The sequence below is a fragment of the Cupressus sempervirens genome, chromosome 4 (genome assembly GCF_028749045.1).
Source record: "Cupressus sempervirens isolate cs-2001-9-10 chromosome 4, ASM2874904v1, whole genome shotgun sequence".
NCBI classification, from domain to species: Eukaryota; Viridiplantae; Streptophyta; class Pinopsida; order Cupressales; family Cupressaceae; genus Cupressus; species Cupressus sempervirens.
The window spans coordinates 283,647,917-283,720,005 of NC_143121.1; the positions used below are offsets into that span (position 1 = coordinate 283,647,917).

Below are 72,089 nucleotides of genomic sequence, written 5' to 3' on the forward strand. Positions count from 1 at the left end.
GGCAGATCCACTAATGCATGTTGTGGCTACCATTTTTCCTCTCTCACCATCTTTCTCTGGCACTTGCAATGATCAACTTGACAAGTATAAGATTTTCAAATTTAATTTATTTTTAGCAAATAGGTTTAGTTAGTTATATCTACTACTACATTAAATATATTGTTGTGGCCTTAGGCCAATTCTATACCTCATGCCAAATATGACAAGTGAGGACACTTGTCCATGTTTCATAGGGGGTAGGTAAGGGTGCTAATTCCACATGACATTCCTATTAACTCATTAAAGATCCTCAAATATGTACTTTCATTTTGTTTGATTAAAATCCAGTTGCCATAGTATGCAAGTGTCAAGTGTCATACCTGTATTCCTAAATAATCCCTCATTATTAGACTAAGATGTAACCCAAATTAAATCTAATGTGACCTGACTTAAATTTTGAAATGCTTCTTGCATATCTATGATTTATTCTATTAAAATTGCATTATTGTTGTTTAGGATGAAAACACCAGAGGAGTATAAAAGGGTCTGTGATTTTCTAAAGAAAAAAAGAGTTTGAAATTCACAAAAAGGAAGAGGGTGATCATTGAAAGTAGACCAGAGGTTGATATTGTAAGTGCAAATGGGAGGTCAATTGCAATGATGTGAACCAATAGAAGATAGTGTTTTACTTTCCCATGTAGAAGTAGTAAGAATATTCAATGCATGTGGTTGGCTAGGATATTTCTTAAAATTAACTAAGTTTGATGAAGAGGAAGCTATCGAATTTACAAATACATTTGAGGAAGGTGAAGAAATAGGATGGGGATATACAGTCATTACCATAGAGGAATAAATAGAGGAAGTAACTAGGTTGCTCATAGTAGGGGAACACTACCCCAATGAGCATGATCGCAAATTAGCTAGGGCCTAGTTTACTATACCAAGTGACCCTCAATTGCAGATTACAAAGTAGGTGTACAAATGAATATCCATTCCTTCGTCGTACAATGAGTTGTCCATTAATATTATTAGGTACTTTACCTATGAAGTAATATTTTCTAATTTCCATGCACAACATTTTATATGACTCAGTCATATAAGGCATAATCTTTTAGTGAATATCCCCAATTTCTTGTTCAATATGTTATACATTAGTATTGAGGAATCCCCATAAAGGAAAAGATAATTTTGTTACCCACCATGCCCTAATCAAATTGCTGATAGAAAGATCTCTTAGGGACATCTCTCCTCTATCACTGGCAGAATTTGTCTAGCATAATGTAGCCTCAGATTCCCCCTAATGTGTAGCCTAGCCAAGATAATGCAACCCCCATTGACACAACTACTAAGCAAGGCACCAAAGGTGCTAAAGCTAAAAATGGGCAAGAAAATGTGTCTTTTTTGACTCAAGCAAGCAATGTACCTACTTCTACTCAAGTAGTTCAAGAAAACAAAATTTACAAGATGAAACTTCAGTTCCTACAGTCGAGAAACAAAACCCTACAGTCTCAAAATAGAAGAAAATAAATTCAGTTCTTATAATGATTAATCCTACAGCAAAGATAGAAAAGAGGGTTAACAGGAAAAGGACTATGGTATTTGAAGAAACCCCTATAAGAAGAAGCCCTAGAATGAGAGGACCAGTTCCTAAAGCACCCTCAGAAACCCTGTCCACTTTTCCTAAACAATTTGATGAAGAACCTCCAATACAAGTTGTCCAAGATGATTTCCCTAGTCAACCTAAAAATCCAGACATTCCTCAAGATCCTGATGAGGAATGTAAAGATGAGACGAATGAATGCCAATTCAATGTTCCATGCCATGAAGTAGAAGAAGACCCAATGTCACACTAGTTAGCTTATTCAAAAACTACCCTACTTTCCTATAAGAAAACGTGGTTTACAAATTTCTTGGAATGCATATGGAGGGAATAGAGGAAGAAAAATAACCAAGATGAAGACAATGGTTCAATTACCTTACAAATGCTTCTTTTTCAGATATTTAACACACATGTGTTAACAACTACCCTATGGAGAGAAGGGGAAAAGAAGATGAAAAAGGTAATAACAAACCAAGGTGAAGAAATTGTGGAATTGAAAGAGCAATTGGCAAGATAGAAGAAAAAGGTGGATCATGCCCTTAAGCTAGATGACCAAATAATTACTTGTAGGTCGCCACCTAGAATCTATGCCATTTGTTTAAAAGAATAATTCTTCTTATTCTAGTTGATGATGACCCTTAGAGATATAAATACAAAATTCAAATCAGCTCGGGAATTTTATGGTTTGTACTAGACTCTTCCATCATGGTAGTAATGTTGGAGTTGAGGAAAGCCAACTCCGAAGATGCCAAGATCACCTGCATGCGAACCTATCAAAGAGAAGCCATAGAAGGGGAGGAGCATGGAGCATGGGCAAAACCCTAAACGGACATGAGAGCCATCATAATGCAAACACAAGAAGAAATGTATTTATAATAAGAAATGATGTGAAGATGATGTTACAATGAGAGAGAGCCCGAATATAAAGAGCTCATGGAAGCTTGTAGAACAAGCTGGAAGGAGGTAGAAGATAAGATTGACAACTCAGCACACATCCACAAAAAGTGGAATATGCTAAAAAAGGAACAAACTCCCGAGTTGTCAACAACTAACCACTACATGCATTAAATATAAAATATTAAATAAATGCATGACCTAAGTAAGCTTAAGTAATAGAATAAATAATTAGATATTAATTATTTACTCTAACACCCCCCCTTAAGTGCAACTTAGGGAAATGCCTTAAGCTCACAAAGCTAAGATGAATGCATAATGGGTCCCGGCAACAAGGCCATTTTAGGTACCCAAGTACAATGCAAGAAGAATGCAACCTCTGTAAGCGAGGAAAGAGAGAAAACCACATGGGAAAAACCCTCCCCTAAAAAGAGGTAAGAACCCAGTGAAGAACTGAAGAAGTCTCCAACTAGGGAAATTGTCCCCTAAAACAGGAACAAGGAATGATCATGAAGAAGCAGCATCACTGAAGCATGAAGAAGTCGCAAATCTGCCAAATTGCTGATCTGAAGAAACCTCCATGGAAGAAGAAGGCACGAACTGAGCATGTCTATATGGTAGATGATCCATCTCACCGAAATGCATAGGTAGCCAGCCACTGCAATCGCCTTATATGTAGGATCAACCACTGAATACATAGTTCACACTATCGAACCATCGAACCACGGATGCATTAGAACACAGCATAACCCCCCCTTAATGTAGATGGGGTGTGATGACAGGAAACTGAGAATGTGAGCCAAAATCTCCTGCAAACGAACCAAGAACGAGGAGAGAGGGAAAGGGGTACAGACACCGATAAAGACACGGTCTAACTGACTCTACATGGGGCTAATGTCGTGGAAGGTACACTCACTTGACAAAGGGAGAATGCCTAAAACAGCAAACAAATAATCTCCCCCATGGTGCTTTATGAAATAGTGCATGCACAGCTAACTCAAAACAACGTTCATGACTCCCGAAATGCAAAAGTGACACTTTATCTCAGTGCAAAATAGAAAAGTGCTTCAAAAAGATAGCTACAATGATCAGAACTGAAAAAGAGCTGAACCAAAAGAAAGGACAACCAAAAAGAAAGCAAACCATGCCAAGAAAACGATCCTCGGGCCTAAAACACTCAAAATATCCACCATAGAGCAAAAATGCCAAAACTATGATAGAAAGAGAAGAGGCCAAAAAAGAAGAAAAAAGACTATAGTTCTGAAAAGTACACAGAACCAGCTTTCCAGAAATATAAAATTTTCAAAAAACAGGCATGGGACGCAAAAGATATGCATGCCGGAGTCAAAAACAGGACTTCGGACTTCAACAGAAAAAACGAGCAATAAAAAAGCATCAAAACCTAAAAATACCTACACCAAAATCTTCGTCTTGGAACCAGCTTTCCGGCGCTTCTTTCGGATCGGAAAAATACCTCCGTATGCAAGAGTTATGGCCAAAAAACCAATGGTAGGTCCAAAAGCAATCGGGAGAGGTGCATGCAAGGGCTGATGCAACGCTGATGTCAGCAAGTCATGCGATTAAATTTGACGGTTTGGTGGCCGTCGCAGCAAAAAGAGTGCCACGTGGCATTGCCATGTGGCAGTGCTGACGTGGCGGGTCCACGTGGCAAGGTGCCACGTGGCTCCCATGCCACGTGTCACCCCCGCAGTGGCTGACTTGGCTGCAGATGTGGCGCAGAGTTGTCAGGCGGAGCTGTCGGAGCGGCGGGCAGAGAACTGGCGGAGGTGGCCGCAGGGGCGGCAGAGGCAGAGGAGCCACCGGCGGATGGCGGCGGACGGGCGTCGGCCGGGAGGAGGCCGAGCCGCGGTGGAGCGCGGGCGGCGCTGCCTGCTGCGGTCGCTGCGGGCTGCGCGGTGGTGGCCCGGCGGTGGCGTGGCGGCGGCGCTGCCGAAAATATAGTTTTTTTAAAAAAAAAAACCCGTCGCTGCGTCCGTACGACCGTACGACAGACCCTAGAGGCCTCAAAAATTTGCCAAAATTGCCCTGTCTCCAAAAACGACAAGTTTTATATGAATCCTGACTGCAAATGGCCTTCCGGATCCAATGGTGATGTCCGTTCGGTCCCAAAGTGCTCCGAAAAAATGCTGATCCCCTGATTTGAAGAAAGATTGCATAAACAAACTAGGGTTTGTGACTTCAAATCACGGCTTCAAAATTTCTTCAACGAAGCTGCAGCAGGAAGGCTCTGATACCATGTTGGAGTTGAGGAAAGCCAACTCCGAAGACGCCAAGATCACCTGCATGCGAACCTGTCAAAGAGAAGCCATAGAAGGGGAGGAGCATGGAGCATGGGCAAAACCCTAAATGGACATGAGAGCCATCATAATGCAAACACAAGAAGAAATGTATTTACAATAAGAAATGATGTGAAGATGATGTTACAATGAGAGAGAGCCCGAATATAAAGAGCTCATGGAAGCTTGTAGAACAAGCTGGAAGGAGGTAGAAGATAAGATTGACAACTCAACACACATCCACAAAAAGTGGAATATGCTAAAAAAGGAACAAACTCCTGAGTTGTCAACAACTAACCACTACATGCATTAAATATAAAATATTAAATAAATGCATGACCTAAGTAAGCTTAAGTAATAGAATAAATAATTAGATATTAATTATTTACTCTAACAAGTAAAACTTGCTCTATGAATTTTATATGCATAATTTCATTATCCCTAAAAAAATCAATGGAACCCTTTACCTTACATAGGGGATATGCACCTTAGGGCTCTAATGTCTTAGATGCATAGTGAAGCTAACTATGATAGACAACTAGACAATTATAGAGAATAGGAGAGAATAGAACCCCTATCATTAAGAGTAGAAAGAAAAACACTAGAATAAATCCTTAGGGATTGGTTCAAGCTAACCTATGAAAGGATTCACAAGGAAATAAGAAAGCAAATCTTTGACACTAGAACACAAGTGTATGTAGAATATGACAACATGCCTTACTTTGTCTTTTAGAGAGCCATGATTGGTGCCAAAAGCAGATTGAGTAGATTGCCTGAAGGATTCAAAAGGTCAAAACCACACAATCCTATCAACCTTGAGGTAGCCCTTCACTACATAGCAAAATACATGCAGCTGGGAAGGCAATTCAAACAAGAACTATGGTGTCCATTAACAATGCAACCACCCATGCTCCTTTGGCCCCTCTATGACATCAACACTAACTGACTTGATAGGTTACAAGAGGATCGTAAGAGGGATGTTTGGGAAAGAACAAGGGGAATCTACTACACTTTTAGGAGTAATAGGTGAGGGTGGACTAAGGTTGGAGATTTTCACTCACTTGCCAAACGATCCAATGCTTGAGGACAAGCATTAGAATTACCAGGGGGCAAATGATGAGGCTAATTATTGCCTCTATTTTATGTTAATTTTAATACTCTATTTTTAATTTTGTCAAGACATTTGTGAACTCATAACTAGTTAAAACTATGCTAAAGTCCAGATAGAACTGTTAAACCATGTATAGATAGTAATGACATATTTTGCCAATATTATACATATAATACAATATTTCATATAACCATCAGAATGTGTGTTCTAATATCTGGATTTAGTTTTATTATGCTTATTCATTTATATATTCTATATTACAACTAACTTGCTAGGAAAGGGAGAGTTGGAGAGTAGATGACAACATTCAAGGAGGAGCATCAATGTCCAATTGTAGTGGAGAAATCATCATGGCACCAGAAGACATGGCTACTACAAAGGAGGAACCATTATCCAAGAATAAAGGGATGAAGTGTTCCTATATTCCCTCTGCATTTAATATTATGTTGAGTTGATTGGCCAAACTTTATCACTTACTTTGCGAGCTATTATATTGTCTCTCTTCTTCTCTAGTGGATCTTTAGTTTGTTTGTTTTTCTTTCTATTTTAGAATAATTTTTTATCCTCTATTTATAGGGATTAGATTGATAGTTTTAGAAGTTGGAAATTTTTATTAAAAATGTTGTTATATCTTGTAGCAAGTTGTCTACAGTTTTATGTGTTGTTCTCATGTAAGGAGATATTGAAATATAATAAAGTAGCTCTTGGTTTACATTTTGTGTTAGTAGATTAACAAAAGCTAACCAAGGGGACCCACTTGGGAGGTGGATTAGATTAGAGTAGTATAGATTTATTTCTATAATTTATAGTATTTTAGATAGAAGTTATAGTTTCTTCCTACAACATCATACTTTATGAATATTTCTATAGCACCCGCAAGAGTAGTTATAGTGGATGATCTAGGTTGAGATATAGGTTAGCATAGAGTTGTATTTCCAACATTCATTTCAATAAGGATTTAAGTGTGTTACTTTCTTACAACACTAGTGTAGGTTCTTTATATGCATTTTACTTTCCTACAACATAAGCATAATGAGTCTTCAAGGAACCTAGTGCACATACCATGCCAACCATTTCAAGTATATGCCCCTAGGTTGACAAATTAAATGCATCTCATAGTGGGAGAAGTAATCCTTAGATTGAATAAACTATTCCTAAGTAAGGCTTTGGGCATGATTATCACACACCCATTGTGAGGAGGATGAACTAGCACTTACTGCTTGTTCATCAGAATCATCTTCTTCATTTGCATTCAAACACACTCTATCTCTTCTAGGTTTGAATTTTCATTTATACTTTTTCTCTCTTTTAGGACACTTAGATACATAATGACCAAACTCATTACAAGTCCAATATTTTAAAATTTTCTTACCATCTTTTTCTCTTCTTACCAAAAGGGCTACTCCATTCTTCTATGTTTTTGTCCTTATCAACTATGCTACTGCTAGCAAAGTCTCCTGTAGTAGTTGTGCTCCTTCACAAACTAGGTTGAGCATTTATGGCACTAAAAGCTATTTCTATTCTGGTCAATTCTTTAGACTATCTAAGCTCATTCTCAATTGCTTCAAGTCTCCCAAGTAATGTCTCCTTTGTGAATTCTTCAGTACAAGAGATCTTGACAACTATATCATTTTAACTACTTACTTAAATGGTGGAATTAATCTTTTCAATATCTTCCATATCACCTCATCATCTTCTTTGGTTCCTCCTTGAGATTTAATAATTGTAGTAATTTATGATATCCTACCTACATATGTTCTTATAGATTCATCTTCCATCATTTTAACATGTTGAAATGCACAAATCGAACTTTGTAGCCCCAATTTCTTAGAATGTTCATCACCTTCAAAACTATTTTCCAAAGCTTTCCAAATCATATGATAAGTATTAAGTGATTTTACCTGGTTGTACTCAATTTTAGGAAGTGTAGACAATAGTGCTTCTCTAGCTCTCACGTTGCACATGAAAAGTTCTCTCTTCCTTGATACAAGTTTCCAAATCTTTTTTAGCAATGATTGTCTTTTCTAATTTTTTCAAGATCCAATATCCTAGACCCATACACAAAAAATGTGTCTTCATCTTTTCCTTCTAGCTATCATAAGTTGTTCTATTGAACTTTAGACTATCCTTTTTTAATGTGTTTTCCATGGATTTCTCAAAGTTGTTAAGCTTTATCTTCAAGGACTTGATGCTCTAACACCAATTGTTAGAAACAATAGTCCACCAAGGTAACTATGAGGTGGGGTTGAATCAGTTATCTAATAATTAAAACATTTATCAACCTTAAATAATCTTAACCATTCAATAAAAGTAAACAAAAACCATACTAAGATATGCATACATAATTAAATGAGATATTTTAACTAGGGAAACCCTTGATTAGAGGGAAAACCCCCGTGGGAATTTTGTCCATAGGATGATGTACTAATATAAATATTTCTTGTTAGAGGATGGACACTATTAGGAGTCTATTACAATATTTAGTACATATGAGTCCCTATTAGGAGACTTTGAATCTCTACTAGTAGATTTCAACCTTGTTAGGAGTTGTGTAAGGTGGAAGGACCTATCGTCCAAATAGCGTTTGGGGCAAGACCACTAAACTCACTATCCAACTGATCTCTCAACTATTCCTTGCAAAATAATTATCTGTACTATACTTTAACTTCTTTTCTTTGTCCTATCAACTGAACCAATCATTGTCAGACCTTGTATACTAGGTCAACCTTGGATCCAAATACCAAACCTTAGATCATCAAATAAAACTTCAATAATGAAGTTCTTTCCAACTTCACTCTGCTCTACTTATCTTCGCATTTTGCTCTTTGTGCTTCTTACAATAATTCACTTCTATCCATACATTATAAAGGAAAATGTCCTTCCTTTATACCAAATCCATAAAACAATTCATTGAGTCAGTTATTACACCTTCTCAATTAATAATTATAGGACCACATTAAGAACACATTACACTTAGCGATAACATTAATCTTTTGCCTTGTAACTTGAATAACTTTCCTTACGTGTAACATTATGATGAGCGAGCTTAGGCACGTCATCTCCAACATGTCTTCTACACATCTTTAACTTCAACTTTTTAGAATAACAACTCTACTAAGATATATAACAAGTTTACCAGAACAAGCTTCCATAAACTCTATCTAACAATAATCTTCTTTGAAACTTGCATAACTTCTTCTAGACTTAATATCTTATGCTTCTGAAGTTAGCTACATATACTAGATAATTAGTATTATCTCCCTTTAACCTTGCTAGTGAAAGTACTCAACGATCTATCCGTACCAACTTGATCCTTTTGTTGTTCTTCTATTAGATAGCACAAAAACTACTATGTTGACATCAATGACAAACACAGTCATGAATGTAACATATCATCATGATAATGATCTAATCATGTTTCTACAATACTCCCCCATAGAAGTATCATCAACTTTCATGCTTTCAATAATTACTAGTGGCTTTTTTCAAATTGTGTTTCTGCATTAAATCCTAGTGTCATACTTGTGTGGGTGTTATTTAAGATGTTTAACTATTAATATTTTACATTTGCAAGTTTGTTACTAATAGGATAGTGGACTAAAAATTTTATGCTGTTGATTATTTTCTATAGAAACTGAGCTACTTAATGATTAGATCTAAATTATTTGAAGTGATGAAAAGTTTAATTAGTGCATCTAGACTTGAGGATAACTTATTCGCCCCACTCTCATTTATTCTAAATCATTCTAATAGATTAAATAAGAAATACTTAAAAGAATTGATTAGATGATTAGAGTTGAAATTATAATTATTTGATAATGAGATATACCAATAAATTTCTATATTAAAATGTTTTTATTTAAGAGTATAATAGTATTAAAATTATATTCCAATTTAAATATATTGGTATATAAAATTGACTATTATATCAATGTTATAAAAAAAAATATTTGGACATACCACATCAGTTTCCAATAATAGTTATTAACTCTAGGATTAGCATTATAATTTGTTTATATACTAAAATATTACAATATTAATTTTATATTGTTAATCTTTGAATGGATGGTTATATTTGTCAATGGTTGTCCCAAACAAGACATCCGTAGAAGAGTTCTCATAATGATATAATTCATCACATTATAATAGAATCTTTAAAGTGCAATGTTTTGACCATTCACTAAATGCATTATAAATTTGAAAGTAGTTAGATGGTAGTACTAAAATTCATTTTATCCACTTGTTGGGTTATTAGGATTATTTACTTGCTAGGTTATTATGATTATTCTTAGTACTATTTTGGTATAATTATCATTATTAACCATGGCGTTCAATGAGTTATTTCACCATTTTCCTCAAATATATGAAGATACATTATATTCATACTTGTACTATTGATCAAAGGTATTTGAATTAGTAATATATTCACTAGAGAAAAAGGTCATTTCCAAAGACACCTCAACTTCTTGTATTTGCATTACAATTACAAAAGAATTTTTTCTTCCATTTTTTTTGTTCTTTGCTACATTCGTAACATGTTTCGTGTTCTTGATAATCTTTACTATAGAAGTTTCAAAGTTATGCAATTTTTATTGGAATGTTTTTTGTTGGTTAAAATTATTATTCTCGTCTAATTTTATGTTTGTGTTTCTTAGAACACTTAACGTCTAGGATGTTTTGTAGCTTTATGTTTGTCCCATCACACTTACGAAAGATAAACTCTCAATTTTCCATCTGTTTTACCAACAAGTGTATGTCATAATTTTTAATACTTTACCTTTTTAATCATTTGTGGACTACAAAATTCATTTCAACTTGTGTGGATTTTACATTGTTTGTAATTGTATATTTTGATTGACAATTTTTTTGGCTCAACATTTTCTCCCCATCAATCGAGATATTGACAAAGGATATCTTTCTATCGACATACCATTTTTACACCTTGTTGAGGTGCAATAGTTACTAGATTTAAAAATAATAAAATATAATATACGATTATTAAAACACACTAGATTGCGAGTACTCTTCCACCATATTTATGTATTTTAACATTAACTCCCTTTTGAGGAAAACCGCGTAAACATGTTATTCACCATCCTCCACTTCATTGGCTTGACTCCATCGATATTTACATCAAATTAAATTGTTTTTAGTGAGACGTGTTCTCATGAATTCCCAAAAGACTTTTGACTTCCACCCACTAGCTAAATCACAGACGTCAAATCGAGAATAGTTTTCTGACGTATAAAAGTAAAAAGACCTGCAGTTCGTCTTCATCGAGATTATTTTATTTCTTTATTTGACTATTCCATGCAACATGGACAATGAATGGCCACCTACTTGTCGAAATTTCATAGATAAGAAGGAACATTACAATAAGGCCACAGGAAGCATCCGAAGTTGTGGAAATGGGCATCCCTTAGTGCTATCGTTTAAATAAATTACCATTGGAATTTTCTTTCCAGACTCGGTCAAAGACAACCCAAGAATGAGAATTTATTCACGGCTTATTCATTGTATCGGGTTAAGTGTACCATTCATAGAGTATGAGTACGGTCCCCTTCGTAAAGGGTCATCCACAAATGAAAACGATGATGTAGTGATGATGTCATGACTAATAAGATTATTTTGCGTGAATTGATTGTATATTTTTATATTAAAGTTTTTTTTATTGAGGTTTTTATTGAGGTTCAAATGGGTTCTATACATGGCGCAAATTTGATTTAACCAAATCTCTTAAATTTCAATATATTTGATTACTTACTGAAAGTACTTGAATTTATTTTGGATGTTCTTGCCAAGTACTTGTAGCACGAATATGAAAAGGTAAGGGGGAAGGAGATCTCCTAGCCACAGACCTTTTCAAGAGGAAAAGATTTTCAAGGGGAAAACGTTGACCTAAACAAAGAGTATAGTCGCACTAACATAACTGACAATAAGTTTCAAATAAATTATCTTAAACCCATATTTAACCAAAAGACGTTCTAGATAGTTCTAGTTCACTCAATCATAAGCTTCAAAGATGTCCTACTTGAGCGTTATCCCTACATAATTGCTATAACTCAGAGTGAACAATTTCATGAGTAGAGATGATGGCATCAGGTATGTTTCTTCCTACAACAAAACCTTTCTAATAAATTTACTATCTTAGATATTACTTGATAGTTTGTTATTTCATAGGTTTCATTTATTGGGGTCTTATGCTGCCATTCCATTTATCTATTATATCTCAATGTGGTTTAGCTTTTTATTCATACCTAACATATTTGAACTAAATGCAAATAAATAACATGGAAAAAATTCTATAGAAAATATCTAAATATGAAGAAATGTTGTTCTTCTAGGGAAAAGAGGCCAAATGTTATGAGCTTTGAATGCCCTTCAAATGATTAATTATATTTAAAATTATTGTCAGCAAGTTCACATAAATGTAATTTTAAATGATTTATATTAGTACCTATCTATATGGCTATGCAATCTCATAGAAGTCCATTAGTCATGCCAAAACTGTGCAGCTCAACTAATTACAATAGAACCATTATCATGTTATGATGGATGGGAAAAAAAGACACATTGAAATAAAAACTACAAATGAATAACTAACTAGATTCCTTTATGTACTACAATGCCTCTTTCTTCTCATTAATCAAATGACAATAATTACTATATGAAAATACAACATACACAACCTAGTAATGATTCATAGATCAACCTTGTAGTCCAGTACTAAATTCTTACAGAATGCATCTATATAGAGATCTTGAAATTCATTAAAAAAATTACACGATTTTTTTTGGAAATTACAGACCTTTCTAAATTTTAAATTGACCACACAAATATTTAATATTATTCTTTTATAGAATATTTCTATCCCTATCTAAAAACATGCATAAATTTTGTTTTTTCGAAGATATTAACATGGTAGACAAAATAGTTGCTATAAAATCTTATTATCTAAGGCTAGGCATCTCGTTGGTACTAAAAGAGGCAATGATATGTGAGGCAGAATAATTATTATCACCATATGCAAGTGTCACTACTTCTTCCAATTCTTTAGCCACTGCACTCATTTTGGGTCGTTTTGTTGATTCCTTTTCCACGCACATGTATGCTATCCCTGCTACTTTCCATGTTGATTCTACATTATATTGACTACCCAATGAAGGATCCATAAGCTCGTCTATTTTGCCACATAAAAGAAAATTGTGTGCCTGATACAATGACTATTTCATTACGTTGTTGACGAACATATCTAAAACAATTGAAATCACTTAATTTGTCTACAAATATATGAATTACCGATTGTACTAGTCCATCCTTGGGTGGTACTCTAGATATAATCTCTAGTAAAACCACTCCAAAACTATAGACGTCACTCTTCTCATTTAGTGATGATGTTGCAAAATATCTACAATAGCATCCACATATTAATCTATGAGTTATTTGTTCCCTATGTTTTTAATTAGGTGAAACACACATTAAGTTTAGTTAAAATGTTTAAGAAAAAAGAAAGATAATGGTGTTATGTGAAATACTCAGGATCAAGATAACCCATTGTCCCTTTCACTTCAGCACTCTCTACCAATTTTGATATGCCAAAGTCAGCTAGTTTGGCAGACATTTTGTTATCCAACAGTATATTACTACACTTTATATCTCTATGTATGATTCGAGGATAGCAACTCTGATGAAGGTAAAGTAAACCTACAAAACATGTATAGAATAGCTGAGACATGGTTTTTTTAAATATAAAAGAACTATTGCAACCAGAAACAACTTACCATCTGCAGCCTGTCTAGCAATATTCAATCTCATAAGCCAATCAAGTGGAGTTTCCAATTTGGCCTTGCCTACAAATAGAATAATTCTCTATTGTGAACTTGTACCATGCAATGTTGATTCTCAAAATAATATTCCAGCAAGCAATGACAAAAGCAAGGCCACCCTTAAACATCACACACTAAGGGAAGAATTAAGCTTCGAAGAAAAAGTCAACTTTGACTATTTAACACTTTTAGCCTAGGAATTAAGCTTAGTGTGTGATGTTTAAACCATTCCCAAAATTAAATGTTGAGTGGCTGAATGTTCGATGGTATTAGTTTTGTTGTGATGTGAATATCGGGATTTAACTGCGTGATTTTGAGTCAAACTCGATGACCCATGTTTCATGAGTAGTGATTCAACATGAATCCATCTCTCATGAGAATAAATGGAACACTTAGCACTCATTGGATCAAGGTGATGCTCATAGGGGTGAAGCACCGAGACTTCCCGGGAGGTCACCCATCCCAGTACTACTCCAGCCTGAGCGCGCTTAACTACGGAGTTTCCTCCACAGTTAAACCCAAAGCTTGCAACCCCATTTGCAAAACCTTCATCAAGTGTTGTGCCTTATGAACCATTCATTAGTTTTGGTCATCCTTTCTAAAAAAATTCTGTGGAGGAATAAACACGCATCGCAACCATTTTCAACCACACATTATCCAAATCTATCGATGCAACGTATATTTGGAGCTATTTATCCAATCCGTTCAATGTAAAAACAAGTCCAACTTGAGTGTTTCTAATTTAAATGGGAAAGTTTTCTTCCTTCTTGCACCTTAAACATGTTTTCTTCTTCTTTTCTATCTCAGGTCAGAATAATCAAAATGATTATCACAGGCTGGCTATTGAATACACAGAGGGAGATATTACAACTTCAACCAATAACTATTCCACACTGATTGGTAAGGGAAGTTTTGGATCTGTATTTTATGGCAGACTTTCGGGATTTGAGGTTGGAATCAAAATAGTCAAGACTGATTCTAACCAAGGCCAGCAAGAATAACAGATTTAATAAATTGTCAGAAACTCAATTTTAGCTAATTCTATAAATTATTATTCTGTCGGCCCCAAATTAAGGAGTTTTTTGTGGTTATAGGTAGCTATACTGTCAAGAATATATCACAGAAATCTTGTAAATCTTATTGGGTATTGCAAACAAACCATAATGCCATTGGTCTATGAATACATGCTATGTGGAACATTAACCGATCATCTATATGTTATTTGTCAAACCTTTTCTGAAGTTAACATGAATTCACCTACATATGAAAGAAAAAAGTTTATACTGGGACTTTTTAGTTCCTGCCGTGCTAGAAACTATTGCCGAGGGGTTCACATAACTAGTTATTAAACTTACATTGCACAACCAATTCCATTGCTATTTTCTCCTCATTATATTCGGATTCTGATTAATTAATGTTTCAAATCCAGTGAACATGATCGACAGTTACCAGCAGCAGGGGCATCTTTTGCTTTCGCATTATCCAAGACAAGAAAAGAAGCGAGAATCGAGGTACAAGCCTTGAGGTCAGGGTCATTTTAGGCTTTTTCCAGATACGAGGTCTTTCCTGTCTGTTGCTATGGGATGATTGCAAGCACTACGTCCCAAATCAGAAGTTGCTTATGGGATCCCTGACTAGTTTCATGGGTGGTAGATTTTCATAGCGAGCTTTGTACGCCTGCATAGATTTCTATGCAGAAAGAAAATGCGTAAATGTCAAGATGGTTGCCTTGGTCCTCGAGGCCTAATTACTGCACCTAATATTTACAGATGGCTTCTTGCACATTCTCCTTTCATGCAGGTGAGCCATACGCTAAGCTCTATAGATCCTGCTCGTCGATTTAGATGACATTACATTCAACTAGATTAAAATAATGTATTAAGAAACGGTTGATTTGTTTTCCTTTGGCATGTGTTCGGTAGATTAGAGGTTAGGGACACCATGTTTAAAAAAAAAAAAAAAAAGTTAAGCAGGCTATTGAGTCTACGTCTCAAAGAATCAGGGCATCCTCAATGCGTCTGCCAGGTATGGTACCAAAAGCCATTTTATACTCCATGCTGATTCAAAAAATAGTATACAATGCTATGTTCCGTTCATAAAATAGTTTGATATCTGAGACCTTCTCGTAATCTATATTTCTCATTTGGGTCTTTTTGGGATATTTATTCTCTGAGTTTCTACCTGTAACTGCCATAGTTTAATACTCCATTTTTGTCGTACTTCAACTCTCAGCTTCCTCTATTTAGTTTCTGTAGACTCACCTTCAATAGTCCTCGACATTTTAGAACTTTGAAAGAAGCTTAAAGTGTTGCTGGAAATGTTGTCGTTGATGCCCTCTTGGCTAAACTAGAGGAAGAACCCATGCAGACCAATCAGCCTGTTGTGCCTTGTGAACTGTGCTTTTCATTAAAATTATAAATTTACGGGTTTGTTATTTTCTCAAAATTTGCAGTTGCTACTTCAGTCTGATTGTCTCATAGTGGGCCGTTGTGCCCCTCTGTAGTTGAGATATTTATTTGTTTTTTGTTTAAATTTTTGCAACTTATGTTTAAGGCTGATCTCTGTCGTATATTTCACAAGTAATGCGACTGTAAATTGTGTCTGTATGTGTGCAGTTTTAAGGATACTATAATGAGGACTTGTGGTGATGGAACACATTACTCTCATGTAATTATTTGGATAATTTCTTTCAAAATTTTATAAACTTATTCATATGAGATGAGTTTATTCTTTTGCAAAATTATTTATTAGATTGGGTAATGTTCGACATATCAGTGGAGGCTTATCAAAAGTTTTTGTCCTGAGCTATCTATCCTGCCCTTAAGGTGGGGTTTTAGGTTTCTGGATTCTTGTGGACTCTTAGTAATAACTCTTTTGTACCCAATTTGGCACATCATGTGTAGTATGTGCATCATGAAAGATGAAAGATTACTGGGAACAATATTAATCCTCTAAATCACTTGAGTTGGATTCAACAAGAAATTGTGAAGACACCCATACATCACATAATATAGTCATGGTGTCTTGCCACATTTCAGGGACATCTTACCCTTTCAAATATGTTTGTGGGTGTCCCCTACTATCTGGCTGTGCTGAAAACATGGAATGGGATGAGAACATTATTTTAGGGCAAGGGAAACATCCATGTAGACACATAATTTAATAATAATGTGATTAGAGGAAGCATTGTTATCACAAAAGTTACACATCACTTAGAACTCTACTCCTCATTAGCTTAACATCAATTTCCTTAAAACGGGTGAAATTTATGCAATCTGTGAAAAATTGTTGTATGGTTTTTCTACATGACAGTGTTATTGAATTTTCATGGATGTTGCCTATCTTACTCGATAATCCCTCATTTAAGAAAGGCTAATTGAAATGATGGATAATAGATCATAGATGGAATGACTTCATGGAAATTTGTTTCTTTTATTTTCATATATTTTTCTACTTGGAAGCATTTTTCAAGCCTCTTTCTTCTTCCAAATTTATTGGGAATCTAATTAATTCACATATTCAAAGCACCAAACTATTTTGGTCATCTGTTGGTACATTTTTGCTTGCAGTAACCCTACAATGAGTGAGATTTTGTTGATGACTTTGATAATTAGTTGGATCTAAATTTTCCTAGTTATTCATAAAACATAGACGAGAGTATTAGTTTTTGACCTAGTGTTGAATTTCCTACAAATTAACTCTACTAGGATAACATTAGATGTTTCTTGCACCCATAGCTAGCCCCAGATGTTGTTTTTCCATCTCGTTGAAATTTAGCTTTAGCTTACATTAATTGATTAAGTTTTTCTATTCTGTTAATGGGTTCCAATCCTTTTTGCCATCATCACATATATCAAAGAGGAGACCATAGCTGGTATTATTAGTTCTATTTGATTTTGAATACCCAATATCAATGGGTTTAAATTATATTCTCTTAATTTATTACAATCTTTGATTTAATGGATGCTTGTTACATTTCTTATTATTGTAAGTAGATATAGAATATAGATTATTTGCATTTTTCTTTTATTCCATAGAAACTATTTAAGATGGCATGCATGCTATTCAAAATTTATATTTTGTTCTATTTCCTTACACTTTTGAACATTGAACCTAAAATATATGAGCATTATTATTGCCTATTCAAGAGAGAATTATGCTTTGATCATGGTGCTATCTTGTTATTGTTGTGTAGGAAAACTCAATGAAGAGATATAATGTGGTTGTTCAAAGAATGAATTCTACTTCTAAAGCTATTTTCCATCAACCTAGTAGTGCATTGTATTTAATATTGTATATTGCATGTATATTTGAAATGCATTGTATTTAATACTGTATTTTGCATGTATATTTGAAACTATTAATTGTTTTTCTTATGATGGCCATTTTGAATGAGGGTTGAAGCTAAGTTTGGAGTAATTATGCAAGGTCCTTGCAGATGTCAATGCATTTCAAAAAGGCTATTTATTCTTGAAAACAAAACTCATTATTTTCTATAAATTATAAGCAATTATTTTCTTAGGATAAACATTAAAAGATTCATGTCATTCTATTTGTTTGTGATTTAATGATGACTTAAGAAATTGTTGGTGTATGCCACTTGTAAATAATGTGACTCATAGATTTTAGTCCTATAATGAAGTATATATATATGTATGTATGTATGTATGTATCTGTGTATGCCTTGTTGCAAAGGAAATACCTTTGTAGACTACATCCTATAGAATTTATGTAACAATTTAAGTTCCTAAGTCTCAAAAATAATGTGGGTATACTTCTATTCAACTGTTCAACTAGGTTGAGACCCTAAAAACTACATAAACACTTGATCATCTAGCAAGGTCCCTACCAATCAGTACCATATTCTTTAGTCTTTGGCAGGAACTTGGTTGCCCTGTAGCTCTTGTTTCTTATGTCATTTGTAGGCACAACCAAATTGAAAACTCCACTTGATTGGCATGCAAGATTAAATTATGTAGCGGATGGTAAATTGTTTGTGGCGGTAGTTGATTTCTATATTTTTTAGTTTTAGGAAAAAGTAAATCTTATCATATTTCAACCATTTTTGTAGGTTTTCTCTACCTACATTAGGGTTGCTATCCACCAATCATACACAGAGATATAAAGTGTAATAATATATTGTTGATAACAAGATGTTTTCCAAGCTAACCGACTTTGGTATTTCAAAATCGGTAGAGAGTTCCATTGGATATATATCAACTGAAGTAAAAGGGGCCATGGGCTATCTTGATCCTGAGTATTTCATTTAACATTAACATCATAGCATTTCCTCTTTTTCTTAAATATTCATAGTTTAAGTACTCTTCAGTATATTTTTCATCTAATTTTTGTAGATTAAAATGTTTATAAGAATTTATGCAGATACTTCTCAACATTGTTATTAAATGAGAAGAGCGATGTCTATAGTTTTGGAGTGGTTTTACTAGAGATTATTTCAAGATTATCATCCAAAGAGGGAATAGTACAATTGGTAATAATGTGAAGAAATTCAATGTTCTCAATCAATTTTGAATATATTTGCTAACAACATAATGAAAAAATCATTGAATCAAGCACACAAGCTACTTTAATGTGGAAAACTAGGAGAGCTTATGGATTCTTCGCTAGATGGCCAATATGATGTAGAATCAGCTTGGAAAGTCGCAAAGGTAGCATACATGTGCATTGAAAATGAATCAACGAATAGAACCAAAATGAGCACTATGGTGAAAGATCTGGAAGACGCTTTGACACTTACATTTGGTGATAAAAATTATGCTTCACTGCATTCCATGGCATCTTTTAATGTTGGTGACATGTCCAACCTTAGGTAGCAAGATGTCATCTTTAGAGATAGTATGTGTAATCATAGAATGTCCCATGTGAAGGATATATATTAGCATTTGTACCTTTTAAGGGTGCAAGGAAAATGCCAATAGTTTGATATATGAGATGATGTTACAGTATTTGATTGTAGGGTAATTTTTCACTAACACCAACAAGGTTATGTAACATGTTGATGGTGATTTATCTATTTAGTTCTGCTTCATGGATGCAAAATAGTTACATCTTGTTTCTATTCCTAGTTGATCGAGGTGAGATTCCTCTTTCTTTTTGTATATGCAGTGCCCTGTACAATCATGTGCAATGGTTTATTAGATCGACATTTTTTATGGTCCTCAATAATTTTGAGTTCTATTCTTTGTTCTAGTGATAACATTGACATATCATGCCTGGTTATTGCTAGTGTAGGTTCACTACACCCATTTTTTTAAAAAAAATGTATGAAATATGTAGCAATTTCATGTAAATCTTGTGCGACTATACTATGGTCCCATTGATAGTTTCTATCAAATTCATGTCTTCCAAGCATATCAAGGTCATTTAGTGATACAATACTTGTTGGGCCCATTCATTTGTGTCCATTATTCCATCTACATTATTATCTAATGTCACAAAAAAATTTCTAATAAGATTTTCTATACATAGTAGAACATTATAAAGATACTTTTAAAATCTTTATTATTTTTTCTGCCTTTCAAACCATGGAATACATCCCATTAAATCTTTCTTTCATTGGCATTTGTCCTTTCTTTTCAATAATTTATCTTCTATGCAACTTTTGTTGGTATCTTTGCACCCTTTTTCATCTATCATGAACTTGATAGGATCTTGGTCATTATGGAATGTACATGGCTTATCCTCCTCCAAAGACAGGGGTGCTACATGAGCATTGGCATTGTTGTTAATGAAGTGCAAACTATTGTAGTGGTTTCCATCATAATATGAGAGATGAAGTGTGGGTGTTCTGAGCTATGAATATTATAGATTTGGGATTCTTGGCCCTTTAGATAGTGCACATGAATGTTAGTTTGAGTCACCAGGGAGGCTACATAAATCTCATAATGGTCTATCCAAGTTCCATCTTCTTCCATTTTTTAATAGTATTCTTCAAAATTGATGTCATCTTTTTGAGAAAAGAAAGGCTCAAAGTATGAACAATTCTCCATAATGTACTTCACTACCATATTACGATACTTTGAGTGTTGCTCTTGGTCACCTTCAAGTTGATCTATTCTAAAAAAAATATTTCCATCTGGTAGCATTTGCACCATTCTTGTTTGCAATCCATTGTATTGAGCCTTTATTTCTGCCTAGCTCTCCTCCTCACTTTCTACTTCATCCAAAATGATGCTTAATTGAGATTGTTTGTCTTCTTCTTTGATAGGCATGTCTGATATAGAAACAGATAGTTCTAGTTAAATATTTGTTTAACATATAATTCAAATAGATATTGAAATGTATAATTTAATCTTACAAATAAGTCTGACGCATTTTATTTCAAAACTAAATAATGCTATGTTCAACGATTTTGTAATGGTCTCAACCTTTGCCTAAATTATCGAATGTATTTATTTGTGATCTTAGAAAATACGAAGACAGCCAATTGCAGAATCCATTTAAATGCAACCGTAAATATTACAAATTCAATAAATTCAATTTTATGAACATGCACATGAGACAGTACCTCTCAAGGTGTAGGAGACAAATAGTTACAATCAAAAGTGATGGGAGAGCCAAAAGCAAAGCTAATACATCTTTTATAAGATGTGTAAATCCAACACTAACATGTCTTCTATATATAGCAGCCACTTACATGTCCTTGACATATTGCATGAGGAGAATACAATTGCATGTCTACAATATATTGACATGGAATTCTACTTTCCCAAGAAGATAAAATGATTAGAAACCAAAACTTCTAAACCAATTACAAAGTATAGATTTGTTTAAAGTAATTAAAATTGTACTACGAATTCTTCAATAGACATGGGGTTCTATAAAAAAAATCCTCCAATCTTGAATAGTTTGCTGCATACCTAATACTTGGAATCATGGCTTGAAAATGCAAATATTCTATAAGGGCTGATTGTCTTAAACTTCCCAAAAAAAACTATCCAAGTTAAACATAAATCTTTTCTTAATTGATATCAAAAGAATGCCATTCAAATAATTGTAGGAAATGATTCTTCTCCTTTTACATGGCCCATTTTGAACACAACAAAAACTCATTTCAACTGAACCAAAAACTAGTTAAACATTAGAAATAGAATTCATGACATTACAAAATTCACTCAAAAAATAAAATATGGAACCTTCCAAAACAATTTTATTTCAAACTCTCACTATGGTTATGGCTAGAGGAAAAAAATTGATATACATTTATACCACCTAAACCCTAAACCAAGCAAATAACAGTCACAGACAATGCACATGTCAAACCCTTCCAAATTAAAACAACTAATTGGCAAGAAAAACATGATATATCTAGAAATGAGGAGAATTGGCTTGCAATAGACTTAGTAAGAAGAAAGTGGCACTTACTGGTGTGGAAAATGTGGTTGGGTGGACAAAGTAGACTTGCTAACTATGTGTTTCCTACAATGGAACTAGGAAGAAGTGGTGGGGGAATATGCATTGGGACACACACACACACACACACACACACACACACAAGGTCACTTCCATCATTGTAGTGACAATCACATTTTCATGCATGTGTACATCTTGTGAAATGGTGTCATGTTGACGTACTTGATGCCTTTGAACTTGTGTTTCTCCCTATGGCCTCTTTTACTATTCTCATTAGGATGCATATCCCATTTCATCTGACATGAATCTACTATAAGATCTTGGGCAAAAAAGTTATTCCTCTGACAATTATAGAGATCTTGGGCAAAAAAGTTATTCCTTTGACAATTTCAGCATTGGAAATGGCCAAACCCACAATCCTTCAAAAGATGTTATAGTTCTTTACAACCTAACCAGATTTTGAATAATTTTTTAGTTTTCTTAAACTTGATTAGGTTTTGGAGAACATTATTAAATGTTCTCAAGTTAATTTTCAATAGTATTTTAATATAAATCTAAATCTTTATAATTCAAAATAAAGAATTAAATTTTTTTTACTGAAGTTGATATTATTAAAAATAATGAATAAAAGTTCTACTATATAAACTAATTATATATATATATATATATATATATATATATATATATATATATATATATATATATATATATATATATATATATATATATATATATATATATATATATATCTTATCAAAAATATAATGATGAAACTAAACCAAAACTGAACCCTAACTATAATGATATCCATAATTTAAAACCTCTCCTTAGCAATAATCCTAAATATAGTCTTATACCTTAACATTAAACTCTATTTTATGTAAATATACTATGTTTTTGGATAAGATTTGAATTTGTGATTTGTTAAGAGAAAGAGAATTATATATATATATATATATATATATATATATATATATATATATATATATATATATATATATATATATATATATATATATATATATATATATATATATATATATATATATATATATATATATATATATATATATATATATATATATATATATATATATATTGAATACATTGTCAGTTAATCTTTGCATCTTTATAAGTGTAACAACTATTGCGCACTCACTGGAAGACAACTCCACATGCTTGTTTGTCGTTCAAAGGAAAGGGCAGAAAGAATGTGAAAATTTTCAATTTTAACAATTACTGATTATTTATTTTGAGATTTTTTGGTTTGAAGGAATATTTTAATGTTCAAAAGTAGATGAAAATCTGTGAGTCTCATTTGTAGAGAATAATTCTAAAAAAGACTATTATTTTTCACTTAGAGCAACAACACGTAAGAACTAAAATTTCCTGAACTATAATCGTTAAAAGCATAAATGATGTGTAAGAGTTGGGGAAATTTCCAAGCATCTGCACCAATGTTATTTATTTGGCTTTTCCTTCACTATTAATCCACATAATTTCCAGGGTACAACACTATTGGATTCTACCACTCTACTGTAAATGGTTAAGAGAATGCAATAGGAGTCATACTTACTTGAGGCAAATTCCAAGGTGTAGCATTATTTTGGTGTAATAATTGGGTAGTCAGATGCTTTAGAAGATACATTAGAAGAAACATTAGAAGAAAGAGAGGTGCTACCAAGTCACCCTTCTCCTCTACAAAGCTGCCACTGTGGATCTCCTTGGGGCTCATTTCACAATGTAAGTTTGTAGGTGATGATTTGGACATAATAGATTTCCATACATACCAACACCACATTCCTGTTTATTGGCATAAGACTGCCTAAAAGTATGAATAATCTGAGTGAAGTGTTCTTAGGAGAAATAATTTTCAATTAGAATGAAGTTGAAAATTTTAATAGAATAGAGAATGAAGTTTGTCTTTATTGAGCAAGCTGGTGCATAGAATGAATGTACTTTTTAATTTTGATAGGTAGAGGAGGTGTTGAGATTTTAATGTCAATCAAACCATCCATGGATGGCCTATTTTTCGTATGGAAATTTGCTACTTGTAATAGCCAAAATTGATATTAAAACAATTTTTTACAATTTATAATATCAGTTGAAATATACAAAAAATAAAATTATAAATCTAGAACAACTTATGGCCACATACATGAGAGATGATGGCAATGAAATAGATTCAATTTTAGATTTTGTCAAGTTATTTGAATTCATCATGTAATTATGATAAATTGTATTATGAACAAAGTCATATCATTATAATTTCATGTCATTGTCTAGTTCTATATTTTATTGATTTTAAATCTTAGTTATAATGAACCCTTTCTTTCAACATCTTTTCAAATAAAAAGGCTAAATACTTTTAAAATTCATCTAGTATTATTAGTTGGTATATGGCTAATCTATTGGGATATGCTTAATAGGAGTGCAAGCAATTGTTTTCCTATCAGTGTATTATTTCTTCTTGTAGGCCCACAAAAAATTTGTGTAACATTAATGTCTCTAAGAACTTTGAAAACAAAATTTTAAATATATATGTTTCCTCATGTTCTACATTGTATAGAATGTTAGGTTTTCTTTTTCATTCTGGTATAAGAAATTTTGCTAGTATAATTGTGGTTGTATTTTTTTATTGATATTAAAAATTATTAAAATATTTCATATATATATATATATATATATATATATATATATATATATATATATATATATATATATATATATATATATATATATATATATATATATATATATATATATAAATGATATATGTTCTTTAGCTAAATCATTTTTTAATCCTTTCAGCTATAAAATTATTTATTTATTAATATATTTAAATAGTTTTGTAATTAATTGATTTAATTGTACAAAGTTTATAATGATCTTAGGAAAAAGTATGTTACAAAATTACATGATAATTGTTCAATTTGGTGTCTCTTTTGGCTTAAAAAATATATTTATTTTTCATTGTAAGAGAGCTTTCACCTACATGCTATGTTTAAATGGAAGACCAAACATCATTTATAATAGTATAAATTTATAATTGTTTATGTATTTCTATCTTAGATAAAAAAAAAAAAATTCAAAATAATAAAAATCTTTACATTCAATGTTTTAGAAATAAAATCAAGATTGACCATTTCAATGAGAAGAAAGCCTCCATAGATCTTGAATTTTTTTAATATGAAAAAAATTGTAATATTATATAAATTTCATTTTATGTTGATTATTCTTTGATATCTTACATTCAAGACAATTAAAGTTCCTTTGAAAATTGTATAGTTTTTCTAAATTTATAATCAATCTCTTATTATATTAATATCCAATAAAAATTTCTCAAGCTAACCACATTTTAACACCAAACACCTTTCATAGAAATGATGTTTATGTACCACTATAAAAATAGAATGATGTATGACAAGCTATGTGACTAAAAATAGAATTCAAGAAAATGATTTTTGAAATTATAACTATTTTCTTATGCTCTGAATTTTGTAAGCTTCATTAATGGTTATTATTGGATTTTTTACATTTGGTGCTACTTTTCTGTCATCAAATCTTTGTTGGCTAATGGGTTCTTCAATTTAATCCAAAACATTATTTTTTCTGTTGTTGTAGATGATAGTAAAGGGGGCATGCTTTATACAAATAAAAATCTAGAGACTCATGTAGCCCTTCATAATCATCATCTGGAAATAACACGGCAACAGTAGTAGAAGAAGAAGTCTGAGCTTGATGATCTGAGCTGCTCTTCCTTCATCAATGGTAAAAGCAACACTCCTCTCTCTTTTTGTGCTTACATTCAAATTTTAATGCAAAAAAGGAAGGAATTAAATTGAAATGATATGATTTTATGAGGCAGATGTAGGAAGAAAGAATAGCTTTGGTGACCATGGCGGAGGAATGATTTGCTGCAACCGTTCTCAGTACAGAGCATATGTTTACTATCTGAGAGGGGATGTGAGAACTCATTTTTGAAACTGCCTCTATTTCTCTTCACATGGAAAATCATAAATTAGTTCAAGAGAAAATTTGGCCTTATACATGCAAATGGGAACAGAGCACCATGAACACCATAGATGAAATCACCCTCAAAACAGGGGAATTTAATCCTGAATCCTGCCAAGTCCAGCATGATGTGCCTGCCATAGTTTTCTCCACCGAGGGATACACAGGCAACCTCTACCATGAGTTCAATGTTTGATTCCTCTCTACATAACATCCCCGCATCTCAATGGGCAGGTGATTTTTGTGATTCTTAAGTACCATAACTGGTGAATGACAAAATATGGAGAGGTTGTTGCAAAGCTCAGTAATTACCCCGTCATCGATTTTAGCGATGATAAGCGAATCCACTATTTTCCAGAGAGGATAATTGGACTCAACATACACGATGAATTGAGTGTGAATCCAGAGCTCATGAAAGATGAGAAAAACATCAGAGATTTCAGGGCACTTCTGAGCAAGGCCTATGCCGCTAGATTGAACTCCATGCCTCAAATAAAGAGCACAAATGAAAAAGAAAATTCATCTTCCTTAAGGGCCAATGTTTCTCAGCTGGAAAAGCCCCAATTAGTGATAATTTCAAGGCAAAAATCGAGGAAAATAATGAACCAGAAAGCCATCGTTAAATTGGCAGAAAACATTGGGTTCGATGTAGAAATACTGAATTAAGAAGAGAGACAGAAATGGTAGATATGTTTTGATCCTTAAACTCATGTGATGTAATGGTGGGAGTTCATGGTGCCGCCATGACACAATTTCTGTTCATGAGACCTAGCTCCATGTCTATCCAGATTATGCCATTGGGTACTGATTGGGCGCTGCCTTTACCGCTCTCCCCCTGCCTGTCGATTCATCGATATGGCTAGGTCGGATATCTCGATAGGGCAGTTCTTCTAGTACAACGCCATACTCTTTTAGTCAGGAAAGCATGACAATTACGAGTCGCATTCTTCTGCCTGCAAATGAACAATCTTTCCTGCCACTAACTACAATGGGGATAATCCATCATTTCCTACTTTATAACAATTTTCCTACATAGACCATGCAAGTAGTTTCCAGAACTGTTCGCTTGTCTCATGGCTACGAGTCCATTGCCGTCAGAGATTCTACAATCAATTTTTCAGCAGCCTTACCATTTTTTCAGCATTAGTTGGTCAATGATGCTTAATTGAATTCTTATCTAGTGCATTCTGCTACACACATACATATATTGGAAAGAGGAGCCCACAGTGCAATCAGTTTTAATTTGAACCTTTACCATGTGTGGTACAGAGTTTGCATTTTCTCCTTATACAAAGTTTGGTAGCCAAAATGAGACAACTCTTGGAACACAATACACCAATGCAAATATCAATTAAAATATAAACTTAATTATATTTCAATTTCAATTCTGTACAATCAAACAAGACAGTAACATATTCCAGTCAAATACCAGATGAACCAAACAAGAATGGAATTGCTCTTTTATATATATATATATATATATATATATATATATATATATATGAAAACAAATGATATATGTTCTTTAGCTAAATCACTTTTTAATCATTTCAGTTATAAAATTATTTATTTATTAATATATTTAAATAGTTTTCTAATTAATTGGTTTAATTGTACAAAGTTTATAATGATCTTAGGAAAAAATATGTTACAAAATTACATGATAATTGTTCCATTTGATGTCTTTTTTGAATTTAAAAATTATAATTATTTTTCATCCTAAGAGAGCTTTCACCTACATGCTATGTTTAAATGGAAGACCAAATATCATTTATAATAGTATAAACTCATAATTTTTTATGTATTTCTATCTTAGTTAATTAAATTATTTTTCAAAATAATAAAAATCTTTATATTCAATGTTTTAGAAATAAAATAAAGATTGACCATTTCAATGAGAAGAAAGCCTCCATAAATCTTGAATTTTTTTAATATGAAAAAAATTATAATATTATATAAATTTTATTTTATGTTGATTATTCTTTGATATCTTACATTCAAGACAATTAAAGTTCCTTCAAAAATTGAATAATATTTTAAAATATATAATCAATCTCTTATTATATTAATATCTAATAAAAATTTCTCGGACTAACCACATTTTAACACCATACACCTTTCATAGAAATGATGTTTGTGTACCACTATAGAGATAGAATGATGTATGACAAGCTATGTGACTAAAAATAGAATTCAAGAAAATGATTTTTTAAATAATAACTGTTTTCTTATGCTCTGACTTTTGCTTGCATAAGCTTCATTAACCCATTATTGATCTATGTAAGCTCAATTATTATTGGATTGTTGACATTTGGTGCTACTCTTTTGTCAACAAATCTTTGTTGGCTAATGGGTTCTTGAATTTAATAAAAAATATACTCTCTTTTTTGTTGTAGATGCTAGTAAAGGGGGCACGCTTTATGCAAAGACAAATCTACAGACTCATGTAGCCCTTTGTAATCATCATCTGGAAATAATACAGTAACAGCAGCAGAAGAAGAAGTCTGAGCTTGATGATCCGAGCTGCTCTTCCTTCATCAATGGTAAAAACAACACCTCTCTCTTTTTGTGCTGACATTCAAATTTTAATGGTGACAAAGGAAGGAATTAAATTGAAATGATCTGATTTTATGAGGCAGATGTGGGAAGAAATAATACGTCTGGCAAGCATGGCGGAGGAATGATTTGCTACAACTGTTCTCAGTATAGAACAGATGTTTGTTATCTGAGAGGAGATGTGAAAACTCATTTGAAACTACCTCTATTTCTCTTCACACGAACTATCATAAATTAGTTCAGGAGAAAATCTGGCCTTATACATGCAAACGGGAACAGAGCACCATGAACACCATAGATGAAATCACCCTCAAAACAGGGGAATTTAATGTTGAATCCTGCCAAGTCCAGCATGATGTGCCTGCCATGGTTTTCTCCACTGAGGGATACATAGGCAACCTCTACCATGAGTTCAATGATGGTTTGATTCCTCTCTACATAACATCCCCACATCTCAATGAGCAGGTGGTTTTTGTGATTCTTAAGTACCATAACTGGTGGATGACAAAATATGGAGAGATTGTTGCAAAGCTCAGCAATTACCTCCTCATCAATATTAGCAATGATAAGCGAATCCACTATTTTCCAGAGATGATAATCGGACTCAACATACGTGATGAATTGAGTGTGAATCCAGACTCCAGAGCTCATGAAAGATGGGAAAAGCATCAGAGATTTCAGGGCACTTCTGAGCAATGCCTATGCCCCTAGATTGAAGTCCATGCCTCAAATAAAAAGCACACATGACAAAGAAAATTCATCCTCCTTAAGGGCCAACGTTTCTCAGCTGAAAAATCCCAAATTAGTGGTGATTTCAAGGCAAAAATTGAGGAAAATAATGAACCAGAAGGCCATCGTTAAATTGGGGGAAAAGATTGGGTTTGAGGAAGAAATACTGAATCCGAGAAGAGAGATGGAAATGGTAGATATGTTTCAATCCTTAAACTCGTGATGTAATGGTGGGAGTTCATGGTGCCACCATGACACACTTTCTGTTCATGAGACCCGATATCGTGTTTATCCAGATTGTGCCATTAGGTAGTGATTGGGCCCTACCTTTACCGCTCTCCCCCTGCCTGCCAATTCATCGATATGGTTGGGTCGGATACCTAGATAGGGCGGCTCTTCTGGTATAGTGCCATACACTTTTACTCGGGAAAGCATGACGATGACGGGTCACATTCTTCCATTTGCAAATGAACAATCTTTCCTGCCACTGACTACAACAGGGATAATCTGTCATTTCCTATTTTATAATTATTTTCCTACATAGTCCATGCAAGCTGTTTCTAGTGGTGTTTGCTTGTCTCACAGCTATGTGTCCATTGCTGTCAGAGATTCAACAATCAATTTTTCAGCAACCTTACCATTTTTTTAGCATCAGTTTTTCTTTTAGCTAGCGTAAGACTGTCAAGAAATCTGGACAATCCAGTCAATGATGCTCAATTGGATTCCTATCTAGTGCATTCTGCTACACACATCTGTATATTGGAAAGAGGAGCTCACAGTGCAATCAGTTTTAATTTGAACCTTTAAATTGCATGGTACAGAGTTTGCATTTTCTACCTATACAAAGTTTGATAGCTAAAAGGAGACAACTCTTGGCTTGGATTTTAGAGAAGATAATTGAATGCAATAGACTAATGCAAATAACAATTAAAATATAAACTTAACCGTATTCTAATTTCAATTTCGTACAATCAAATAAGGGAGTAACATATTCCAATCAAATACCAAACGAACCAAACAAGAATGGGATTGCTCTTTTCCATACATATGTATGTATGTATGTATATATATAATATAATTATAATTATATATGTGTGTATATAGATATAGATTTATATATACATACATACATATATACACAAAAATACATATATATACATATATACATATGTATATATATGTGTGTATGTATGTATATATGTTTGAAAACAAATGATATATGTTCTTTAGCTAAATCATTTTTTAATCATTTCAATTATAAAATTATTTACTTATTAATATATTTAAATAGTTTTGTAATTAATTGATTTAATTGTACAAATTTTATAATGATCTTAGGGAAAAGTATGTTACTAAATTACATGATAAGCTTCTTTAACCCCATTACTGATCTATGTAAGCTCAATTATTATTGGACTTTTGACATTTGGTGCTGCCTTTTTGTCATCAAATCTTTGTTGGCTAATGGGTTCTTGAATTTAATCCAATTTTTTTTTTTTTTTTTTTTTTTGGGTAGATGCTAGTCAAGGGGCATGCTTTATGCAAATACAAATCTATAGACTCATGTAGCCCTCTGTAATCATCATCTAGAAATAACATGGCAACAGTAGCACAAGAAGAAGTCTGAGCTTGATAATCTGAGCTGCTCTTCCTTCATCAATGGTAAAAGTAACACTCCTCTCTCTTTTTGTGCTTAAATTCAAACTTGAATGGCGACAAAGGAAGGAGATAAATTGAAATGATCTAATTTTATGAGGTAGATGTAGGAAGAAAGAATACCTCTGGCAACCATGGCGGATGAATGATTTGTTGCAACCGTTCTCAGTACAGAATAGATGTTTGCTATCTAAAAGGGGATGTGAGAACTCATTCTGAAACTGCCTCTATTTCTCTTCACATGGACAATCATAAATTAGTTCAAGAGAAAATCCGGCCTTATACATGGAAATGGGAATAGAGCACTATGAACACCATAGATGAAATCACCCTCAAAATGGGGGAATTTAATGCTAAATCTTGCCAAGTCCAGCATGATGTGCCTGCCATTGTTTTCTCCACTGGGGGATGCACAAGCAACCTCTACCATGAGTTCAATGATGATTTGATTCCTCTCTATATAGCATCCCTACATCTCAACAGGTAGGTTGTTTTTGTGATTCTTAAGTACCATAACTGGTGGATGACAAAATATGGAGACGTTGTTGCAAAGCTCAACAATTACCCCGTCATCAATTTAAGCAATGATAAGCGAATCCACTATTTTCTAGAGATGATAATCGGACTCAACATACGTGATGAATTGAGTGTGAATCCAGAGCTCATGAAAGATGGGAAAAGCATCAGAGATTTTAGGGAAGTTCTGAGCATTGCCTATGCCCCTAGATTGAACTCCATGCCTCAAATAAAGAGCACAAATGATACAGAAAATTCATCTTCTTTAAGGGCCAATGCTTCTCAGCCAGAAAAGCCCAAATTAGTGACAGTTTCAAGGCAAAAATCAAGGAAAATAATGAACTAGAAGGCCATCGTTAAACTGGGGGAAAAGATTGGGTTTGAGGTAGAAATACTAAATCCTAGAAGAGAGACAGAAATGGTAGATATGTTTCGATCCTTAAACTCATGTGATGTAATGGTGGTAGTTCATGGTGACACACTTTCTATTCACGAGACCTAGCTCTGTGTTTATCCAGATTGTGCCATTGAGTACTGATTGGCCCTGCCTTTACCGCTCTCCCCTTCCTTACCGATTGATCGATATGGCTGGGTCAGATATCTAGATAGGGCAGTTGTTTTGGTGCAGCACCATACTCTTTTAGTCAGGAAAGCATGACGATGACGGGTCACATTCTTCCGCCTGTAAATGAACAATCTTTCCTGCCACTGACTACGATGGGGATAATCCGTAATTTCCTACTTTATAATAATTTTCCTATATAGTCCATGCAAGAATTTTCTAGTTTTATTCGCTTGTGTCATGGGTAGGTGTCCATTGCCATCAGAGATTCGACAATCAATTTTTCAACAACCTTACCATTTTTTCAGCATTGATTTTGCTTTTAGCTGGCATAAGACTGCCAGGAAATCTAGATAATCCGATCAATGATGCACAATTGGATTCCTATCTAATGCATTCTGCTACACACATGTGAATATTGGAAAGAGGAGCCCACAGTGCAATCGATTTTAATTTGAACCTTTACCATGCATGGTACAGAGTTTGCATTTTCTCCCTATACAAAGTTTGATAGTTAAAATGAGACAACTCTTGGCTTGGATTCCAGAGAAGATAATTCAATGCAATACACCAAAGTAAATACCAATTAAAATTTAAACTTAACTGTATTCTAATTTCAATTTTGTACAATCAAACAAGGGAGTAACATATTCCAATCAAATACCAGATGAATTAAACAAGAATGAGATTGCTCTTTTCCATATATATATATATGAAAACAAATGATATATGTGCTTTAGCTAAATCATTTTTTAATCATTTCAGTTATACAATTATTTATTTATTAGTATATTTAAATAGTTTGTAATTAATTGATTTAATTGTACAAAGTTTATAATGATCTTAAGAAAAAATATGTTACAAAATTACATGATAATTGTTCAATTTGATGTCTCTTTTGATTTAAAAAATATAACTATTTTTCATTCTAAGAGAGCTTTCACCTACATGCTATGTTTTAATGGAAGACCAAATATCTTTTATAATAGTATAAATTTATAATTGTTTATGTATTTGTGTCTTACATAATTAAATATTTTTTCCAAATAATAAAAATCTTTACATTCAATGTTTTAGAAATAAAATAAATATTGACCATTTCAATGAGAAGAAAGCCTCCATAAATCGTAAACATTTTTTAATATGAAAAAAATTGTAATATTATATAAACTTCATTTTATGTTGATTATTCTTTGATATCTTACATTCAAGACAATTAAAGTTCCTTTGAAAATTTATAATTTTTTTAAATATATAATCAATCGTTATTATATTAATATCTAATGAAAAAAATTCAAGAAAATGATTTTTAAAATTATAACTGTTTTCTTATGCTCTGACTTTTGCCTGCATAAGCTTCGTTTATGTAAGCTCAATTATTATTGGATTTTTGACAGTTGGTGCTACTTTTTTGTTATCAAATCTTTGTTGGCTAATGGGTTCTTGAATTTAATCCAAAATATTTTTTATTTTATTTTTGTTGTAGATGCTAGTAAAGGGGGTATGCTTTATGCAAATACAAATCTACAGACTCATGTAGCCCTTCGTAATCATCATCTGAAAATAACATGACAATAGTAGTAGAAGAAGAAGTCTGAGCTTGATGATCTGAGCCGCTCTTCCTTCATCAATGGTAAAAACAACACTCCTCTCTCTTTTTGTGCTTACTTTCAAATTTTAATGGCGACAAAGGAAGGAATTAAATTGAAATGATCTGATTTTATGAGGCAGATGTAGGTAGAAAGAATACCTCTAGCGACCATGGTAGAGGAATGATTTGCTGCAACCTTTCTTAGTACAGAACAGATGCTTGCTAACTGAGAGGGGATGTGAGAACTCATTCTAAAACTGCCTCTATTTCTCTTCACATAGACAATCATAAATTAGTTCAGGAGAAAATCTGGCCTTATACATGCAAATGGGAATAGAGCACCATGAACACCATAGATGAAATCACCCTCAAAACAAGGGAATTTAATGTTGAATGCTGCCAAGTCCAGCTTGATGTGCCTGCCATAGTTTTCTCCACCAGGGATATGTGAAAAATCAAACTATTGCAGTCACTGATTATTAATCTCCTATCATAAATGATTATTAAACTGCTAAAAACAAATTCTCAGCTAATATTGAAAAATAACACAACTGCAATTTCACTTATAATACGGAAAGAAATGCGCAACACAATGAACACAATATTTTTGGACAAATTGTCCTTGGAAAAACCCCTAAGGGAAAACCAGTTCTGCAGATGAGGAATTATATTAAACTTCAGCAAATCAAGAGATACAAAATTCCTTGCCTCTCACTGGCAGAACTCCGACAACCTCCTAATTTCTCCCGCTGATATTCCCCACTGCTATCCCCACGCTAACACTGCGCCCTTGCTAACACTGCAAGACTGTTTGCTAACACTGCAAACTGCTTCACCAAAGCTTCCACTCCAAATGACCCAATGACCCCTTTTTATTCTACTCCTGTTGGTAAACCAACGACCGAGATTAAATCAAACCAACGGCTGAGATTAAGACAACTCGACAGCCAATAATAGCATTGGTTGCAAGGTGTCCAAAAGGGAATCTCTAAAATTAGTAAATAATAACCATTTACTAATTCTTGGCAAGTGGACAAACAGCTGTCCAAACCACCCATAAATATTAGTGCTATTCATAGATAAGGACGAACAGCTATCCAAGCTACCCATAAATGCTACTGCTATTTTCGAGTTAGAAATAACAGCTATCCAACTAACAATAATTAACACTCCCTCTTAGCGAGGAAGTTGTTCTGCATGACACCCATCTTATCTCTGAAGAAGATAAATTTGGCCTTTCCCAAAGCCTTCGTCAGAATGTCTGCTACCTGCTCATCTATAGGTATATATTGTAGTCGAACAACTCCCCTTTGTACACAATCTTTGATGAAGTGATATCTGATATCTATATGTTTAAACCTATCATGAAACACTGGATTCTCAGACAACTTGATGCAACTCTGATTGTCACAATGTATCACAGTAGTCTCAACCTCCTAACCAAACAAGGCTACTAACAACTTTCGAAGCCATATAGTTTCACATGTCGCCATGCTAGCTGCTATGTATTCTGCTTCTGCTGAACTTAGAGCCGCAGACTTCTACTTCCTGCTGAACCAAGATACAACTCCTGATCCCAAGCTGAAACAATATCCTGAAGTGCTCCTTTTGTCCATTGTACTTCTTGCCCAATCTGCATTAGTATAGCCTATCAACTTGATACCTTCACCCCGAACATATCTGATCCCATACTCGACTGTACCACACAAGTAACATAGCACATGCTTAGCCGCTATCCAATGCATTCTCTTTGGTTCAACCATGAACTGACTAAGAGAGTTTACTGCAAATGCTATATCTAGCCTAGTATTGACCAAATACATAAGCGAACCAATCAACTGTCTATATAAAGTGGGATCTACATCTTTCTCCTTAGATGTATCTACCTTCCTCCAATTTGTGATCATGGGTGTAGACATGGCTTTGCAATCCTCCATCCCAAATTTCTTCAAGATTTCAATGCAATATTTTTCTTGAGCAAGGAAAATCTCCCCATCTGTCTGCCACACTTCCATACCTAGAAAGTAGTGCATAAGTCCTAAATCCTTCATCTCGAACTCTTCTGCAAGGTTCCTCTTGCAATCCACTATGAGCCCTAGTGAACCTGTAAGAAATAGGTCGTCCACATAAAGAACAAGAATTAGAATCTCACCCCTAACCATCAAGTAGTAGAGGTTAGCATCTGCTTCACTCTTCACAAAGCCCATTTTCTGCAAGTATGTATCAATGCGCTCATACCATGCTCTAGGAGCCTGCTTGAGTCCGTACAATGCTTTCTTCAATCTGCACACGTGGGTCTCTTTGCTGTGTGCTACAAAGCCTTCTGGTTGTTCTATGTATACCTCCTCCTTCAACTAACCATTGAGGAATGCTGTTTTGACATCCATTTGATGGATTTGCCATCCCATCTGTGTTGCAAGTGAGATTACAGCTCGTATAGAAGTATACCTGGCAACTGGAGCAAATGTCTCCTCATAGTCTATTCCCTCCTTCTAAGAGAACCCCTTTGCCACGAACGTAGCCTTGTATTTCTCGATGCTACCATCTGCACCGTGCTTTATCTTATAGATCCAGCGTGATCCAACTATAGCCCTATCTGTTGGTCTAGGTACTACCTCCCACACATCATTCTGCATTATTGAAGAATATTCTTCAACCATAGCATCTCGCCATACTTGATGTTCTGCAGCTTCCTGATAGCTAGAAGGCTCACTATCTACCAACTGACTAACTAATGCCACATAGTCATTGAACTTGGCTGGTTGTCTTCGCTGTCTAGTACTCTTCCTAGGAGTTCCCACAAACTCCTGAGTATCCCTTTGTGTATCTGAAACCACATGGTTCCTGCTGCCAACTATAGAGGATGAAATGTCAACCTCTAAGTCTTCTAGATGCATTTCCTATTGCACCCGTTGCTCCATACTCTGTGAATCTTCACTAACTGAGTCTAAACTCGTACTGGTAACTATACTTGAGCTTTGCTACCCTTGACTTGGTCTTGGAGCTTCTATTGGCTGCTCACTCTGATCATCTGCTGGCAAATCTCTGGATCTCCTGAATGCCTTGTCCTCCATGAACTTGACATCTCGTCTGACAATAATTCTTTTAGTCCCTGGAATGAAAATCCTGTATGCCTTTGAGGTCTCACTGTACCCAACAAAGTACCCCCTCTCTGCAGTCTGATCTAACTTTGTACGTGTATCTCCAGGAATATGACAATATGCCAAACTCCCAAATATCTTGAAGTGACTAACATCTGGCTTCTTCCCTGTGAAAACCTCCTCTGGTGTCAGCTTCCCTAGCACCTTGTGTGGAACTCTATTCTGAATATAGACTGCTGTATTACACGCCTCTGCCCATAAGTAACGAGGCATGTCCTGGTCATGTAGCATAGCTCTTGCTGCCTCTGATATAGAACGGTTCTTCCTCTCAGCAACTCCATTCTGCTGTGGATTGTAAGGAATAGTCCATTCTCTCTTGATTCCTTCTTTGGTGCAAAACTCCTGGAAGACATTTCCTTTGTACTCGCCTCCATTGTCTGACCGAAGAACCTTTATCTTCTTTCTTGTCGAGTTCTCCACAAGAGCCTTGAACTCTTGGAATCGACTGAAAACCTCATCCTTAGTCTTCAAGAAGTATATCCAGGTCTTTCTAGAGAAATCATCAATAAAAGTAACATAGTACTCATATCCTCTGAGAGATTTCGTTGACATTGGTCCACAAAAATCTGAATGTACTAGATCAAGAACACCCTTAGATCTGGTGTCACTCCTTGGAAAAGATGCTTTCGCAAACTTCCCCAACACACATCCCTTACATACATCGTCATGCTCTGTGCTCACCTCTGGAACACCTGTCATGGTCTCACGAAGCAATCTAAGTGCTCCATGATGAATATGGCCAATCCTCTTATGCCATAGCTCTCCAAGATCTCTAGGATTACTATTTCTCATAAGTGCCTTAGTAGCATCAAACTGCAATCTATAAAGGCGACCACTCCTAACTCCAATAGTTATGGGTGATTTCCAATCCTTGTGCTTAATCAACACATGTGTCCCTCTAAAGAGTACATTATACCTCCTATCCTAAAGAACAGATACAGAAATCAAATTCATACCTAAGCCTGACACATATAACACATCATGAAGTGGAATTATCTTTCCATTCTCCCTCTGAATCTGAACAGTCCCTTTCCCAACAGGGTTGAGTTTGGACAAGTTTCCCATAGAAATCTCGATGTTGGTGTCCTCCTCCTTGTAACTGGAGAAGTACTCTCTAACTCCTGTCATATGAAATGATGCCCCACTATCTATATACCAAACACACTGTGAGGTTGAGCTAACCATACAAGCTATGAGTGCAAACTCTTTTTCCATTCTACTGGAGAGTTCTACTGCACTTGCTGAAGCTACCACCTGCTTCTTACCATTCTTCCTCTCTGGGCAATCACTGACATAGTGGCCAAACTCGTGACATCCAAAGCACTTGACCTTAGAAAGGTCCTTTTTCTTCTTTTCACTTTGTGAATTTGATCTTTTGCTAGATCCCTTCTTTGCTTTCCCTTTACCCGCTAGGGCAACGTTCTCTTGTTCCACCTCATTTTTTTGACTCTTGTTGGCCCCATTGACAAGACTTAGTCTAAACTCCTCCTGAGTGAAATCAGTCCATAGTCGATCCCAACTCGGTAAAGTATCTCGTCCACTAAAAACTTGAACAAAGACACTCCATTGTTTAGTAAACCCATTTAGGGCTATTCTCACTAGCTCATCATCACTAGGGCTATCTCCAACAGCTGCTAACTCATCCTTGACAAGTCTGAGCCTGGTGAGGTAACTTGTGAAGTCTTCTCCCTGATTCATCCGGGTATTCTTTAGCTTCTCTCTGAGAATCAACTTCCTGTTGGTGGTAGCATTCTAGTACAGATTTAGAATGGCGTCCCACATCTTCTTTGCTGTATCTAGCTCTGAGATATGTGAAACAATATGATCCTTGACACCATCAAGGATAATCCTCCTCGCTTTGGCTAACACTGCAAGACTGTTTGCTAACATTGCAAACTGCTTCACCAAAGCTTCCACTCCAAATGACCCAATGACCCCTTTTTATTCTACTCCTGTTGGTAAACCAACGACCGAGATTAAATCAAATCAACGGCTGAGATTAAGACAACTCGACAGCCAATAATAGCATTGGTTGCAAGGTGTCCAAAAGGGAATCTCTAAAATTAGTAAATAATAACCATTTACTAATTCTAGGTAAGTGGACAAACAACTATCCAAACCACCCATAAATATTAGTTCTATTCATAGATAAGGACGAACAGTTGTCCAAGCTACCCATAAATGCTACTGCTATTTTCGGGTCAGAAATAACAACTGTCCAACTAACAATAATTAACAGGATACACAGGCAACCTCTACCACGAGTTAAATGATAGTTTGATTCATCTCTACATAACTTCCTCAAATCTCAACGGGTAGGTGGTTTTTGTGATTCTTAAGTACCATAATTGGTGGATTACAAAATATGGAGAGATTGTTGCAAAGCTCAGCAATTACCCCGTCATCGATTTTAGCAATGACAAGTGAATCCACTATTTTCTAGAGATGATAATCGAACTCAACATACGCGATGAATTGAGTGTGAATCTAGAGCTCGTGAAAGACGAGAAAAGCATCAGAGCTTTCAGGGCAGTTCTGAGCAAGGCTTATGTCCCTATACTGAACACCATGCCTCAAATAAGAGGACAAATGACAGAGAAAATTCATCCTCATTAAGGGCCAATGTTTCTCAGCCAGAAAATCCCAAATTAGTGATAATTTCAAGGCAAAAATCGAGGGAAATAATGAACCAAAAGGCCATTATTAAATTGGGGGAAAAGATTGGTTCGAGGTAGAAATATGGAATCCGAGAAGAGAGATGGAAATGGTAGATATGTTTTGATCCTTAAACTCATGTGATGTAATGGTGGGAGTTAATTGTGCCACCATGACACACTTTCTATTCATGAGACCCGGCTCTGTGTTTATCCAGATTGTGCTATTGGGTATTGACTGGGCCCTGCCTTTACCGCTCTCCCCCTGCCTGCCAATTGATCAATATGGCTGGGCCAGATACCTAGATAGGGCAGTTCTTCTGGTACAGTGCCATACTCTTTTAGTCGGGAAGGCATGATGATGATGGGTCACATTCTTTCGCCTACAAATGAACAATCTTTCCTACTGCCTACAAATGAACAATCTTTCCTACCGCTGACTACGACGGGGATAATCTGTCATTTCCTACTTTATAACGATTTTTCTACATAGTCCATGCAAGTAGTTTCTAGCATTGTTCACTTGTCTCATGGCTATGTGTCCATTGCCATCAAAGATTCCACAATCAATTTTTTCAGCAACCTTACCATTTTTTCAGCATCAGTTTTGCTTTTAGCCAGCATAAGACTGCCCGAAAATCTAGAGAATCTGGTCAATGTTCTTCAAGGAGTTCATGTCAATGAAAGATGACATTAACACTAACCAATCAAATCCAAGAATTTAAAAGATTATATGAGATTTCAAATGTTTATATCTTTTTTTAATTTTTCAGTATTTTATAAATCATATTTTTCATCCATTCTATTGGTCCATATTATTGTTGGTGGGGAAGAAAATTAATTTTCTTCAACAAAAAATACAAATATTTTCTAACTACTTTATCTTACATTAATGAATGTATTAATTATAACTTTATCTTTTTCACATTTGCAGCAAATTGATAAGATTTTTTTTTTTCAAATCATTTTATCTTCCACCTCATCCAACATATCTAATCAATATTAATTATCACAATCTATTGAATATTTTTAATTTCTTATTTTAAATATATTTATTATTAATTTTACATTGATGTTTATTTTTTACTATATGATATAACTTGTTCTTAAAACTTTATATATATATATATATATATATATATATATATATATATATATATATATATATATATATATATATATATATATATATATATATATATGTCTTTTTAACATAATTTCAACATGTTATATCTTTGTATTTGAATTTCTATTTTTTTTCAAACTTTGCTTTTTTAATAAAAGTGGTTAAATTATTACTATTATTTTACTTTTATAAAAATAAATTAAACAATATTATTTTTTAATTATATTTTATAATACTATTTGTAATATGTATAATTGATAAGTGTTACAATTTTTAAATTATAGTATTTATTATTATTATTATTTTTTATTTAAACAATTTATCATTTAGTTTAAATACATTTAAAACTTAAATATATATTTTAATATTAAATTAATAATTATATTTTATATCAAAAAAATTCTAAAGAAATAACAACAAAATAGAAATAATTCAATTCTAAAATATATTTAAATTATTATTAAGTTTTTATAAACTATCTATTAAAATTAAATAGTAATATTTTATTTGGTATTTATTACATCATATTTATTCATCAACATCAAATTTATATGTATTACAGCTATTTATTATTTATAAATGTACATATTAAATTATATAGATATTATTTCATAATTAAAAATTACTTAATTTTATTAAAAATTTGGAAATACAAAACATTAAATAGTAAACCTTCTCTAATTGTGTAAAATTAAACAATTAGTTTTACTTATAAAATATTTTTATATTTCAATACAGTTCAATTTTTCTTAAAGAAATGTGAGTTTTAATATAAAAATTAAATTCTTAGTTTTTTTAATTAAAATATAATATATTTTAATTCTTTATTATAACCATGATTTTATTTTGACTATTTGTTTTATTAAGAAAATTAATTATATTTAATTCTCTCTCTCTCACATAACTTATGTTGGTATCACTCTATCTTACTATTTTCTCTCTTCTTCTTCCTCCTCTACATTATCTATCTTTTTTTCCCTCTGCATATATGTTTATGTTGTTATTTTTGTATACTATTATTTATCTCTATCTATATCTTTATCCTAGTTTTTGTCTAGTGCTAATGATTAAAAATAGTGTGAGTTCCATTTGATAATCAAGATGAAAATAATACATAGTTGGAGGAGTTATTCCAACTACTTATGGTTGTCTAGTAGCATGCATAATATGCTTAAACATATAATGTGATACTTCAAATGCTTCATCACTTCTTCAAGTTCTATAATTCAAATATTAGTATGAATATCTTTCCTCATTGCACATAATTTAAGTTGTCAACTTAGAAGGTGCAAATTTTTCTAAAGCATATGTATTGATCATAGTATGATATTAAGTACTTAGTGTCATATTGGGAGCTTTGGCCTCTTATTCTTGGGCTTAAATGCCCAAAGATATAATAATATAGCACGAGAACTTAACAACAAAATATGAATCATCCTATCAGATCACAAGTGCATTTCTAGGATGAGAAATTAACAACAAAATATGAGCAATCCTATCAGATCACAAGTGCATTTCTAGGCAAAAATTAATGCATTCATAATGTTAATTTAGATTCTCACTCATCTACACCTCTAGAACCATTATGCGTTAGGTAGGAACTATGATGCATTGCGTCTCTTGTTTACTAATGTTTGTGTTAAGCTAGCAATTGTCTTTTTAATATTGTTTCGACACCTTAACAATCATAAAATTCATCTATGTAGGGTCATGTTTGTTAGAAGATAACAATTCTTGTCTCCTATTTATGTACTTGGAATAGAATTTGTCACTTGTGAATTTATTTGTATGTGTTTAGAATTTAATCTGTTGTTCCTAGCAAACTAAATTGCTAGGAGTGGAATATGTGGGAGATGAAAGACTAGATGACAACATTGTACAAATATCATCCATAGTTATTTTTTCTGAGTGACATAGGCTTTATGACATCAATATGTGTTGATGAGTGCCACATGGTTATCTTCAATGCGTGGCTGACTTATGCTTAATGTTATTAAAAAATTATTAGTATTTCTACCCTTTTGTAGAATTTGAAATAATAGAGCAAAGAAGAGAACACAAAAAGATAAAAAAAATTACAATTTTTTTAATTCATATTTTTCATCTTTTTACATTATTGCATGATGCATACACTCTTTCTATTTTGTATCTTAATGAAATAATACAATATTACTCTTTTAAAGAGTTCACAATCTTCATAGACTTTCTCATGCAATATATGCATCAATCATAATTTAACTCTTCTTAATAGATCCAAACTATAGCAATACCTATAAGTTAATTGTTCTTAATTGTCCAAAGAATTATATGGAAACCATGCATAACACTAATGGTGCAGCTGCAAGTGCAAAGATATTGAAAAAATATTTATTCTATGGTGAACTAGGAGTTGCATAGTAGTGAGGCTCATGCAACATATTTCAATACAACCCCTTGATGCTGAGACTCAACCTTTTCTAATAGAACTCAAGTTAATCCATGCATGTCATAGTGCAACTCTTCATCACTAGTGTTGTATAGACTCACATAGAATTTCTAATAGAAGTCAACTATTTATTTACGAAGTTTTCTCTTTTAAGAGAGATCACAAGGACCAGTCTTACCATCCTTTATCTAATACATAGAAGAGTCACAACACTTCCATTTGTGAATTGAAACAAATAGTCATCGACTACTAGACTTAAATATTGGAACCTTAATCCACAACTATCACTTTTGACATGCAAACTAGGAGGTTTCCACAACCTTTTAAACATCCTTGTCACCTTCTACCAATAGGATCAATTGATCCATCCATAATCAATCTACATACAACCTTTTATAGATTATCCATTGCAATCTATATTCTACTATGTCTTTTCATTATGACTCTTCAACCCAAAAATTCAACAATGGTGAAGATCCCAACATTCATCTTTGGAATGTCCTTCCTGGTGATAATGGGAACAATGCACTCTTTCAATTGATTTCTTTGAACTTTCCATGCTAGAAACATTGCATCTATCACTATCAACATTAGATCTCTCTCTTTTACCAAATCTCAAACCTTCATACTTTGGCCTCCAAATGGGTTGGATGAACTCCTTTGTGTCATGCCAATATTTGCCTAATCTTCTTCATTTAGAGCACATTCTTTGCATAATCTTGAAACCAATATTATTCTTAAAACAATATTTGTTATCAATAGTAGAGAGAAAATTTCCACAATCCATAGAATTCTCTAGCTTTCTTCATCCTAATGATTGATGAACTTTAGGGAGGCATAAGTTATCCCAAGAGATCAATTGAATTTTCTTGTTGTTGTCCATGTTCCTTGACCAAATAAATTTCTTAAGTTGTTTCTGGAGAAGTGAAATGAATCCTCTTGAAGCAAGCAATACTGATATTACATAGTTAGGAATGAAGCTAAGAACTAACTTTACCAAAATAATTTTGCCTGCAAATGAAAACCAATGAGCTTTCCAAGAGCTGATTATATCTTTGATATATTAAGACACTTGAGACCAATAAGAAGATTTACAATGACCATCAAAAAATGGCACCACAAGATATTTGCATGGTGTTTTAGCCTCACAAAAACAAAGACACTCTTGAACTTTCCTTTTCACACTGCTTTTGAGATTAAAGAAAAAGATTTTGGAGTTGTCAGAGTTCACTTTTGGCTAGAAGACTTACAATATTAATCAAGAATATCTATAATGACTTTTTCTTCTATTAATGATTATTCCCCTATTAACAAGGCATCATTTGCAAACAAATTGTGGGTGATGGTAAGCCGTGATCTAAAGAATATAAAACCCTTCCACAAACCAACATGACATTTAGCAGAAATAAATCTACTAAGGTGTTCTGCCATAAGGGTGAAGAGTGAGGGGGATAAGGAGTCACCTTGTCTAACTCCCCTAGAGGCGGAGAAATAACCAAAAGGAGAACCATTAATTAGAACATAGAATTTGGCACTAGACACACATGAAAGGATCCATTTAATCAAATTCTTGTGGAAGCCTTATTTAGCAAGAATCTAATGTAAGAAGTTCCAATTAACACTTTCATAAGACTTCTTCAACATATCCAGTTTGATAATCATTGAGGGAGACTTTTTCAACTTAATAGAGTGTAAGGCTTCATGAGCTACTAAAGAACCTTCCATGGATTCTCTCCCATAGATAAATCTCCCTTGTTGATAAAAAATACTGAGGAGAAAAATCAAAGCCAATCGAGATGCAATAGACTTGGTATAGATTTAATAAATTGTGTTGCACATAGAGATAGGATGAAAATCTATAAATGTAACTGGGTTATCCTTTTTTGGAATTAGGGTGATGAAAGTGGTGTTAAATTTTTCAAGCATGTTAGAATGGATTCTTAATTCTTTAGCTACCAAGAGGATGTCTTTACACAAAATGTCTATGTATTTTTGAAAAAAGAGAGGAGTGAGACCACCTGGGCTAGGTGCCTTGTCAAGGGCCATGCTAAACATGGCTTCCCTAATTTCCTTCAAAGAAAAGGGTTTAAGAAGTTATGTATTATGATGATCTATAATCAAAGATGTGATGCAATCTAAAATCTCATCCTGCAAAAATGAATCACCCTCATCCGAGAGAAAATTTTGGAAAAAGGAGACTACCTCCTTGCCTATATCCTCTTCCTCATGAAGAACAGTTCCATTTACATCTGAAATTTGGAAGATCATGCTCTTATGTTTCCTAGCTTTAGTTGAAGCATGGAAAAACTTGGTATTTTTGTCTCCTATTATCTAGAATTCCTTGGACTATTGTCTCCAATATAATTCTTCTCTCAAAAGAACTAACTCCACTTTAGCATTTAGATCCTCTTGTTTATTGTATATTTTTGACGTAAGGCCTTGAGAAGTGATAACCTCATTCCAATGCGCCAAATCCTATAACAAACACTCTTTATCCTTGAAAATATTACCAAAGGATGAAATGTTCCAAGCCTTAATGCATTGTTTCAAATACAAAAATTTCTTGACCAATTGGAACATCCTCGAGCCTTGAACAAATGGTCAATCATTCCTCCATTTTGAAAGTAATGGAAAAAATTTAGCATCAGTAAACCACATTGGCTCAATTTTAAAATAAGACTCTGGTTTAGGCTTAGGACCCAAAGTAACAACCATAATAATTGGAAAGTGATTAGAGGCTATCAGTGGTAGGATTGAAGAATTGCAACAACCCATCTCAAGCACCCATATTGAGTTCAATAAAAATCTATCCAACCTTACTCCCACAAATTTAGTACTTTTCCTTCTATTTGACCAAGTGACCATGCCATTATCTAGATGACAAAGTAGCAAGGCATTTCCCTCAATAAAATCTCTAAAATCCAAAGAGACCTTTGGAGAAGGTATTGCTCCACCCTCTTTATCCTCTATACCTAGGGAGGCATTGAAATTGCCTCTCAAAATAACTTTTGAGTCCCCTAATTATAATAAAATTTGGGATAGAAAATCCCAAAGTCATTATTTCCCAGAAAAAGAAGTAGGGGTATACACATTTATGAAATAAAAATCTGGATTAAATCTTGAAATATGAAGGACTAACTAGTTTTTGGAGGAGCAAAATAACTTGTACCTGACAAGAGGAGGTTTTTCATAGAACAACTAGTCCTCCAAAGGCCCCAAGAGAGGGAGAGGTCAAAAAAATCCCATCCCCTCCAAGAATTAAAGTATTTAGAGCCAATATCCATTGACATTTTTGTTTCTTGTAACAAAATAATAGTTGCTCCTACTTTCATCATCTGATCTTTGATCAGATGAGCCTTGTTAGAGGCATTAATTCCTCTTAGCATTCCACAAGATTAGATTCATTGAGGCCTTGAAGAGTCCATCACTCTCCTTAATAATTATTTTGCAATTAAGAATGCCACCTCTTCCTTACATTTTCTTGGAACTTTATCAAAATTTGAAGTGAGCTGAACTCCTATTGTAATTACTTTTGAGAATTTCTTTGTCTTGGCTGGTTGACTTCTGAATCTTTTGGGAAGGTTATGAATGGTAATCTTATCCTTCTGAGCCTCAGTCTAAGAGATTGCACCAATCTTAGGAGAGTCCAATACATGTAAAGTTTGGATTTCTATCCCCAGGTCTAAGGAAATTTCATCGGCTTCAAACTCCACTTCTTCCTCAACGATTTTTTCAAACTCTTCACTGGCTACATTGTACACTATGTTATCCAAAAACTGCATCGGGTTGGCTAGAGAAATGCCATTAACATTTAACATATTAATGTCAGCTTCTGAGAGTTTTATATTTGTGAAAGAACTGTCTGACTTTTGGTGCTTTTGGGGATCATGTTGGTCTTGCAACAAGACTCCTCTTATGTCCATGGTTCCTTGAGAATGCTATGAATCATTAGTAAGTTCATGTCAACATATTTTTTGAGGCCTTTATCCGACTCACTGACCAAAACTAGGTAATTTGTGGAAAATTGCTCATTCGCTTGTTGGTCTAGTAATAACTTCATAGGGGATAATATTTCCCCATTAAGCTCATCTAGATTCTCTCAATCACCTATTTTATAAATTATTGTCTCGTGATCCCAAATTAAGCAATTTTTTGTGCTTACTGGTAGCTATACTATAAAGAATATATCACATGAATCCTATAACTCTTATTGGGTATTCCAAACAAACTATAATGGCCTTGGTCTATGAATACATGCCATGTGGAACAGTAACCGATCATCTATATGGTATTTGTTGAACCTTGTGTTAAGTTAATATGAACTCACTTACATATGAAAGAAAAAAGTTTATACTTAGGATTTTTTTTTCTTATGTCATTTGCAGGTGCAACCAAACTAAAAATGCCACTTGATTGGCATGCAAGATTAAATATTGGTTGACAAGAACCAGATGGTAAGCTATTTGTGGCATCGACAATCAAGCAACAATTGATTGCTATTTCTTGTTTTTAGGAAATAGTAAATCTGGTTATATTTCAATGGTCTATTTTAACCATTTTGTAGGTTTCTCTACCTACATCAAGGTTTCTATCCGCCAATCATACATAGAGATATAAAGTATAATATGGATAACAAGATGTCTACCAAGCTAGTTGACTTTGGCATTTCCAAATTGGTGGAGAGTTCAATTGGATATATATCAACTCAAGTGAAAGGGACCGTGGGCTACCTTGATCCTAAGTATTTCACTTAACATTAACATCATAACATTTCCTCTTATCTTAAATATTCACAGTTTAAGTAATCTTCAATCTATTTTCATCTAATTTTGTAGATTAAAATGTTAAGCATTTATGCAGATACTTTGCAACATTGTCATTAAATGAGAAGAGCAATATCTATAGTTTTGGAGGGGTTTTACTAGAGATTATTTTAGGAGTATCACCCAAGGAAGGAATAGTACAATTAGTAATCCATCTAAATGTGGAGGAATTCAACATTCTCAATCAATTTTGGATATATATGCTAACAACATATTGAAATATCATTACATTAGGCACACAAGTTGCTTTCATGTGGCAAACTAGCATAGCTTATGAATTCTTCATTGGGTGGCTAATATGATCTATAATTAGTTTGGAAAGTAGCAGAGGTAGCATACATGTGGATAGAAAGGAGTCAACGAATAGAACCAAAATGAGCATTCTGCTAAAAGATCAGGAAGAAGCTTTAATACTTGCATTTTGTGATAAAAATTATCCTTCGCCACATTCCATGGTGTCTTTTAATGTTAGTGACATCCCTAGCCTTAGGTAGCAAGATGTCTTCTTTAGAGATAGTTTGCGTAATCATAGAGTGTCCCTTGTGAAGGATATATATTATTTACTACTGGTTGTGTTAAGCTAGCAACTATATTTTTAATATTGTTTTGACAACTTAACAATATTAAGATTCATCTATCTAGGGTCATATTTGTTAGAAGATAACAATTGTTGTCTCGTATTTATGTACTTTGAATAGATTTTGCCACTTGTGAATTTATATGTATGTGTTTATAATTCAATCTTTTCTGCCTAGCAATCTAAATTGTTGGTAACAAAATATGTCTTAGATGAAACACTAGATGAAAACATTGTAGAAGTAGCATCCATAGTTAGTTTTTCTTAGGAACGTGAGTTGTACTACATTAATATGTGTTAATGAGTGCCACATGTTTATCTTCAATGTATGGCTGACTTATGCTTTAATGTTATTAAAAAAATACTAGTATTTGGGAGGATTTTAAATAGGAGAATAATAGAGCAAAGAAGAGAACTCAAAAAGACATAAAAATTTATATAGATTGGACCCAAACATAATTGTTTTTATTCATATTTTTGATCTTTTATATAGTTGCAAGTTGCATACACCCTTTCTATTTCACAACTTAATGAAATATTACAATATTCATCTTTTAAATAGTTTGCAGTCTTAATAGACTTTCTCATGCAATAAGTTTAACATATGCATATTTTAGATCTCTCTCTTTACCAAATCTCAGACCTTCATACTTTGGCCTCCAAATGGGTTAAATGGGTTGGATGGGCTCCTTCATGTCATGCCTACATTTGCCTAATCCTCTTCCTTTAAAGCCCATTTTCTACATAATCTTCAAACCAATATTATTTTGAAAATAACATTTGTTATCATCTTGACAAATTTCATCCATACCCGCAGACATGTTCTTCTCTTTTTCTCTATGCATTTTTCTTGAAGAAACTTTGATTGTGTCATCAACATTAAACAAACATATATCTCTTATATCACATGCAACATCACAAACTGATGGGATTGATTTTAATATTTCTTTCTCTTTTCCTAAATTTTTTAGCTTCTTACCCAAATCATCATTCTCATTTTTGACTTATCAAACAACATTAAATTTTCCTTTACTTCAACATTTTGATTTTAACCTTTTCCAATTCTTTTGCAAGATTCTTAATTTGACACAAATAATTATATCTTTCCTTCCCAAACTTTTTGAAATTCTCCACCAATTGTGAATTACAATTCTCTAACTTTATCAATTCATCTTTCAAACAATCATTCTCACAAATCAAAATTTCATTCTATTTCTTTACTTTCTTGCCTAACTTTCCCATTGAAATCAATAGAAAATCTTACACAAATAAATTATCTCTACTGGTTTTCTCTAATAATCCATTTCCCCATGCTCTTGTCTTTGAAAAGTCCAAGTTTTTATGCTCTAATAATATCTTGCCCTAGATCTTTCAATGCATATGGGATACCAATTGTAGAATCTGGAATAGGAGAAATAATAGAGATAATAAGAGAACACAAAAAGACATAAAAATTTACATAGATTTGATATAAACACAGTTTTTTTAATTCATATTCTTGATCTCTTACATTCTTATGGGTTGCACAAACCCCTTTTGTTTTGCAGCTTAATGAAATAATAAAATATTACTCATTTAAAGAGTCTACAGTCTTCATAGACTTTCTCATGCAATAAGTTTAACATATGCATCAATTATAACTTAACTCTTCTTAACAAATCCAAATTGTAGTAATACCTAGGAGTTAATTACTCTTAATTGTCCAAGGAATTATATAAAAATCATGTATAACACTTTATAACACTTTTGAAGGGTATGTGTGTGTGTGTGAATACATACATACATACATACATACATATACACATACATACATACATATATATATATATATATATATATATATATATATATATATATATATATATATATATATATATATATATATATATATATATATATATATATATATATATATATATATATATATATACATACATACATACATACATACATACATACATACATACATATGCATGTATGTATGTATATATATGTATGTATGTATGTGTCATGTCCCCTTTTCAAATATTTAAAAATAATAATTTTTGCTAATGCAGGCAAGCCCAAAAAAGGTGAAGTTTCGGCAAAAGGGGCTAATGTTTGGAAACCAATGGACTAATAAATAAAATTATTATTAAAATATGTTTTATTAACCCCTCTTGGATGTGAGTTAGGGTTATGCCCTTTTTTAAGGGATTTGGAGGCATTTTGGGCTCATTCTAGAACTTGATTTTCGCTTATTGCTTTGTTGTTCTTCAGAGGCTACCAAAATTGTGGAGAAGGAGACCCAAGGAGGGGAGTTTGTAGGTTTTCAAGAAGGCTAAGGATGGAATTTTGAAGCCATTCCATGTGCAAGCTCATGCAGAGTTTGCCCTTGTGCTGAACAGTGCAAATTTGTGGGTTTTCGGGTGTGTTTTTTTGTAAGAGTTTGGTATTTTTGGTTGAGTATTTCATATCAATTTGGGTTGCTGCTGTATTTCATACTTTAAGATGTTAAAATAGAGCTGAATATATGTATTGGGACATGGTTAAACTTTTGAGATAGATTATTAGTGTTTTTGTGGTGTTTCCAAGCATTTTTGTGTTGATTTTGGGAGCCCGATGAGCATAGTTTTTGTCCTACATTTGTGAGCTGTTGTGTAAATGCTATACAAATCCAGAAATGTCATTTTGTAGGCCGTTATGCTGCTGAAATTTCTGTAAAATTGTCCATTTTCAGATTTATTTATAATTTGTGAAGTTGTAAAGTTTTTGGCACTATTTCGGACATACTCGATTTGGGGTTTATTGAGAAATTGGTGGATCTTTGTAATATTGGTTGTTTGATTTTGAAAATCTGATTAGAGGCTTGAAATATCATATAAAATTAAAAAAAAGGACATTTCAGTGGTATCAGAGCTATGATCTTGCCAGCCTGAGGGTTTATAGAAGTTTGCATGCAACCAAGTGAAAAAGAAAAGAGATATTTGCAGCGAGAAAAGAATAAAGAAATTTTGATCAAACCTCCAATTAAAAGTAAAAGTACAAAATCCAAGGAAGGAAAAAGCATGGCTAATCAAGATGAGATGGCAAAGAAATTTTTTCAAGACATCCAAAATACTCAGAAGCAAATAGAGGATAGTTTGGCAGAAACTATAGAGGCTTTACGGATATTGACAAAAAAATTGCAAGGAGTTGCATCTATTAATGAGAAAGGGAGCACTTCACAGGAGCCAATAAATATGAAACCCACACCCTCTAAATCAACAAAATCTATTTTCCTGCCTACAGATGAGCCACCAGTACCAAATCTAGCCCTTAATCCTATGGAAGAGGTTACAGGTAACTTGATTGCATTAAGAGCTACTTACAATGGCTTAGATGATGACTTTTGCAGTTCAGTTCCTTTTAGAGAATATGTGGATATGATGAACACTTTGATGCCCAAGAAAGAGAGCGTGAGGGAGCATGACATAAGTGGAAGAGAGCTCAAAAATAAAATAAGAAAGTTTACAGCACCTACTTTTGATGGAACAAATAAAATTTCAGCTAGAGCATGGCTACAAACATTACAGACTTTTTTCACACTTAACCCCATGAAGGAGAGTGATGTTGTTCAATTTTCAAGTCTACACTTGGAAGATGCAGCCTATGATTGGCGGTATCATGGAATGACTACTCAAGGTCATGATCAGGTAACTACATTTGATGATTTCAGTCAAAGAGTGATAGATATATTTGACCTCAAGGATGATGAAGAGTACTTTAAAGAATTGTCAAAGTTGAAACAAACCAAATCTGTTAATGAGTATATAGAAGAGTCTCAAAAAGTGGCTGTTATGGTACCTGATATGAGTAAAAAGAGGATTGTTTATCTTTTTCTTAATGGTTTAGAAGATTCTGTTAAGGGTTTGGTTAAGGCTTTCTCACCCTCAACCTTACAGGAAGCTATCAAAAGAAGCTTGCAACTTGAAACTTGCATGCCTATGAAACCAGTCACTGATCAAAAAACCCCAAATCTTTGGCAACATAGGGGGAATTTTCAGAAAAAGACTTTTCCAACACTACCACCAAAAGATGTGATAAATGTGGCAAAAAAAAAGGTAGATGAAGAGACTAGGAGTGAATTACGAAGGGAAAAGCTTTGTTTTACCTATAGAGAACCATGGGTTCCAGGACATAGATGTTTGGGGAAAGGTCAAGTGCACTATATTGAAGTTGCTTTAGAATCTGATTCAGATGAGCATGAGGAATTTCATGACACTAAAGAGGAGGTAGAAGAAGAGAAAGAAAAAGAAATAAGCAAGGATGGCACTTTAGCAACATTATCAGGAGTCCCAAGATACCATCCCTTTTGAATTCAAGGGGTACTAGCAGGGCAAAGGTTGACAGTTCTTCTTGATAGTGGGGCGACTCATAATTTTATTAATGAGGGATTTGTCATGAAAAGAGAGCTTAAAGTAGAAGATTTTGAAGGATTCAATGTTACTGTAGCTGATGGATTCACTATGCCTTGCACACGGGTGGTGAAACAACTCAAGATGACCTTAGGAGATTATGAGTTATGTGATGACTTCTATGTTGTTGGCATTGGGGAGACAGATCTTGTATTGGGTGTTCAATGGTTGCACTCTATTGGAGGCTATTACATGAACCATCAAACTATGGAGTTTACATTTCATTCCAATGAGAAAGAAGTCTTATTGAGAGGCTTATCAAATGGAGCACCTAAGGCGGTCTCTGCAAAGAGGATGGAGAGGACTTTTCGAAGAGGACAAGTAGCATGGGCAGTAGGAGTCATAATCCATCCAACAAGCTCTCCAAAGAATCAAGGTAATTTCCATTTTGAAATTCAAAATATTTTTGATAAGCATAGTATAGTTTTCAATGACTTGCCTCCAAGATTACCACCAGATAGAGGTTTTGAGCATGTTATAGAGTTAGAACAGGGTGCCAAACCAATTATAATAACCCCATACTGTCATCCAAGAGGTTATAAGGAAGAAATTGAAAAAACTATTAAGGAACTCCTGGACATGGGATTCATAAGGCCTAGCTCCAGTCCATTTGCATCATCTGTGGTACTTGTCAAGAAAAAAGGATGGTACAATGAGAATGTGTATAGACTACAAGGCTCTAAACAAGAAGGCCATAAAAAATAGGTATCCCATACCACGCATAGATGAACTCATTGATGAGTTACATGGTGCTGTATACTTCTCAAAAATTGACTTAAGATCAAGGTACCATCAAATTTGAATGAGGGGTGAAGATGTGGAAAAGACTACTTTCAGATGTAACTATGGGCACTTTGAATTTCTTGTTATGCCATTTGGCCTCACTAATGCACCTGCAACATTCCAATCTTGTATAAATAAGGTATTCAGCCAGCATCTTCAAAAATTTGTTTTGGTATTTTTTGATGATATCTTGATTTACAGTAAAACATGGGAAGAGCATCTGAAGCACATAGACACTATTTTGGGAATCTTGGAGCAGCAATCTTTCTATGCTAAGCTATCTAAATGTGAGTTTGGTTTGATAGAGATCCTATATTTGGGACATATTATAAGTTTTAAAGGAGTATAGGTTGATCAACAAAAAATTCAGGCAATTTTGGATTGGCCTCCACCCACTAATCTTACACAGTTGAGAGGTTTCTTTGGGTTGTGTAGCTACTATAGGAGATTTGCCAAGGGATTTTCTCAGCTTGCTGCCCCCTTGACTGATTTGACAAAGAAAGGAGCTTTTGTTTGGACAGAAGAGGCACAAAAAACATTTGATAAGCTTAAGAAGGTAATGAGTTCATGCCCTGTGCTTGCAATTCCAGATTTCTCTTTACCTTTTGTTGTTAAATGTGATGCTTCAGGAGAAGGTATAGGGGCTATCCTAACTCAAAGGGGACATCCAATAGCATTTGAGAGTAGAAAAATAAATCAATCAGAGAAAGGTTACTCCATCTATGATAAGGAAATGTTGGCAATCGTGCATGCACTTCATAAGTTTAGACAATATTTGGTATGTGGGAGAGTCATTATAAAGATAGACCATAATAGCCTCAGGTTCTTCTTGAACCAAAGGGATTTGAATGATCATCAACAAAAATGGGTAAGCAAATTGCAAGCTTATGATTTTGATATTGAATACATGAAATGAAAGAATAATATGGTTGCTGATGCTCTCTTAAGAAAGCCCACTCTGTGTTCCTTAACATCTATCTCTGCTAATTGGAAAGTCTCCATAATTTTAGAGTATGCTAAAGATTCCTTTGCCACCAAGATTTTGGATAAGTTAGTGGATGATAATAGGTATGAGGTTGTTGATGAATTGATTTATTACAAGAACAGGATCTTCTTAGTGCCAGGATCAAAAACTAAGGAGAGGATATTGAGGGCCTTTCATGACACATCTTTGGCTGGTCACCAGGGATACTTCAAGACATATAGGCAAATTCGAGAGCGATTTTCATGGAAGGGTATGAAGAAGGATGTCCTTAAACACATTAAGGAATGTATGGTATGTCAACAAAGCAAGAGTGAGAAAAATTTTCCTGTAGGGTTGTTGCAGCCACTTCCTATTCCTAAACAAAAATGGGAAAGTATTTCCATGGACTTCATCACCGGGTTGCCCAAGGTTCAAGGTAAGGATTGCATATATGTGGTGGTAGATAGACTAACTAAGTATTCACATTTCTTTCCTATCACATCTGATTTCAAGGAATCACAAGTGGCCGAATTGTTCTTCAAGGCAATTTTTAGATTACATGGATTGCCTAGAAACATTGTCAGTGACCGGGATAGTAGATTCCTTAGCTCTTTTTGGAAGGAGCTCTTTCATTTGGTAGGAACTGAACTCATTCCTAGTACTAGCTATCACCCTCAAACAGATGGACAAAGAAAGATAGTTAATAAATGGATAAAGGAATATTTGAGGAACTATGTTTCAAATCAACAACATGCTTGGGTGAAATGGTTGCACCTAGGGGAGTATTGTTACAATACATCTCATCACATGTCTATTGGTATGCCTCCTTTTCATGCTCTTTATGGTTATGATGCCCTTTCCTTTGTTGATTTAGTACTTTCAGATAACAGAGTACCTGCAGCAAGTGATTTCATCAAGCAAAGCCAAGACATAATAAGGTCCCTCAAGGATAATCTACAACATGCACAGAACCAACAAAAGTTTTATGCTGATAGGAAAAGGACTAAAAGATCTTTTGAGGTGGGAGATTTGGTATTTGTCAGGTTGCAGCCATATAAGCAAGGCACCTTGAAGAGGAGTGGGGCAGAGAAACTCAAGCCAAGGTTCTATGGGCCCTATAAAATCACCAAGAAGGTAGGAGAGGTAGCTTATGAATTGGAGCTCCCACCAAATAGCAAAATACATAATGTTTTCCATGTATCTTGCCTGAAGAAGGTTCTAAGCCAGAAGACCATAGTATCTATAGAATTACCACCTCTTGATGATGAAGGGAAATTAGTTTGGATACCAGAAGAGATTTTGGATACAAGAGAGAAAAGATTGAGAAACAAGAGCATCATAGAGCATTTGGTCAAATGGAAAGGATTACCACTGGAGGGTGCAACTTGGTAAGGAGAACATATTCTTGAACATTGCAATCTTCATTGCTTGAGGAAAAGCAATATTTGGGAGGGGAGGACTTGTCATGTCCCCTTTTCAAATATTTAAAAATAATAATCTTTGCTAATGCAAGCAGGCCCAAAAAAGGTGAAGTTTGGGAAAAAGGGGCTAATCTTTGGAAACCAATGGACTAATAAATAAAATTATTATTAAAATATGTTTTATTAACCCCTCTTGGACGTGAGTTAGGGTTATGCCTTTTTTTAAGGGATTTGGAGGCTTTTTGGGCTCATTCCAGAACTTGATTTTCGCTTATTGCTTTGTTGTTCTTAAGCGGCTGCCAAACCTATGGAGAAGGAGACCCAAGGATGGAAGTTTGTAGGTTTCTAGAAAGGCTAAGGATGGGAGTTTGAAGCCATTCCATGTGCAAGCTCATGCAGAGTTTTCCCTTGTGCTGAACAGTGAAAATTTGTGGGTTTTCAAGTGTATTTTTTGTAAGAGTTTGGTGTTTTTGGTTGAGTATTTCATATTAGTTTGAGTTGCTACTGTATTTCAGACTTTAAGATGTTAAAATAGAGCTGAATATATGTATTGGGATGTGGTTAAATTTTTGAGATAGATTATTAGTGTTTTTGTGGTGTTTTCGGGCATTTTTCATTTTGTAGGCCATTATGCTCCTAAAATTTCTATAAAAATGTCCATTTTCAGATTTATTAATAATTTGTGAAGTTGTGAAATTTTTGGCACTATTTCGGACATACCCAATTTGGGGTTTATTGAGAAATTGGAGGATCTTTGTAATATTGGTTGTTTGATTTTGAAAATTTGATTAGAAGCTTGAAATATCATATAAAATCAGAAAAAATGACATTTCAGTATGTATGTATATGTATATATATGTATATACATATACATATATATGTATATATATGTATGTGTATATGTATATATGTATATGTATATATATGTATATATGCATATACATATACATATACATATACATATACATATATACATATGTATACATATACATATACATATACATATACATATACACATACATACATACATACATACATACATACATACATACATAATGATGTCACTCTAGTGCTGATGTAGAAAGTTTTCTCATAACATTTTGTGTGCACAATGAAGTAATAATATGACAATTTTATCCTTGTTAGTGTTTTTTCCTTGGTGCCCATGAAATACACCTTCAATTATTTGCTCCTCAATTTCTTTTTCTACTCTACCTTGGGCTTTTACTTATTTATCGGGTTCACTCTCTATTTCTTCTTTTCTTGAAATGATTGGGTTTCCTCCATTATCATCATTCATGTTTGTAATTGCTAGATAATCAAAGGCATTGGTACTATTATTTTGAAATAGGACATCCCTAGAATCTTAAATTCAACATCTTTTTGAGTGTTCATTTTCAACGATGCTAATGATGGAGGTTATTACAAATCTCTCTCTTGAAAAGCTAGTCAATGACCAGCTCCAAGGTTCCAAATGCTTGTTTTTCAAACTATTGAGTAGCCAATCAAAGATCAATGTGAATGTTCAGAAGGAAGCCTTTGCAGGTAGCTATCAATTTTTAACAACTTTAATGAAACATAACCAAAAAAAAAATGTCTTTTTATATTTTGCATTTTATAATCAATATGATTTCAAATCAATGCACCTATATGAATTCCTTTTTCTAACCACATGTTTAGAAGATAGAGTAGTGAGAGATTTAAAGAAAATTAATAAACAAGAAATTCCTAAGAGACATAAGCCTAAGAAACAACACATCTATGAATCAAATTATCAAAAAGACTTGGTAAGAAACCAAGAAAATTAGAAGCAACACTTCCTCAACTCCACTAATGCAATTGTCAATGGGAACTTTAATGAAAATTGAAAGATATTTCAAGATTCATCAAATCATGCATTGACAAATGTCTATGTAAGAGCAATTGTGGTACTTCCTCCAATTCATCACAAGAGAGGGTAAAAGCACAAACTTGTCACCCTTTTATAAAAGAAAAGGCTAACAAAAGTATAACTATTAACCTTCAACGACACAAAACTAGTATTATTATTTAGAGTTTGATGCTAAAGTAAATTAATGAAATGTGTAGAAATGGATGAAGTTTAGGATTATATATTTTTTGAAATTATTTGGAATTAAAATTGATATATTTTCCTAGTTTTTATAAATAATTTTTTAGTTGTTGAAAAATGCTAAAAATTAGGGGCTTAGTTCCTAGCACAAAACTATATGGAAATAAACTTACTTTTATTTGAACTCAGACTATGTTATAGATAACATATATATCTAGAATAATCAAAAATAAAAATCGACTTTAGACCTATAGTTTCTCTTTTATAATGATTCAAATTTCAACTCATTTGAAATCAATAGTTTTCAACTCCCACCACTTTTTCAAAACAAACCTAATCCAACTAAAAGAAAAGTTATACATTCTGAAAGAGGACTCTCTCCTCTAGAACATCATATAAATTTTTATTTTTTTTGACATGATTTAATATATTTTTCTTTCTCAAAATCAACATATTTTTGAGTGTTAAAATACGTGCTTGTAGAGTTTTTTTAATTACAATATACTATATCTATTTAAAAAATTATAAATTCTATATGACAATATTATTGACTTTGAGCTCTATAAATTGGTGTTTAAATGTTACTAAAATATATAATTAAAAATAATAATATTTATTGAAATGTCTATTAGTGTAAATAATTATTATTTATGCTTTATTTAGGTTTAATTAGATAAATGCATTATTTAATTATTTCTTAGGTTAGACACCTAGGAGTTTGTGTACTCAATTGAGTTGTCATGTTGACAACACTAGAGAAAGCAACTCTAATTTAGCACATGGTTTCACAACACTGGAGTTTACATAAACTAGTCAGTCATCATGTTGACAACATAGTTGTTCGCATTATTATTTTAGCACATGGTGTCTACAACATAATTGTGTGTGCTACACCTTTGTAGGCTTATCCTCACATCATTGCACTTACTCATGTGCTTAATGGAGGATAATTCACACTTGGTGGACATGTTACTGGTTGTAAGACTTATCATATTTCTAACTCCTAGGCATTTTAGATGCATCTTAGAAGCCTTTATATATAGGCACCTCTAGTGTACTAAACAAGGAATTGAATATCATATTGTTATTCTAATCATACTCTATTGCTCTTTTGTGCTAGCTATTGTGCTTCTTGGTATTGGGTAAATTTTTCCTTAAGAAAAATTCTTACATGGTATTAGAGCCATAGAGGCATCATTTCATAGTCATTGGAGACCAATCTTGTTTCAACTCTCTAAGGACACCTCAACTTAGATCCAAAGAATCTGAAGCTTTTACGAGTGTCTAGAGCCAAAACAGACCTCACCATCACATCTAGAGTGTCGATTCATTAAAAATTGACAATAAATTTGCCTATGCTAGGCCATAGTCAAATTTGAGGCAATTTTTTTTTGCAAACTAACACCCAAAGACCTGATTTGCAAATCTAGTATCATCATTTATTAGATCTGTTGATTTATGTTTCAAATTTCAATTTTATTTTTCTCTACAATTATTTTTGAATTTCTATATTTTTTGAAAAACAAATTGCCAATATAGCCTGTACAGAATTTTTTTTGCAAGAACTGGGTGGTCAAACCCCGACCCCACAAAGAATATTTGGTAGAATATTTCATTTAGATCTAGCCAATAGACTACAATTTTTGGCAAGAAACATTAAACCCTGGTGGCATTTAAATCCAAAAATTTTTGTAGTCCAACCGATGACTATACTCAACACTGGCAGCCAACCCACGACAACTTTCATTTGTTACAAGCACTAGGCAATTGATTTTTTAAATAACTCTCCAACACTTTGCATAGTCTATTTGGGTCTGATTTTGTTGGAAATATTCAAGACTATGCCAAGTTATTGAAAAGGGAGGGGTGAATTAGTAACCTCAGAAGCCTTACCAAATTCAGATCTTGGATGCAATAATGCAGTTACCATTTAATTCATTAAATCAAGTCTAACTGTATGCATGAGAAATTGAAAACATATAACACTTGAACACAATAATTTGGTGACCCAAAAACCTTCCAAATAGAAATTAAAATTGGGGTGGGGATGATACCCACAAAACTTCAATACCGCAGCATAAAGTTGGATGGTTAATGCTTATAGTGATCACTTTTGATGATCTACTTTGCTAGGAGCAAATAGGACTACTAGGTCCAACTTGTTAGAGGTTTTACAACACACAATTAAGTATGCACTTGGTAAAGAGATTTGAGTAAAGACTATTAAGTCTACCCTGTTAGAGGATTTGGATTAGTTCACTTGTTAGGATGAAATGGTAGATCTCTGGCTTACAACTAATTTGCTAATAGAGATTCCTTGAAGTACTAATCACCTTTTGTGATGGATATGTCTATGCTACTCCTTTACTAATATGGCCTTATAATACACTTTGGCTACTATTGATTCTCATTTGCATGCTTCACTTCACATAAAAATTGACACACTTGGATATGATACAATACATTACATATATATGTATATATGGGTGAACCCACAACAATGGGTTCCACTTTTGCGGGATGAAGGAAATTTAAAAAAAAGGCAAAATTTGCATATCAGATTTACCATATGTTCATGCGAACATTCATATTATGTTCATGCAAACACAATTATAATATATGTTCGCACAAACACATTTGATATATATAGGGCATGTTCACATGAACATACCCCACTAATATTTACACCATTTTCTCCAATTTACTATTTGTTTGCATGGTAAACTTAGCCTCGCATGTTCACATGAACACCTTTAATATGTTTGCACAAACATTCACGTTATGTTCATGCAAACACAATTATAATATATGTTCATGCGAACACATTTGATATATATAGGGCATGTTTGTGTGAACATACCCCACTAATATGTACACCATTTTCTCCATTTTATTGTTTGTTTGCATGGTAAACTTAGCCCTGCATGTTCACTGAACATATGTTGGTGCGAACACCTTTAATATGTTCACGCGAACATAGTGTTCATGCAAACATGTGATTTTAGAAAATTTTGACCCTCTTTTTGAAAAAGAAATAAAAGTGGCTCTTTTGATGCCAAAAATTGAAAATGAATGATCTCCTATTGTAAACTAAAAAATACCGATTTGTGCTACTCGGAGCAAGCTTTCCAACGACTATAATCGTAATACATATTATATTCATTAAAACTTTCAAATATGAGTTTAACTCATTATAGGTTCATTACCAATTGAACATCAACTAACTTTGAGACTTCGGGAAAATTAGTAAATTAGGTCAATTTTTTTTGAAAAGTATCTAGGAAAAGGGTAATTGAGATAACTTTCTATTAAAAATAAAATAAAATTTTATGATAAATTGAGTTCAAGTTATCTATGTCAAAAGGAACGTATGTCTGAATTAACATTGGTGTCACTTCAAAACTTCATAAACTATACACTATTCAACCAAATTGAATCAAACCAAATGCATCCTCTAGATATTGATGGTACAAATCCAATGCCGAAAGAATTACCTCATTATCTTTTCTAAAACAAAAGTTATGTGTGTCAAACGGACTGCCACTCTTTAAAAATATTGAATTTTAATATGTACCACTTTTTGGAGGAGAAAAAAAATTTGACTTAAATATTTTTAAAAATAAAAATAAAAAATATGGTTAGAAAGTAGGAATAGAGTACTAGAAATCACTAGTTTACATCATCTTGAAATTATTCATAGTTTTAGAGATATAGTCACTCGTATCTAAGGTTTGTTTCAAAAATATTGATTTCAGTGCCAAAATTGGTCAAAAAGTGGAACCCATTATTGTGGGATCACCCATTATATCAATGCAATTTTCATAATTACAAAGTTGGCCATCATAGAAGGGACTGACTTGGTGAAGTTTTGATACTTGGCATCCATTGTCATTACTCAGCATTGTCATGCACTCGGTAGAAGTAGAAGCTCAATCCATACTAATCACTTCAACATAGTCTTGACTTTGATCTGCACTGGTGACTTAGTAGATATTGTGTAACTTATAATTGCACTCAGTAAACATTAATTTCTATACATCTCGATCAACACTAACTTCACTTTACATGAACTACTAGCTCAATAGAAATTGCAAAGCTCGGTAACCACTAGAGTGCTCAGGTTGAACTATTATACATCACATTGCATAAATTTTGCTCGATTTGAACTAGAGTGCTTAGTAGCCATTAGAATTAGTCCATAAGACTTGGTAGCAACTGTAGAGCTCAGTGGCTACTAAATTACATGGCAAACACTATTCAATGATCTTGGTAGCTATACAAAATTTGAATAAGTGTTGTCACTAATAACAAACTTGACTGATACGTCAACAATCTCCCCCTTTGGCATTAGTGACAAAAATACTTATTAGCCAAAACTTATATATATCACAATGTGATACTAACTCAGTATGGTATACTATTTTGAGATTTTTCAAAATTTATCTTTATAAGTATATACAATATACTATATCCAAATTTTTTGCTATATACACTTTCTCTCTTTGCATGATTCTCCTCCATACAATATACATTGTCTCTCACTATACATTGTCTCTCCCCCTTTTTGACAATAATGCCAAAGATTTATTCAAAAAAATTATTTACATGGGGACACCAAAATGAGAAAGAAACTCAGAATGCATCTTAATAATAAGTGTTAGAGTTTTGTCCCAATTTTCTTGCAAAATCTTGCATGTATGGAGAGCAATTTGCACTTCTGCAAAGAGTTCTATCATGTGATCTACAATAGAGAAATTGTTGTCATGGATCAATATTTTTGAATAAACAATATGCTTTTGCATTGTATCCATGATGGGAAGGATCCTATTCTGAATATCTATTAGTGTAGAATGGATCCTTGCTTCTTCTCTCATCAATTCTGCTTGCATACCTAACAAGATTCTGATTTTCATATGATGTGTAGAGCTTGAACTTGAGTCAACTTGCAACTATTGTGCACTAGCCTTCAAATTTTCATCACTTTGACAATTTTCTCTTTATCTCCTTTGTGGACTTGGTAACATCATGCAGCTTCTTGAAAAGTGATGTTACATCAGTGCAAGAGGTTTCAAGATTGGTTAGAATTGAGGAAAGCTCCACTTTCTGATTAGCTATTTGCTGAGCAATGTGCTCAAGCACTTTATTATCAAATTTCTTTTCTAGTTTCTTAATCAATTTTTCTTGACCACTAGAGTCCTCATTGAACTTTTGGACTGCCTCTTATAATTGCAACAAAATGTGTTGAGAAGTATCAACTTCAACACCTATCGCCTCAATCAAAATAATTCTTGGCATTATCTAAGATTTTGTATTCCTTTGCCCTCGGTAAACATTAGAGGTATACTTGATTTCAATTTTGGTATCTTTATCTTTCCTTTGTTAACCACCTGAGGGAGCTTTATCTCTAGCTCTATCCTTGCCTTTGCCTCATCATATGCTCCAAAGTGTGGTGCCTTTGGATCAATAGGTTCATTAATCAAGCCTTTAATTATCTCCTTTCTTTCATCTATATTTACCTCATAGGGAAGAGTTTTTACCCATACAACTCTAGGTTTCATTGCCTGAATGTAGAGTCTATCACTGTGTACCATAAAAAAAAAATCATCTTTGAAGTCTTCTACCAATTTATTGGGTATTCTAAATCTATTATTTGTTTTCTCCTTGAAGACATCAAAATAGTTATCCATTATGATGACAAAATTATCTCACGTTTTAGAAATATATTCATTAATTTGATATAACACTAGCACATCATTTCTCCATACTATTGTGCCTTTTGAAAGGAAAAAAATTTGAACATAGAAAAATAAACACGTCAACAAAGAATTGAATTTGCAAGGGTTATTCTTGGAAGTCCTAATACTTTCCATGTTCTTGTTGAATTGCTTCAACAACAAATCTGCAAGATCATATGACAAGTTGTTCTTCACATCCTTGTATGCCAAGTCAACAGCTTCACATGAAACACTATTTAGATAGCTAGAACTATAAATCTTGTGAGCTATCACATGTATCCTAAATTTTAGTTTTGCATAAGTTACACTACCGATTTTCATACCTCTATCATCCCACTTGGCTATCATTTTCTTTTCCAATTCCACCTGACTTAGGGTTTTAGTGACTTTAGATATGGTGAGCATGGGGAGGTTGGTAATGTGATAAATCATCTTCTTAGTAATCAAAATTGGTTGTTCAAGCCATAACTAACCATTGTGAACTTGACCTAGGATGTGTCTAATCTATTTGATTTGGAAAGCTTGGGGCAGATGGGGAATGTAAGTTAAACCCTTGTCTTCCAAATGTTTATGTTAAGGTTTGAGAATCCTATTCACACACAGTCCACTTAGGGTTTCCTCCATTTCTAGGGTTTTTATTTCCTAAATAGCACATTTAAAATGAGTTTGGATGTCATTAATGAGAAGTACCTTTGGAGGAATCTTCGATTGCACTCCATTTGGGTCAAGGGTTTCAACAACCACTGGCACAAGTTTGAAATAAGGTGCTTTCCATTCAACTGCTTGGACCAACATCTTAGATTATTTCTTTGCTTTGCTCTTTCTGCTACTTGATGCCATGATTACTTAGTAAATTATCCAATCCTTGAAAGCCTTGCTACAAATTCCACTCAAAGTCACTTGGCCACTCTGCAATTTGCTTCTTCACAATAACACTTAGAATTCTCGATGAAAATGAATTTGATTTCCTGCCTTTTGTTAAAAGTTCACCATTAATGCTTGATAGGATGTCATCCACTATTCAATTGATTACTTGGTGAAGGTTTCGTAACTTGGTAATCAAAAATGTTCTTATTACTCCTAAATTTTCTCGGTAGAGTCCATAACCCGAGCTTACTCGGTAGAGAAGGTGACTTGGTGATAACTAATACCGATCTCACTTAATGATCCTTTTGTATCTTGAATACTAATTCGACTCTTTTTCACCTATCAAATGGAACTATTTGGATGTGATCATGATAACGCAGTTCCAATTGTTGGAATTTACAAGTGGGAAGATTTATTTACGAGGGGAGGGGGGGGGGTGTGAATTAGAAGTAACTAACTTTAACCTTTTCAAAACCTTTTAGCTGAAATCATTCACATGCATCTAATTCATCTAATAAACATGCAAGTAAAGACATGCATGAAAATAGATTTAAAATAAGATTTTGGTAACCCAAAAACCCTCCAAAAATGAGAAGGTAAAACTGGGGTAGGGATGACACCCACAAAGTATCACTACAACAATATGTAACAATTTAAGGTTACAAATTTTGACCACTTCCAATGGTCTACCCTATGAAAAGCATGTCCTATTAAAGACTTTACACCCTATTAAAAGTGACTTGGTTAAAGGAGTTACAAGCACTCACTTGGAATGTTACTCTGTCAAAGGATTTAACACCTTGTCTAAAGGCTTACAACATGGCTATTAAGCTAGCCTATCGTCATAGGATTTTCATTCCTAATACAATGGCTAGAGAGTATTAGAAAGTTTTGACTTGATGACTTGCAATCTTCAATTGTTGGTTCCAGATCCTTGTTTTTTTTTTTCTTGTTCAGATCTTTCTTTGTTCTAATATGTCTATTCTCAAAATTTTGATACTCTGTTCTAATCAACTGAATTTTGCAATGTTGTTCTGCTCTTTCCAAGTCTTTACAACCCTTTGCACTTTACTAGAATTATCCCATAAACTCTTACTCATGCACACAAGAATAATGGGGTTTCATCCTCCTTTTAAAGGCTTCAAAGACTTAGGGTTAGGTATGAATCTACGATCAATATTCATTCTTCTTTTCCTATTCAAGTCTTTCACTTTTCCTATTGGTTGCATGGTTTCTTCATTTTTCTTATTGATTACATGTTGATTACATAGGTAATGCAAAAGATTCGATCTTATCTTCAAGATCCTTCAAGATTCATCTTGATTAGGCTCAAAAATGGTTTACATCTATGTTTGTGAAGGCACAAACTCATATGTTGATTCTATGTTGCTCATCACTTACTAATTGCTGATGCTCGACACATATAGGAATTATGTTTCACTTAGCTTCTATAGTAATTCTATTTTTCGCAGCATCACTCATTAGTTGGCACTTGAACTTCACTTGGCACATGAAATTCACTCAACACCTATTAAATCTCTAGCTCAGTACATATTGTAGCTCAACATCTGTATTATACTCCGCATCATCTTGAGAATTGCTTAAGTGTGTTGACACTCAATTGTCAAAATCAATCTGAGACCAACAATCTCCCCCTTTGGCATGAGTAGCAAAAATACTTAACTAAGCATTATGAGTTTGATCTCTATGAGTATACTACACATTCTATTTGACATATGTACAAGATTTCAAAAAAGTTGTTCAAAGATTTTGTATACCTCAAAAAGCTTGTAACTCCCTCTGAGCTAATGTGCCATTCCCTTAAGCTCAATTTGTCTCATGTTGGCATTTCATTATCTACTTTATCACTCCTTTGCCTTTGTTTTTGTGTACCCTATTTCTAGTCTATTTGTACTTCCCCTTTGTTTTTTCTCCCCCTTACACATCTTTTTGTATTTTTTTGTTTTCCTTTTGGCTTTTACTTCCTTATTTCCCCTTTTATCTACACATCCATTCTTATTATCTCCTATCTTTACTATGTCTCCCTCTTTACATGAATATCTCCCCCTTTATTTTTTATTTTCATAATTTATTATCTCTCTGATTCTTATTATATGCATAATGAATATCTCCCCCTTTTTGACACTTATGTCAAAGGGTCATAAGAATGAACAGAATATTTAGCCAAAAATGTTTTATTTACCTCCATTATCATCTCAAGAGAAGCATCCCAATTTTCTAAGGCAATTTTCAGTTCTTTGTGCTGGATGGATGTTTCTGCTACAAAATGTACAAGGCTTTCTAAGGTAGAAAGATTTGGATCCTTCTTCAAAACATTTTCTGCATAGGCCACTTCCTTATGTAGTACTTCTAGATGCAAGGTGATAGTAGACTATATTTTTATCAATTTGGCCTTAACATTAGCCTCTTTTGCTATTAATACAACAAACTCCTTTTGAATGTGAAGCATTGTTGCAAAATGCTTCTCACTTTGAGCTAGATCTTTAGGTAGCTATGTGCTAGATATCTTAAGATTGCATTCCAAGCTCAGTATTCTCTAGCTAGTTTCTTGTGTGAAAAATGATGAGTCACACAATTTAGAGTACAATGAGAATATATTCTCAAGTACTATTTTATCCTTCTCAACCTTTTTAGCCAATTCAACCTATGATAGTGCTATCTCACTAGATATCTTCTCATTAACTTTCATTTCAAATTTATTTTCACACCACTCTAATAATTTGACATTTTTATCAAGGTCTTCATTTTGTACCTGGTCCACTATGTTTGACCATTGTTCCATGATGGACTTTGTTTCATCAAGTACTAGCAAGATGAATGCATCAAGGAATATGTCTTTGATTTCTACCAATGCTTGCTTTTGTCTATACTCATTTTTGAGTATCTCCTACTTCTTCTTTCTCTATAGTGCTTCTTGCACTTCATTTATCTATGCCAAGTTCATTATTTTGTAGTCATAACTAGGTATGATTATTTTTTCATCAAGTATAGGGTCTCCATAGTGAAGTACCATTGCTACCTTGGTGAAGCTTGAACTTGGTGTTGAGATTTGTAGTGGTATGGCACTAGTGCTCAACTATTTGGTAGGAGTCCCCATAGTAGGAAAATTTACCAATGCTTGTATTGCCTCTTGCTCTCTTTCCTTGGGGATGTCCTCCTCTTCCTTATCTTCTCCACTTCTACCTTGATCAATGAAAATGATTTGAGGAGGTTCACCTTGGCTTTGTGTTGTAGGAACATCTTCTGCTATATACTCCTTTGTTGGCTCCTCAGTAGTTTTTGTTGCTATTACTGTGGGATCAACCTTAGCAGTTGTGTCTTGTGTTGCCTGCTCTTTTGGTTCATTATCTGTAGCTATGGGAGGTTTTGAAGGTGGTTCTTGTGTGTTCACCTTCTCCTTAGTGATTTTTTCTATAGCTTTTTGCAACTCTTCTACACTCACCAAAATAGGATTTGTGCACAATTGTGATTACAATGTTGTTTTGTGAAGGATCTTTTTGAGATCCTCTATAATTAGTGGATTGATGTTTTAACCTGAGGTGTCAAGAAAATCTTTGAAAATCATACCTTTTGTAGGTTTTGTATGTGGAAGACTTGGTGGTGGCAATTGGGTGTCTTGGGCACTCTGTTCTAGCTACTATTCCTTAGCTGTTGCCTCATCACCTTGTTATGTCTTCTCCACTATTACCTCTACTTTCTCTTTCTCTCCTTCCTTGTCCTTTTCATTCTTCTCTTCTTTCTTATCATTTATTCCCTCAAAGGGATCTTCCTACCCTTCCTTGATAGTAGTCATTCCATAAATCAATTTACACATTTGTGTGGATTTCCTTACAACATCCTCTATTTTATTTTGTAAATACTAAAGGCTCTATATTTGGGTACAAATTTGCTCCCATTTTTCTTATAACCTTTCTTATTTAACCTTTTGTAAGTTCTGGCATCACATAAGCTAATGTTGACTCCCTTATTTCCTTCTCCATATTAAGGTAGTAATGCCATTTATTTTCTACAATGAAGCTTAGCTCCTTAGGCATAGAATTGTCAAGTTCAAGTGTGGTAGTCTTGAACTTGGCCATCATAGTGTAGATAGATTCTTCCACTATGTTCTGTTCTTCTCTTGAAAATTTATTAAAATTAATTCCTTTTAATCTAGTCAAATCTACATTGTCCCTAATGTTATCACAAATATTCTCCAAATTAGATTTGGTGGAATGCCTTACCAATCTAAATTGATCATTGTCAGACTTTGTCTTTTCTTCATTTGACTCTAGGGGTGCAACATATTTTCTTCTTTTCTTCTTTTCTGTAGGCCCTCCTTGCTCTATAGATTTTTGCTTCCACTATTCCTTTGCCACTTGTGTTGTTGCCCTAGTATCTACCCTTGTAGTAGGCTTGGCTAGACTCAGTTTTGTTGCTTTACTCTTCCCCTTAGGCTGTGGAACTGGCTATTTCTATGTCTTTCTCTTCTTTGGTTCTAGCTTGGTGCTTCCTACTTAGCAACTTCTTCTTCTTCTACATCCTCACCCATGCCTTGGGTCAAAGCAAGTGTCTCTTGTCCTTGTTCTTCTTCATCATCTTCATCTTCTTCTTCTTCTGCGATGCCCTCACCAAATTTAGCTTTAAGTTTCTTCACAAGTTTTTCCTTCTTCTTTAGTGTAGAGGCAGTCTTCAACTCCATATCCACCTTTGACCTTACCACATCATAAGTTCCAAAATGTGGTGCACTTTTGTCCACTTCCATAGCTATTAGTGTAATTATAGCTATTGATGTCGCATCTATATTTATTTCATAGCTAAGAGGTCTTAGCCATCTAACTCTTGGTATGGCTTCTTGTATATAGGTAAAATCAATATCTACAAGAAAGCATACATCATTTACATGCTTTTCTTTCAATGAAACTAGTATTCTTAGCCTTTTCTTCATGGTCTTCTTGAAGTCTTCAAAATAGCTAGTCATAAGGGTTTCAAAATTAGCTCCCATTTGTTCAATGTATTCATTAACTTGAGCTATTATAGACCTATTTTCTTTCCACACAACTTTACAAAAGATGGAAACTCATTCTGTACATAGAAAAATATACAAATCAAAATTGCACCAAACTTGCATTGGGCTCCTTTGGTTCTCCTTATTACTGCTAAGTTTTCATTGATTTCTTGCAATTGCAATTCTGCAAGATCATAAGTATGATCCTTTTTCACTAGTTTGTAACCCACATCCACTGCAATGCATGGTACACTATTAAGTCTACTGGATTGATAGAATTTATGTGCAATAACCCTAATAGAAAAGCCAACAAGAGGGTCTTGAATAGTGACTATTTTCATTCCTCTCTTGTTCCACTTGGCACCAGTGTTCTTTCCAATTGCTTCCTTAGAATCACTCTTAAGGGTCTTTGGCTGATCTAGGGTTCGATATCCTGTTACTCTATGTACAACCCCTTTTGTTATTTTTAGTGGAGCATCATCCAACTATAAACTTCCATCATGTATCCTGCTAATCACTATCTTGATCCATTCAGTTTTGAAAAATGTGGGGAATTCTAGGACACACGTCAAACCCTTCTTCTCAACAATTTGATACTCTTCTTTCAATATTCCATTTTCACACAATTTTTCATAGGCTTCCCTCATCTCCATATCTCCTATGGCTCAAATTTTGTAGTTGTAACATCTTCTAACATCTTGGACAATAACTTGTTGGAAATGATTAAAAAGATCATGAATAAAGAATGATAGAACTGGTAAAGAATGTTTTCAATCATTTTTTTGTCATTGATATCAAACTTGCTACTTGCAGGAATGACAATTGCTTAAATGATCCAAATACTATCAATTGGTCGATTGACAAGGAGGAGGCAATCAATAAGATGTAACTAGAGCACCTAAAGAAAGGTTGAAGTTATGATGTTGTAATGAAGTATAAGAATTAGCTAAGCCATTGATAAAATAGTGTATTGGTGACATACTCTAAGACACAAGGAATGGACACACTAAGACACATCAAAGATGTAAGGTTTAACTAAGTTCATTTGTGAGTGCCGAGAAAGCTAGTTAAAGTTGAGCAAGTTCAACTTTAGTGTGTGTTGAGAAATCCTTCAGGTGGTGTGCATCAGAAAAAGGTAGTGGATGCTGAGCAAATCAAGAATCATTTAGGTACCAAGTGATCCAGAAAATTGTATATGCTATGTAATAGAGATGTTCATATGTCGAGCTATATAGAATTCAACATGTGCCGAGTAACTCAGGATCCAAAAAGAGCCAAGCACTACAAAGTAAATAGAAGCCGAGTGATTAAAGAAAATAGTAGAAGCTGAGCAATACAAAAAATCTTCAGGTGCCAAGTAAAGCAAAAACTATAGAGGGTGCCAAGCAATCTAGAACTAGATAGTGCCGAATTGCTGCATTAGCAATAGAAGTTGAGTAACCCAGTTAATGCTAAGCATCAATAAACCAATGATGATGAGTTGTTGCATTATTGTTAAGACAAAAAGATTTTCCAGATTATTAATGATAATTTTGTTACATTGAATTTTGTGAATCAGTTAGATGATAAGGATGATGAGTAGATATCACAAAATTTTGTGTAAACCATGCAAACCAATTCAAGGTGAATACTCATGAAGTTGAAAATTTGGAGGGAAAATAATATCGTTCTCTCAGATCAAATCAAATTGATGAGCAAGAAGATTTGAGTGGGAAATGAAGAACATAACTTCTTTATAAGGAGTTATAGGTCAGAGATCAAGAGTGAGAGAGTGTGTTGGTCACAAGTGTGGTCGTGAGAAGAAGCCAAGAGAAGGCTAGTGTGAAGTGTCAAGAGGAGGACATAGTAAGGAGTAAGCATAGAGCATCAAGACTTTGAGTTGATCAAGTGACCATAGAGTGCATTGGCATAAAGAGTGGAAGAACTCAAGGAGATAGATCTTGAAGGGTGGACAAGCTGTTAGCACTACAAGGAAGAAAGGCCAAGCAAAGGAAATAACTAAAGAGTGATCTAAAATTTGCAAGGTTAGAGTTGCAATCTTTATCAGGTCAAAAGCTTTCTAATACTTTCTTACCATTGTATTAGACATTGAAATCCTACATTGCTAGGTTAGCTTAATAGCTAGGTGGATAAGCCTCAGGAAAAGGATAGAATATCCCTAGGAGAAGGATAAGAGATCCTTAGGTGAAGGATAAGAGATCCTTAGAGGGGGATAAAAGAATCTTTTGAGAAGGTGATTGTAAATCCCATGGACTTGTGTGGGCCTAACAGCTCTATGTAAATCCTTTAACAGGGTGGCATTCTAAGTTGATTGTTCTTAAGTCCTCTAACAAGGCA

The 72,089-nt window shown here is 33.7% G+C and overlaps 1 long non-coding RNA gene and 5 pseudogenes across 5 annotated transcripts; 5 read left to right on the top strand and 1 right to left on the bottom strand.

Moving 5' to 3' along the window:
* LOC149561100 (universal stress protein PHOS32 pseudogene) overlaps nucleotides 1–383 on the bottom strand; it is a 12,334-nt pseudogene extending 11,951 nt beyond the window's left edge.
* Nucleotides 384–14,448: 14,065 nt separating this feature from the next.
* On the top strand, nucleotides 14,449–18,311 carry LOC149561101 (uncharacterized). 5 transcript variants are annotated; one of them, XR_016363397.1, is made up of 4 exons: nucleotides 14,449–14,607; nucleotides 15,137–15,507; nucleotides 15,630–15,732; nucleotides 16,323–16,907. It is a non-coding gene; the product is annotated as an uncharacterized LOC149561101 (long non-coding RNA). The 5 variants fall into 5 exon arrangements; XR_016363400.1 differs by lacking the exons at nucleotides 15,630–15,732; nucleotides 16,323–16,907 and adding an exon at nucleotides 17,903–18,311; XR_016363398.1 differs by having other exon boundaries at nucleotides 15,137–15,732.
* Nucleotides 15,412–26,957, top strand: LOC149561102 (xylan glycosyltransferase MUCI21-like; annotated as a pseudogene).
* A 1,366-nt stretch (nucleotides 26,958–28,323) lies between these two features.
* On the top strand, nucleotides 28,324–29,786 carry LOC149561103 (xylan glycosyltransferase MUCI21 pseudogene; annotated as a pseudogene).
* Nucleotides 29,787–31,177: 1,391 nt separating this feature from the next.
* On the top strand, nucleotides 31,178–32,156 carry LOC149561104 (xylan glycosyltransferase MUCI21 pseudogene; annotated as a pseudogene).
* Nucleotides 32,157–32,211: 55 nt separating this feature from the next.
* On the top strand, nucleotides 32,212–39,878 carry LOC149561105 (xylan glycosyltransferase MUCI21-like; annotated as a pseudogene).
* Nucleotides 39,879–72,089: the final 32,211 nt, after the last annotated feature.